This window comes from Aegilops tauschii, chromosome 7 (genome assembly GCF_002575655.3).
Source record: "Aegilops tauschii subsp. strangulata cultivar AL8/78 chromosome 7, Aet v6.0, whole genome shotgun sequence".
NCBI classification, from domain to species: Eukaryota; Viridiplantae; Streptophyta; class Magnoliopsida; order Poales; family Poaceae; genus Aegilops; species Aegilops tauschii.
Genome location: NC_053041.3, coordinates 147,710,224 through 147,782,312, shown reverse-complemented (window position 1 = coordinate 147,782,312; position 72,089 = coordinate 147,710,224). Strand labels below are relative to the sequence as shown.

At 45.8% G+C, this 72,089-nt stretch overlaps 1 protein-coding gene and 1 pseudogene across 1 annotated transcript; both read left to right on the top strand.

Annotated features, from left to right (window-relative positions):
* The first annotated feature begins 22,941 nt into the window (after nucleotides 1-22,941).
* On the top strand, nucleotides 22,942-26,557 carry LOC109784066 (protein PHLOEM UNLOADING MODULATOR). The gene is made up of 4 exons (XM_020342668.4): nucleotides 22,942-23,880; nucleotides 24,792-25,186; nucleotides 25,278-25,471; nucleotides 25,966-26,557. Exons 1-4 carry the CDS (start codon nucleotides 23,549-23,551, stop codon nucleotides 26,359-26,361), a joined length of 1,317 nt encoding a protein of 438 aa, XP_020198257.1. The 5' UTR covers nucleotides 22,942-23,548; the 3' UTR covers nucleotides 26,362-26,557.
* A 558-nt stretch (nucleotides 26,558-27,115) lies between these two features.
* On the top strand, nucleotides 27,116-28,645 carry LOC109784063 (uncharacterized; annotated as a pseudogene).
* Nucleotides 28,646-72,089: the final 43,444 nt, after the last annotated feature.

The window sequence follows — 72,089 nt, the reverse complement described above, 5'->3', positions numbered from 1 at the left end:
AATCATGGAGCGATATACCTTTTGATCCACCGCTTTACCATTGGGATCAATGTCAAGTTGGCACTTGGTGGGCATTGGAGTGGAGGCCGGCTTGACATCACTTAGCTTGAATCTCTTTAGCATGTCTTGAGTGTATTTGGCTTGGTTGATGAAGGTTCCTTCTCTTCTTTGTTTGACTTTGAATCCAAGGAAGAACTTCAACTCTCCCATCGAGGACATCTTGAACTTAGAGGTCATGAGAGCGGCAAATTCCTCATTGTAAGCTTTGTTAGGGGAACCAAAGATAATATCATCAAGATATAGTTGGCACACAAACAACTCCCCTTTGACCTTCTTAGTAAAAAGAGTGGGGTCGATCTTCCCAACTTCAAATCCACGATCTTGCAACAACTCGGTAAGGTGGTCATACCACGCACGCGGGGCTTGTTTAAGGCCATAGAGTGCCTTATCGAGTTGATACACATGATCGGGGAAGTAGGGATCCTCGAACCCGGGGGGTTGTTTGACATATACCAACTCATTAATAGGACCATTAAGAAAAGAACTCTTCACATCCATTTGTTGCAACTTAAAGTTATGATGAGAAGCATAAGCAATCAACAAATGAATGGATTCAAGGCGAGCAACGGGAGCAAAGGTTTCACCGTAGTCGATACCCTCGACTTGGGAGTAGCCTTGTGCTACCAATCTTGCCTTATTGCGAACGATTGTCCCATGAGCATCTTGCTTGTTCTTGAATATCCACTTGGTTCCAATGACATTGTGGTTCCCGGTTGGCCTTGGCACCAATCTCCACACCTTGTTGTACTCGAAGTTGTTGAGTTCTTCATGCATGGCATTGAGACAATCCGGATCTTCGAGCGCCTCATAGACCTTTTGGGGTTCAACACACGAGACAAACGCGTGATGTTCACAATAGTTTGCCAATTGTCTACGAGTGCTTACCCCCTTTTGAATGCTTCCAAGCACGTTCTTCATGAGATGACCCTTGGTAGAGAGCTTGGATGCAATCTTGGCGGCACGACGCTCCAATTCCTCCTCGTGGGTGAGTTGAGGAGCGGTCACTTGATCATCTTGAGCGCTGTCTTGAGCTTGTTCTTGATCATGAGCTTGCTCTTGATCTTGAACTTGCTCAGAGGAGAGAATTTGGCCTTGGGCATCACTTGGCGATTCAACACCGTCTTGAGGTTGATCTTGCCCTTGGTCTTGTTCATGATGTTGAGGGCATTCACTTTGTTCTTCGGAAGCGTGTGGGTCTTGGGTTGGTGATGGTTCGACTTGAGTGGAACATTGTCCTTCTCCTTCGGCCACAAGGGGTTCCTCAATGGGTAGGATATGACCAACAACCATTCTTCTTATGGCTTGGGGAGGAATTTCATCACCTACATCACAAGTACCACTTTGCTCCACTTGGGAGCCGTTATTCTCATCAAACTCCACGTTACACGTCTCCTCAATAAGTCCCATGGACTTATTGAGAACACGGTAAGCATGGGAGTTTGTAGCATAACCAACAAATATGCCCTCATGAGCTCTAGCCTCAAATTTAGACAAACGAACACCTTTCTTGAGAATGAAACACTTACACCCGAACACCCGAAAGTACTTGAGGTTGGGCTTGTTACCGGTGAGTATCTCATAGGGAGTCTTGTTCAAGCCTTTGCGGAGATAGAGCCGATTTGATGCATGACACGCGGTGTTGATGGCTTCGGCCCAAAAGTTGTATGGAGACTTGAACTCCGCCATCATGGTCCTTGCCGCATCCATCAACGTCCGGTTCTTCCTCTCCGCTACACCATTTTGTTGAGGGGTGTATGGTGCGGAATATTGATGCTTGATCCCCTCATCACTAAGAAACTCATCCAAGGTGTAGTTCTTGAACTCGGTGCCGTTGTCACTTCTTATAGTCAAGATCTTTGCATTGTGTTGACGTTGAGCTTCATTTGCAAAGTCAATGACGGTTTGTTGGGTCTCGCTCTTCCTCTTGAAGAAGTATACCCAAGTGTATTAGTCATCCACAATCACCAAGCAATACTTTCTACCCCCAAGACTATCAAAGGATGGAGGCCCAAAGAGATCCATGTGAAGGAGCTCCAAATGCCTCTTTGAGTAAATGATAGTCGTGGGAGGGTGAGCCTTCTCATGTAGCTTTCCTTCGATACAAGCATTGAAAGCACGATCTTTAGCAAAACTAACATTTGTTAGTCCACGGACATGGTCCCCCTTGAGAAGACTTTGCAAAGATCTCATATTGACATGGGCTAGACGGCGATGCCAAAGCCATCCCACGTCAACTTTAGCCATTAGGCATGTCGCGGTCTTAGTGGGTCGCTCCAAAAAGTTAATCACATAGAGACCGTTCTCGACATGCCCAACAAAGGCTACTTTAAGAGCCTTGCTCCACAAGAGGGCCACGGTATCAATATTAAAGAAGGTGCCAAAGCCCATGAGTGCAAGTTGACAAACTGAAAGTAAATTGTATGCAAGGGACTCAACAAGCATGACCTTCTCGATCGTGAGATCATGAGAAATGACAACCTTGCCGAGTCCCAATACCTTAGAAGACGAGGCATCACCCCACTCGACATTGGTGGGCATAGATGGAATCTTGTGCACGTCCATCACCAAGTCCTTGCTTCCGGTCATATGATTTGTAGCTCCACTATCGAGCAACCATGATCCCCCACTGGAAGCAAACACCTACAAGAGATCAATGCTTGGTTTTAGGTACCCATTTTGTAATGGATCCTTTGATGTTAGTGACAAGGGTCTTAGGAACCCAAATAGACCATTCGATGTACTCATAAGGAGAACCAACAAATTTGGCATAAACATGCCCATCACTAGCATGACACAACACATAAGAAGGGTTAAAGTCGCCGGCTTTGTTGGAAGGGGTGGCGTTGCCCTTCTTGACACCACCACCCTTCGCATTGTTCTTCTTCTCCTTGGAAGCACCCTCTCCCTCCTTCACAAAAGTTTGCTTGAGAGGAGGAGGTCGTTTGGTCTTGTCATTCTTCTTCTTGTCCTTGGGCATGGGTGCGAACCCAATCCCCTCCTTGGCCACAACTTCCTTTTGATTGCTCAAAAGGTCGTTGAGGTTCTTTTCACCTTGAATGCACGACACAAGGCCTTTCTCAAGTTGCTCCTTCAACTTGGCATTCTCCTCAACAAGATGCACATGCTCACAACAAGGGTTAGTAGCATTTGCATTATCAATTAAAACCATATGAGGAAAGGTGGCTTTCTCCTTGGTTAGCTTCACTTGAAGTTGATCATGAGACTCTTTGAGATTAGCATGAATACCCTTCAAGGCCTTGTGAGCCTTGTCAAGTATATCAAACTCCTCCTTGAGTCTAGCAAGATCAACCCCAAGTTTGGCCTTCTCGGAATTTAGCACACGAGATACAACAAGAGCATGATCAAGATCTTTCTTTAGTTTAGCATGATCATCGTTGTATGACTCCTCAAGAGCCAAACGATGACCACACTCTTCTTCAAGAGCATTAGAGAGATCCGATATCTCATCGGCATAGTCACGACTATGCCCCTCCATCTTAGAGATGGTTTCTTTGTGAGCCTCAATCACGTCATTGGCTTCACCAAGTTGTTCCAAGAGAGCAACAAAGTGCTTCTTGGATTTACCCTTAAGCTTACCGATAAAAGACTCAAATTCATTTTCTTCACCATTAGGCCCCTCATTTTCATCAATGCAATCCGTCAAAGAAGGATTAGTAATGATGCTAGTTTTGATGTTGGGGGTTACCTTGTTGGTGGCTTTGGCCATGAGGCACTTGGCGGTGATGTTCTCATTGGGTGAGTCGAAGAGAGACACCCGAGGAGTTGTTGCAATGGCAACGGAGGCCATGGCAACCGACTCACCATCATCATCCTCATTGTACTCTTCTTATACCACCAACGCCCTGGGAGGAGTCTTCTTGGTGAAGTTGCTCTTGTTGGGGAAAGACTTGGCCTTGTCCTTTCGGATGAGCTTGCCACCATTGTCTTCCCTCTTCTCATAAGGGCATTCCGCAACAAAATGGCTCACATTGCCACAATTATAGCAAGTCCTCACACGTTGCTTGACCTTCGCGCCACTTGAGTTGTTCTTGTTGAAGTTGGGCCTTGAGTTCTTCTTGCTCCAAAATTGCCTTGAAGCAAGAGCCATGTGTTCATGATAGGCATACTTTATATCTTCGGGGTTGCTCTCCTCTTCTTCCTCTTCGTCCTCTTCTTCCACACTAACCTTGGCCTTTAAAGCAAGGTTGGGCTTCTTTGCTCTTTGAGAACGTAGCACCGCATTGTCGGCGGTCTTGTCCAAGATGCTCATAGCCACTGATACGTCTCCGTCGTATCTACTTTTCCAAACACTTTTGCCCTTGTTTTGGACTCTAACTTGCATGATTTGAATGGAACTAACCCGGACTGACGCTGTTTTCAGCAGAATTGCCATGGTGTTATTTATGTGCAGAAACAAAATTTCTCGGAATGACCTGAAACTCCACGGAACTTATTTTTGGAAAATATTAAAAATACTGGAAGAATCCACGTTAGGGGGGCCTCCACCTATCCACGAGGGTGGAGGGCGCTCCTGCCCCCCTGGGCACGCCCCCTGCCTCGTGGGCCCCCTTACGCTCCACCGACCTCAACTCCAACTCCATATATTCGTGTTCGGGGAGAAAAAAATCAGAGAAAAAAGATTCATCGCGTTTTACGATACGGAGCCGCCGCCAAGCCCTAAACTCTCTCGGGAGGGCTGACCTGGAGTCTGTTCGGGGCTCCGGAGAGGGGAATCCGTCGCCGTCGTCATCATCAACCATCCTCCATCACCAATTTCATGATGCTCACCGCCGTGCGTGAGTAATTCCATCGTAGGCTTGCTGGACGGTGATGGGTTGGATGAGATTTATCATGTAATCGAGTTAGTTTTGTTAGGGTTTGATCCCTAGTATCCACTATGTTCTGAGATTTATGTTGCTATGACTTTGCTATGCTTAATGCTTGTCACTAGGGCCCGAGTGCCATGATTTCAGATCTGAACCTATTATGTTTTCATGAATATATGTGAGTTCTTGATCCTATCTTGCAAGTCTATAGTCACCTACTATGTGTTATGATCCGGCAACCCCGAAGTGACAATAATCGGGACCACTCCCGGTGATGACTATAGTTTGAGGAGTTCATGTATTCACTATGTGTTAATGCTTTGGTCCGGTACTCTATTAAAAGGAGGCCTTAATATCCCTTAGTTTCCATTAGGACCCCGCTGCCACGGGAGGGTAGGACAAAAGATGTCATGCAAGTTCTTTTCCATAAGCACGTATGACTATATTCGGAATACATGCCTACATTACATTGATGAATTGGAGCTAGTTCTGTGTCACCCTATGTTATGACTGTTACATGATGAACCGCATCCGGCATAATTCTCCATCACCGATCCAATGCCTACGAGCTTTTCACATATTGTTCTTCGCTTATTTACTTTTCCGTTGCTACTGTTACAATCACTACAAAACCCAAAAATATTACTTTTGCTACAGTTACCGTTACTTCCATACTACTTTGCTACTAAATACTTTGCTGCAGATACTAAGTTATCCAGGTGTGGCTGAATTGACAACTCAGTTGCTAATACTTGAGAATATTCTTTGGCTCCCCTTGTGTCGAATCAATAAATTTGGGTTGAATACTCTACCCTCGAAAACTGTTGCGATCCCCTATACTTGTGGTTTATCAAGACTATTTTCTGGCGCCGTTGCCGGGGAGCATAGCTCTATTCTTTGAGTCACTTGGGATTTATATCTGTTGGTCACTATGAAGAACTTGAAAGATGAGAAAACAAAAATTTATCCCTCAACTGCGAGGGGAGGTAAGGAGATGCCATCTAGCTCTGCACTTGATTCACCTTCTGTTTTGAGTAAGCTTGCGACACCTAAACCTGCTTCTGCTATTAATTCTAATATGTCGCATGTTATTGATGATGCCACTTCTGCTATGCATGATACTTATGATGAAACTACTTCTATGCTTGATACTACTGTGCCACTTGGTGAATTTCTTGATGAACAACTTGCTAGGGCTAGAGAGAATGAAATTATTGAAACTAATAATATTGATGAGAGTGATGATGAAGACTCTCCCCCTAATAAATATGAATTACCTGTTGTTCCTGAGGGTTATGTTATGGATGAAGAAGCTGCTAGAGCTATTTTAGCTTGCAATGATAGATATCATCTTAAGAAGTTATTAGCTAAATGGAAGAAGCAATCTCTTAATGCTAGAATGAAACCTGACCCTGCTTTTGCTACTTCACCTATCTGTGTTACTGATAAGGATTATGAATTCTCTGTTGATCCTGATATAATTACTTTGGTTGAATCTGATCCTTTTTATGGCTATGAATCTAAAACTGTTGTGGCACATCTTACTAAATTAAATGATATAGCCACCCTATTCACTAATGATGAGAGAACTCGCTACTTTTATATCCTTAAAATATTTCCGTTCTCATTAAATGATGATGCTAAGATATGGTTTAATTCTCTTGATCCTGGTTGTGTGCGTAGTCCCCAGGATATGATTTATTACTTCTCTGCTAAATATTTCCCTGCTCATAAGAAACAAGCTGCTTTAAGGGATATATAATTTTGTGCAAATTGAAGAAGAGAGTCTCCCACAAGCTTGGGGAGGCTTCTCCAATTACTTAATGCTTTGCCTGATCATCCTCTTAAGAAAAATGAAATACTTGATATCTTTTATAATGGACTAACCGATGCTTCCAGAGATTACCTGGATAGTTGTGCTGGTTCTGTTTTCAGGGAAAGAACACCGGATGAAGCGGAGATTCTATTGAATAATATGTTGACAAATGAAAATAATTGGACACTTCCTGAGCCAACTCCTGAGCCTATTCCTAAACCGACTCCGAAGAAGAGAGGTGTTCTATTTCTCAGTCTTGAAGATATGCAAGAGGCAAAGAAATCTATGAAAGAAAAAGGTATTAAAGCTGAAGATGTTAAGAATTTACCTCCTATTGAAGAAATACATGGTCTTAATTTACCGCCTGTTGAAGAAACATATGATCTTAATCCATCACCTGTTGAAGAAACTCATGGTCTTGATAACCCGACACAGGTAGTAAAGGTAAATTCTCTCTATAGATTTGATGAAGGTGATATTCCTCGTTATAAGTCTGCTAGACAATGCTTAGATGAGTTCGACAATTTTATTGTTAAACAAGAAAACTTCAATGCTTATATTGGTAGACAGTTGAAATATAATTCCGATACGCTTGAACACTTGGGTGATTATATGTCTAGAGTTAAAGGTGAACTTAAACTCATTAGTAAACATGCTTCTATGGTTACCACTCAAGTAGAACAAGTACTTAAAGCTCAAATGATTTGCTCAATGAATTAAATAGTAAGAATAATGACTATGCTGTTAGAGTGGCTACTAGTACTGGTAAAATGACTCAGGAACCTTTGTATCCTGAAGGCCACCCTAAGAGAATCGAGCAGGATTCTCAGAGAAATAATATAGACGCACCTAGTCCTTCTAAAAACAAGAAAAAGAAAAATGATAGGACTTTGCATACTTCTAGTGAACCTGTTGCTGAAACACCTGAGAATCCAAATGATATTTCTGTTTCTGATGCTGAAACACAATCTGGTAATGAACATGAACCTAGTGATAATATCAATGAAGATGTTCATGATGATGCTCAACCTAGTAATGATAATGATATAGAAATTGAACCTGCAGTTGATCTTGATAACCCACAATCAAAGAATCAACGTTATGATAAGAGAGACTTTGTTGCTAGGAAGCATGGTAAAGAAAGAGAGCCATGGGTTCAGAAACCCATGCCTTTTCCTCCCAAACCATCCAAGAAAAAGGATGATGAGGATTTTGAGCACTTTGCTGAAATGATTAGACCTATCTTTTTGCTTATGTGATTAACTGATATGCTCAAAATGAATCCTTATGCTAAGTATATGAAAGAAATTGTCACTAATAAAAGAAAGATACCGGAAGCTGAAATTTCCACCATGCTTGCTAATTACACTTTTAAGGGTGGAATACCAAAGAAACTAGGAGATCCAAGAGTACCAACTATACCATGCTCCATTAAAAGAAATTATGTTAAAACTGCTTTGTGTGATCTTGGAGCCGGTGTTAGTGTTATGCCTCTCTCTTTATATCGTAGACTTGACTTGAATAAGTTGACACCTACTGAAATATCTTTGGAAATGGCTGATAAATCAACTGCTATACCTGTCAGTATTTGTGAGGATGTGCCTGTTGTGGTTGCAAACGTTACTATTTCAATGGACTTTGTTATTCTTGATATTCCCGAGGACGATAGTATGTCTATTATTCTTGGAAGACCCTTTTTGAATACTGCAGGGGCTGTTATTGATTGCAACAAAGGCAATGTCACTTTTCATGTTAATGGTAATGAGCATACGGTACACTTTCCGAGGAAACAACCTCAAGTCCACAGTGTCAATTCTATTGGAAAAATTCCATCGATTATTTTTGGAGGTTTTGAATTTCCTCTTCCTACTGTCAAGAAGAAATATGATATTCTTATTATTGGGGATGTGCATATCCCCGTTGAGGTAACATAGTGTTATTCGAAATTTCTCCGGTTCCATGTTATTCTGAATGAGTTTGTTAACAAGACTTGATCAACCTTGTTAGTGGATTCCTTTTGACGAGCATGAGATGGATGAAACTAGAAGGCACAACCTTCTGTACCCTCTCTTTACTTTCTGTTATTTAGTTGAAATAAAGTAAAAATAGTATTTCCTGTCTGTTTTCTGAATTATCCGTGCAATATAAAAATACCCCGAAAATAAAAGTTCTCCAAATGCCCTAAAATTAAAATATGATTTTTTCTGGAATATTTGAGAATATCTGGCACTGAGAACACAACAGAGGGAGGAAGCACCTGGCCACGAGGGTCCAGGGCGCGCCCCCCTGCCTCGTGGGCCCATGGTGGCTCCCCTCCACTTATTCCTGCACCCACACACTTCTTTTTCCTCCCAAAAAATCACCATCCAGCTCAAGCACGAGTTCTAGCTCATTTTGCTGCGATTTTCGATCTCCTTGCTCAAAGCACCTCTCACAAAACCGCTTGGGGGGATTGTTCCTTGGTATGTGACTCCTCTATTGGTCCAATTAGTTTTTGTTCTAGTGCTTTATTCATTGCAAATTTGTGCTGCCTAGGTGACCATGTTCTTGAGCTTGCATGTCAAATTTATATGGTTCCAAGTAGTTCTAATGCATGATATAGGCTCTAGGCACTTGTAGGAGTAGTTGCTATCAATTTTGTTGAGCTTGGTTCACTTTTATTGGAAGTTACTAAAAATTTCAGAAATTTTTCAGAGGAAGAAATATGCTTAGGAAAATGTACCAAGGTGGTTCTTCAAGGAAGCAAGGACCCAGGCTTGCAATGCGTGAGGCTGACGATGAGCCACCAAGGAACGCCCCAGTGCGGCCTTGTGAATGGCCTTCAGAGGACTTCATGGATCGAGCAGGAATTAAGGAAGAATTTAACACATATTTGCGTAACGCTGATCTTGTGAGCTTCGAGGCAGAAAAGTGCCCCCAGTACCACTATCTCACTAGTTCCTTTGTGAGGAGGTTTGAATATTCATCTTCACGTAATTCTCAAACTGTCCTGTTTGATCTTTATGAAAATTCTTATACCATTGACTTAGAGGATTTTACCACTGCTTGCAAACTTCCACAATGGGGTATTCCTCTTGAACCTCGCAAATCTGAATTTAGAGATTTTCTTGCCAGTATAACTGTGGGTGAATCTAGAGACATAACACAAGCTACCATAGGGAGTATTCATTTTCCTGCTATACATTATTTTGCTCTCTTTATAGGCAGGTGCATAAATGGTAAAGATGAAGCATGTCATATGTGTGTCCCTGACCTCAATATTCTTAGGAGTGCTGTGTTAGGAGATAAATCTTATAATTTGGGAGCTATTGTTGCACGTAGGTTGCATAATAATAAAATTAATGGAGATTTCTTTGGAGGAATTTATGCAACCCGTTTAGCTAATTTTCTGGGTGTAACCATACGTGAGGATGATATTGAATTGCCTCCTACTTATCTAGACTATAATGCCATGGTCCATCATCATTTTCTTGAGAGGAACGAGCAGTCCCTCCAGTATCGCTTAATCTTTGACAGACGTCGTGCTGTCCATATTACTCTCCCTGCTCCTGCCTTCTTTGATTATCAGGCAAAAGGAAGACATTTTATTACCAGAGAGGAGGCAGATGAGTACGAGAGGAGGGCAGAGGCATCTCGCCGTCACGCTGCGGCTCAGGAGGCAATAGCCGCTGCATCTCAGTACGACCCCAACTACAACTATGGATATCCGCCAGGCCATCCGTGGCAATAAACCAACTTAGGCCAAAAGCCTAAGCTTGGGGGAGTACGTATTTCTCACCGACATTACATTCATGTTCACACACTCATTGCTAGTTGTCGGTGCTCATACTCTTTCACTGTAATATCCATGCTAGTTTATTTTCTTTTTACGCTTTCTTCTTGTGTGTTTGAAAAACCTTAAGAAAAACCAAAAAAAATTAGTAATAGCTTTTAGCTAGTTTACTTTCTTGCTGTAGTAATAATAATTAAAAAGAAAACCCAAAAATATTTCCCGTTCTTCTTTTGCTTGTTGGGAGCTTTCCCGTGTAAATAGTTTTATTTCTTTTATTTTCTTTGGGGGTCAATAGGAGAAGACCATGATGAAATTGTTGAAGTGGCTCTTATATGCATTATTGTTGATTTAACCAAGAGCCCATATTGCCTTGTCTTCTCCTATTTATTGAATGCTCGCAGATTCCAGCTTAGTCCAATGCATGTGCACTATTATTATTATTATTCACATCATTCGGTCGTGCAAGTGAAAGGCAATTATGACGATATATGATGGACTGATTGAGATGAGAGAAGTTGGTATGAACTCGACCTCTCTTGTTTTTGTAAATATGATTAGTTCATCGTTCCTGATTCAGCCTATTATGAATAAACATGTTTGCAATGACAATTAGAGATTATAGTCGCTCGTGTCATGCTTGATTAGCTATGAGTTATAATGGTTTACCTTGCGTGCCAACATGCTATTAAAATGGTTGTGATGTGGTATAGTGGGGTGGTATCCTCCTTTGAATGATTCAAGTGACTCGACTTGGCACATGTTCACACATGTAGTTGAAACAAATCAACATAGCCTTCACCATATTTATGTTCATGGTGGATTATATCCTACTCATGCTTGCACTTAATGTTTATTAATTTTAATGCATGTTCATGACTGTTGTCGCTCTCTAGTTGGTCGCTTCCCAGTCTTTTGCTAACCTTCACTTGTACTAAGCGGGAATACTGCTTGTGCATCCAATCCCTTAAACCCCAAAGTCATTCCATATGAGTCCACTATACCTTCCTATATGCGGTATCTACCTGCCGTTCCAAGTAAATTTGTATGTGCCAAACTCTAAACCTTCAAATGAAATTCTGTTTTGTATGCTCGAATAGCTCATGTATCAACTAGGGCTGTTCGTATCTTCCATGCTAGGTAGGTTATTCTCAAGAGGAGTGGACTCCGCTCCTCACTCACGAGAAAATGGCTGGTCACCGGCATGCCCAGTCCCATGCTTTATGCAAATCAAATCAAAATAATTGCAAACAAAACCCCCCTGGGACTGTTGTTAGTTGGAGGCACTCGTTGTTTCGAGCAAGCCATGGATTGATGCTTGTTGGTGGAGGGGGAGTATAAACTTTACCATTTTGTTTGGGAACCGCCTATAATGTGTGTAGCATGAAAGATATCGCCATCTCTTGGTTGTTATGTTGACAATGAAAGTATGCCGCTCAAATATTATTTATCTCTGCTTTAAAATCGAGCTCTGGCACCTCTACAAATCCCTTCTTTCCTCTGCGAAGGGCCTATCTATTTACTTTTATGTTGAGTCATCACCCTCTTATTAAAAAACACCAGCTGGAGAGCGCTGCTGTCATTTGCACCATTACTATTAATTTATATTGGGTATGACTATGACTGGATCTCTTTTACCATGAATTACAATGTCTAGTCAGTCCTTGATCTTTAAAGGTGCTCTGCATTTATGTTTTGCGGTCTCAGAAAGGGCTAGCGAGATACCATCTTGTTATATCATGTCATGACTGTTTTGAGAAAGTGTTGTCATCCGAGATTTATTATTATTGCTCGCTAGTTGATTATGCCATTGACATGAGTAAACATGAGACCTAAGTGTTATTGTGAATATGGTTAGTTATAATCTTTGCTGAAAACTTGAATGCTGGCTTTACATATTTACAACAACAAGAGCAAACAGAGTTTGTAAAAGTTTTTCTTTATCACTTTTAGTTTATCAACTGAATTGCTTGAGGACAAGCAAAGGTTTAAGCTTGGGGGAGTTGATACGTCTCTGTCGTATCTACTTTTCCAAACACTTTTGCCCTTGTTTTGGACTCTAACTTGCATGATTTGAATGGAACTAACCCGGACTGACGATGTTTTCAGCAGAATTGCCATGGTGTTATTTATGTGCAGAAACAAAAGTTCTCGGAATGACCTGAAACTCCACGGAACTTATTTTTGGAAAATATTAAAAATACTGGAAGAAGAATCCACGTCAGGGGGCCTCCACCTGTCCACGAGGGCGGAGGGCACGCCTGCCCCCGGGCACGCCCCCCTGCCCGTGGGCCCCCTGACGCTCCACCGACCTCAACTCCAACTCCATATATTCGTGTTCGGGGAGAAAAAAATCAGAGAAAAAAGATTCATCGCGTTTTACGATACGGAGCCGCCGCCAAGCCCTAAACTCTCTCGGGAGGGCTGATCTGGAGTCCGTTCGGGGCTCCGGAGAGGGGAATCCGTCGCCGTCGTCATCATCAACCATCCTCCATCACCAATTTCATGATGCTCACCGCCGTGCGTGAGTAATTCCATCATAGGCTTGCTGGACGGTGATGGGTTGGATGAGATTTATCATGTAATCGAGTTAGTTTTGTTAGGGTTTGATCCCTAGTATCCACTATGTTCTGAGATTTATGTTGCTATGACTTTGCTATGCTTAATGCTTGTCACTAGGGCCCGAGTGCCATGATTTCAGATCTGAACCTATTATGTTTTCATGAATATATGTGAGTTCTTGATCCTATCTTGCAAGTCTATAGTCACCTACTATGTGTTATGATCCGCCAACCCCGAAGTGACAATAATCGGGACCACTCCCGGTGATGACCATAGTTTGAGGAGTTCATGTATTCACTATGTGTTAATGCTTTGGTCTGGCACTCTATTAAAAGGAGGCCTTAATATCCCTTAGTTTCCATTAGGACCCCGCTGCCACGGGAGGGTAGGATAAAAGATGTCATGCAAGTTCTTTTCCATAAGCACGTATGACTATATTCGGAATACATGCCTACATTACATTGATGGATTGGAGCTAGTTCTGTGTCACCCTATGTTATGACTGTTACATGATGAACCGCATCCGGCATAATTCTCCATCACCGATCCAATGCCTACGAGCTTTTCACATATTGTTCTTCGCTTATTTACTTTTCCGTTGCTACTGTTACAATCACTACAAAACCCAAAAATATTACTTTCGCTACAATTACCATTACTTCCATACTAGTTTGCTACTAAATACTTTGCTGCAGATACTAAGTTATCCAGGTGTGGCTGAATTGACAACTCAGTTGCTAATACTTGAGAATATTCTTTGGCTCCCCTTGTGTCGAATCAATAAATTTGGGTTGAATACTCTACCCTCGAAAACTGTTGCGACCCCATATACTTGTGGGTTATCAGCCACAAACTCATCCAACACTTCACTTGAGGACAAGGTGTGGAAGTCCGGCCTTTGACGAATGACGGAGGACATGGCCTTGTGGTAAGGCATCATTGCCTTGAGGAATTTGCGCTTGATCCAATTGTCATCCGTGTCCTTGCTCCCATGATCTCGGAGTGAGACCGCGAGTTTGGTTACTCTTCGATAAAGCTCCCGAGGTTCTTCATCTTCTTTCATTGCAAACTCATCGGCTTCGTCTTGCACCACTTCATAGTTGGAGCGTTGAATGCTTGCGCTTCCCCTGTAGAGGGAAACAACTTGGTGCCATGCATCTTTGGCCATGGCAAAAGGCCGGAGGTGAGGAAGATCTTCGGGTGGGATTGCATCTTGCATGATGAAGAGAGCATTCTCATTGAATTGATTATCCGCGGCTTCTCTAGGAGTGAAGTTGCTTCGGTCATGCACATAGAAACCTTCTTCAATGATTCTCCAAAGATTAGTATTCACATGATTTAAATGACGCTTAAAGTGATAGACCCAAGAATCAAAGTCCTCATTTTTCACAATCTTAGGGGGAGGACCGGCATGATTCAAATGAGTGGAAGGAATCGGTCCACGATAAACAAGTGGAGGTTCCACATGGGCAAAGATGCCGGTGCCATTTTTACCACTAGAAGAAGGAGCTTTTTCAGTAGTAGCTTCCCCCTTGTCGAAGTTAGCATCCGTCACCTTGTTAGTGGGATCACCCACTTTCAATGGTGCGGTGGATAATTTAAGCCCTTCTAGGAATTTATTAAACATGCTTTCAACCTCGGTCGTCATGGAGGTTTTCAATGTGTCCAAAGCCACATTGAATTCCTCACGAGAGACCGCGGTTCCCCCATCGGCCGTAGACGAGACCGGATTCACACCGGAGTGCTCCTCCCCACCGTCTACGGTGTTAACCATACGCTTCGGACGGCAAAGTCCTTAATAAAGAGACGAGGCTTTGATACCAATTGAAAGGATCGATATAGTTGACTAGAGGGGGGGGGGTGAATAGGCAACTAACAATTTTTAGCTTATCTTTACCAATTTAAACTTTGCATCAAAGTAGGTTGTCTAGATATGCAACTAGGTGGGCAACCTATATGATGCAACAACAACAAGCACACAAGCAAGCAAGGGATATAACACAAATAAGCTTGCACAAGTAAAGGCACGAGATAACCAAGAGTGGAGCCGGTGAAGACGAGGATGTGTTACCGAAGTTCCTTCCTTTTGAAGGGAAGTACGTCTCCGTTAGAGCGGTGTGGAGGCACAATGCTCCCCAAGAAGCCACTAGGGCCACCGTATTATCCTCACGCCCTCACACAATGCGAGATGCCGTGATTCCACTATTGGTGCCCTTGAAGGCGGCGACCGGACCTTTACAAACAAGGTTGGGGCAATCTCCACAACTTAATTGGAGGCTCCCAACGACACCACGAAGCTTCACCACAATGGAATATGGCTCCGCGATGACCTCAACCGTCTAGGGTGCTCAAACACCCAAGAGTAACAAGATCCGCTAGGGATTAGTGGGGGAATCAAATTTCTCTTGGTGGAAGTGTAGATCGGGGCCTTCTCAACCAATCCCTAACAAATCAACAAGTTTGATTGGCTAGGGAGAGAGATCGGGCGAAAATGGAGCTTGGAGCAACAATGGAGCTTAGGGATGGAAGAGGTGGTCAACTCGGAGAAGAAGACACCCCTTATAGAGTGGAGGGACAAATCCAACCGTTATCCACCAACTCAGCCTGCGCAGCACGGTACTACCGCGCCAGGGCAGCGGAACTACCGCAAGGGCATGCAGTACTACCGCAGGGCACCGCGGTACTACTGCTCCCCCTTGCGGTACTACCGCAAGGCAGGGATGTTCCAGTTTTTGGGAAGGCACAGACATATAAAAATACATCCGTGGCAACTTCCGCTGAGTTGGAGTCAATGCAAAAATCCGACATGGTACTACCGCACCAGGCACGCGGTACTACCGCGCAGGGAGCGGATGTAAAAAATTACATCCGCCCCTACTTCCGCTCATGTTGCTGTGCCAGGCCAGGACTCACGGTACTACCGCGCGCGTGGGGCGGTACTACCGCGTAGGCGCGGATGTAAAAAATTATATCCGCCCCTACAGCTGCATGAGCAGCTGAGCCTGGCCAGAGGCCACGGTACTACAGCTCCCAAGGAGCGGTACTACCGTGAGCACCTGCGGTACTACCGCAAGGACCTGCGGTACTACCGCAGGGGCCTGCGGTACTACCGCTCAGAAGAGCAGTACTACCGCATGCCCCAGAACAGCAACACTAGGAATCCTTCTTTTTGCATATACACGAAGAAACGGATGATGCTCCAAAGTGCTAAGGGAAAGGCAGTGCAAAAGGAGTAAACGTGTACGTGATGATTCCACCCAAACTTTCCAAAGCGGACCCCCTCTTAATAGTACGGCTTTCCTATGACTCAAATCCACCAAGAAGAAACATAGAAAAACATCGTCTTCAATAGTCTTCGAGGGGCACCAAACAGTCTTGTGCCTAGTGATGAAATGTCTGAAATACTCAAGGCACACGATTAGTCCGCAAAAGCATTGTCATCAATCACCAAAACACCTAAGGGATAAATATGCCCTTACACTCTCCATGACGAGGAGGGAGTAGTTCACCCTCGGGGCTGAGGGTATGTACTAGTAGCTATGTGTTTGATCTCTCTCTCTCTCTCTCTCGTGTTCTTGATTTGGCACGATCTTGATGTATCGCGAGCTTTGCTATTATAGTTGGATCTTATGATGTTTCTCCCCCTCTACTCTCTTGTAATGGATTGAATTTTCCCTTTGAAGTTATCTTATCGGATTGAGTCTCTAAGGATTTGAGAACACTTGATGTATGTCTTGCATGTGCTTATCTGTGGTGACAATGGGATATTCACGTGATCTACTTGATGTATGTTTTGGTTATCGACTTGCGGGTTCAGTGACCTTGTGAACTTATGCATAGGGGTTGGCACACGTTTTCGTCTTGACTCTCTGGTAGAAACTTTGGGGCACTCTTTGAAGTTCTTTGTGTTGGTTGAATAGATGAATCTGAGATTGTGTGATGCATATCGTATAATCATACCCACGGATACTTGAGGTGACATTGGAGTATCTAGGTGACATTAGGGTTTTGGTTGATTTGTGTCTTAAGGTGTTATTCTAGTACGAACTCTATGATAGATCGAACGGAAAGAATAGCTTCGTGTTATTTTACTACGGACTCTTGAATGGATTGATCAGAAAGGATAACTTTGAGGTGGTTTCGTACCCTACAATAATCTCTTCGTTTGTTCTCCGCTATTAGTGACTTTGGAGTGACTCTTTGTTGCATGTTGAGGGATAGTTATATGATCCAATTATGTTATTATTGTTGAGAGAACTTGCACTAGTGAAAGTATGAACCCTAGGCCTTGTTTCCTAGCATTGCAATACCGTTTACGCTCACTTTTATCATTAGTTACCTTGCTGTTTTTATATTTTCAGATTACAAAAACCTATATCTACCATCCATATTGCACTTGTATCACTTGGAGGCCCAACAATGTCTACAAAAAGAGAATGATGTGATGGAGAAGACCCATCTGTTAGCTTAACATAATGATCGTTTAGTTTTTCTGCTATTGCTTTCTTCATGACTTATACATGTTCCTCAGAGTACGAGATTATGCAACTCCCGAATACCGGAGGAACACCTTCTGTGCTGTCAAATGTCACAACGTAACTGGGTGATTATAAAGATGCTCTACAGGTGTCTCCAATGGTGTTTTGTTGAGTTTGCATAGATCGAGATTAGGATTTGTCACTCCGTGTATCGGAGAGGTATCTCTGGGCCCTCTCGGTAATGCACATCACTTAAGCCTTGCAAGCATTGCAACTAATGAGTTAGTTGCGAGATGAGGTATTACGGAACGAGTAAAGAGACTTGCCGGTAACGAGATTGAACTAGGTATTGAGATACCAACGATCGAATCTCGGGCAAGTAACATACCGATGACAAAGGGAACAACGTATGTTGTTATGCGGTTTGACCGATAAAGATCTTCATAGAATATGTAGGAGCCAATATGAGCATCCAGGTTCCGCTATTGGTTATTGACCGGAGATGTGTCTCGATCACGTCTACATAGTTCTCGAACCCGTAGGGTCCGCACGCTTAACGTTCGATGACGATTTGTATTATGAGTTATGTGATTTGATGACCGAAGTTTGTTCGGAGTCCCGGATGATATCACGGACATGACGAGGAGTCTCAAAATGGTCGATAGGTAAAGATTCATATATTGGAAGGTTACATTCGGACACCGGAATGGTTCAGGTCGTTTCGGATAAGTTTCGGAGTACCGGGGGTTACTGGAACCCCCCCGGGGGAGTTAATGGGCCTTCATGGGCCCTAGTGGAGAGAGGAGGCGGCGGCCAGGTGGAGGCGTGCGCCCCCCAAGCCCAAAACGAATTGGTTTAGGGTTGGGGGGCCTTTCCTTCTTCTCTCCACCTCTTTCCCCTTTCCCCTTCCCCCCTTCTCCGGAAAGGAAAGGAGGGGGCCGAATCCTACTTGGACCGGGAGTCCAAGTAGGACTCCCCCCCTTGGGCTGGCCACCTCTCCTCCCCCCTTTATATACGTGGGAGGGGGCACCCCAAAGGCACACCAAGTCTTCTCTTAGCCGTGTGCGGTGCCCCCTCCACAGTTACACACCTCCGTCATATCGTCGTAGTGCTTAGGCGAAGCCCTGCGCCGGTAACTTCATCATCACCGTCGCCACGCCGTCATGCTGACGGAACTCTCCCTCGGCCTCAACTGGATCAAGAGTTCAAGGGACGTCATCAAGCTGAACGTGTGCTGAACGCGGAGGTGCCGTACGTTCGGTCCTTGGATCGGTTGGGTCGCGAAGACGTTCGACTATATCAACCACGTTACTAAATGCTTCCGCTTTCGGTCTACGAGGGTACGTGGACACACTCTCCCCGCTCGTTGTTATGCATCTCCTAGATAGATCTTGCGTGATCGTAGGTAAATTTTTGAAATACTGCGTTCCCCTACAGAAATAACAATCGATATTTTGGGTTATTCTAGTTACCATCTTGATGTTTCAGTTGAGGAAGAAGGTCATGATAAATGGAGGTTAACTTGCGTGTATGGTGAGGCGCAGACTCACTTAAGATACCAAACATGGAATGTGCTAAAGAACTTTCGTACTACGAGCTCTCTTCCTTGGATGTGCTTTGGTGACTTTAATGAAGTGTTACGTCAGGAAGAACACGATGGTGTTGGTAGACGTAGTAATGCTCAAATGCAGGCTTTTCGGGATGCTATAGACATTTGCAGGCTGCTGGATATTGGGTATAAAGGCCGGTTTTGGACTTTTGAGAAAAAGGTAGCTGGAGGATCCTACACAAGGTGCAGATTGGACAGGGCACTAGCTGATGCACAATGGATGGCACACTTTCCGTTGGCTAGCCTTGAACATTTCTCGGCAGCAACCTCTGATCATGGCCCCATATACCTTGATCTCGGCCGAGACTTGAAAAATACCATCAAGAGCACCTTCTGCTATGAGACCATGTGGGAGAAACATGAAGGGCTACGTGATACAATATGTGCGGAATGGGCGGCAGCTGGGCCGTGCGGCACTATACAAGAATTGCAAGAGAAACTGCTGAGTGTGTCTAGGGGTTTAACAAACTGGAGCAAACAGTCGTTCGGAAGCATACGTAAGGAGATCAAAGTTTTGAAAGGAGAGCTGGAGAAACTCCGTGGAGATCCATTGAGAACTGTACCAACACATGCAGAACTGAAGATAAATGAGAGGTTGATCGAATTGTATCATCGGGAGGAGATAATGTGGAGGCAGAGAGCACGCATTGAGTGGCTCTCGTCGGGTGACAAAAATACAAAGTTTTTCCATCTCCGTGCTAGTCTGAGGAGGAAAAAGAACATGATCCGAGCCCTACAGAATTCTCTTGGTGTGCATGTTTAGGACCCAACGGAGCTAAAGGCTATGGCGAACAGTTTTTATCAGGAACTGTATGCATCGGAGGGAGTGCAGGGAGTGGGGGACGTGATTAACCATGTACCGTGCAAAGTGACACCGGACCTGAACTCAACACTATGTGCACCTTATATAGCTGATGAAGTCAAATGCGCCCTCTTCCAGATGCTCCCTACAAAGGCACCGGGGCCAGACGGTTTTCCTGCTCAATTTTATCAGAAACACTGGGATGTATGTGGGGAAGATGTTACGAATATTGTCCTTCGGATAGTAAGAGGGGAGGAGAGTCCTGAATGCATCAACGACACTATACTGGTTTTAATCCCCAAGGTGACGAACCCCACTTTTCTATCTCAATTCAGACCTATAAGTTTATGCAATGTGTTATACAAGATAGCGTCGAAGGTGGTGGCCAATAGATTGACGCTTATATTGCCGGATATTATCTCGGAGGAGCAGTCAGCCTTCGTTCCTGGGAGACTGATAACTGACAACATTATCTGTGGTTATGAGTGTCTGCATTTCATGAAACGTACCAGGTCGAAGAACAACAGTTTCTGTGCTCTGAAGTTGGACATGATGAAAGCATATGATAGACTTGAGTGGTCCTATTTGAGGGCCATAATGACGAAACTTTGCTTTGCGCTTCCATGGATTGATACAGTCATGGCCAAGGTTTCGTCTGTTTCTTTCTCAGGTCTTTTTAACGGGGAAAGACTTGAGGTGTTTAAGCCTTCCAGAGGGATTCGGCAGGGAGATCCAATCTCCCCTTACCTTTTCTTGATTGCAGCAGAGGGCCTCTCGTGCCTCCTGAAATCCAGTACTCAGTCATCACTTCTTGCAGGTATCAAGGTGGCTCCGACGGCTCCTGCTGTTAACCATCTTTTATTTGCAGATGATAGCCTGTTGTTTTTCAAGTCAAGTGTGGAGGGTGCAGATCAAGTATCAAACATACTGAATACTTATTGCAGTGCGTCAGGGCAGAGAATAAATCATGCAAAGTTTTCAATCTTCTTCAGTAAAGGGTGTCTGCAGAATATGAGGGATGGAGTGAAGAACATCCTCAATGTGCAGAATGAATCTTTAAGTGAACGGTACTTGGGTATGCCCACTGATGTTGGACACTCCAAGAATGGCACGTTCAAAAATCTACGAGACAGAGTGTGGGAAAAAGTAAGAGGATGGATGGAAAAGCTCCTGTCAGCTGCGGGGAAGGAGGTTCTCATCAAAGCGGTTGCACAAGCGATCCCAGTATATTCGATGTCCTACTTTAGGCTACCCAGGGGAGTCTGTGAGAGTGTAACCTCCATCATCCGTCAGTTCTGGTGGGGAAGCAAGAGAGGTAGACGAAAACCAGCATGGGTAGCTTGGGATGTGATGATTAGACCGAAATATATGGGAGGCCTCAGTTTCAGATATTTGGAGCTTTTTAACTTGGCTCTCCTTGCCAGGCAAGCGTGGAGAATTATGACGGATGATGTTTCGTTGAGTGCAAGAATTCTGAAGTCAGTCTATTACCCGGATGTCTCTTTATTAGATGCGGTTCTTGGGTCACACCCATCTCAGATTTGGAGGGCGGTACTTGATGGACGTGATGTTATGTCTCAAGGCATTATACACAGAATTGGAGATGGCAAATCCACCAATATCTGGCTACATAACTGGATCCCGAGGGCAAGCTTTAAACGCCCCATTACGTCTCTGGTGCAAAACCCACCGCAACGGGTGGCTGAGCTCATTGAGGCCACCACGGCTTCTTGGCGGGAGGACCTGGTGAGATCAGTGTTTACTCCTTTTGATGCGGAAGAAATCTTGAAGATTCCCTTATGCACTAGACGTGTGGAAGATTTCTGGGCATGGAGCGAGGAGCCTAGAGGCAATTTTACAGTGGGGTCGGCTTACAGAATGATGATCAGTACTAAAGTTGGGAGAGAAAATTGGTTGGAAGGAGTAGAAGGATCTTCCAATACCAACACTGAAAGAAAGGAGTGGAACTCGATTTGGAGAACGCAAGTACCGTCCAAGATTAAGCTGTTCTTATGGCGCCTTGCTAGGCACTCGATCCCGTCGGGAGAGGTTCTTCATCATCGAAACATGGTGACTATAGCAGCCTGTCAGTTATGTGGTGTGCATGACACGTGGAAACATGCGTTGCTGGACTGTCCCATGTCGCGTAGCACGTGGGCGCTATCATCTGAAGCAGTTCTGGATCAGCTAAGTATGGTACATCATGAAAGTGCGAAGCGATGGATCTTCACGATGCAGGAAAAGTTGAAAGCTGATGAGTTTGTCCAGCTATCGGTGACCCTTTGGGCTATCTGGAGTGCTCACAGGAAATCCTTACATGAAGGAATTTTTCAGAGCCCCCATGCGATTCATAGCTTCATCGGTTCTTACCTATCGGAGCTGGCGATTATCATGTCAAAAAGCTCGAGCCCGGGGGGTGCAGCAGCGAGGAGACCACAACGATGGCTGGCACCGCCCCAAGGTTAGGATTTTTCCTAGGGTCGTCAGCAATTGTATTCACCAGAATAGGAGATCCTTCAACCCTTGAAGCCTTGGCGATCAGAGAGGCTCTGGCCCTAGCGGATGACCTTAATCTACACAGCATTCATGTGGCCTCCGACTGCAAGGGGGTCGTCGAGGAGATCCAGAAGGGAAGTGCGACCATCTACGGCGCAATTATTCAGGAAATAAAACTTCATTTAGTTTCTTTTACTTCTTGTAATATAGTCCATGAGTTTAGGAGCTCAAACATTGATGCTCACAATCTTGCGAAGCATGCTTTGTCCTTGGGACCCGGCCGCCATGTTTGGTTAGGTCATCTCGGAGGAATTCCCTTCGTCCCTGTAAATATTGTGACGACTTGAATAAAAGTTTCGTGAGATTGCCTAAAAAAACGTCATATAGATTTTTTTAGCAGTGAACGGATAAAAAAAATCAGAGAAACATACCTCCCTTAATATTAGGTACATATATAATTTGATACTCCTCCCATTCTTTCTTAGAAGACGTTTTAGACAGCTGACCTTGAACTGTTTTGGGCACTGTTTGAAACGTCTTATAAAAATGAACAGAGGAAGTATTTTAAATCCCTCTTGTTTGTCTTTTCAGCATACAAAACATTTTAAGTCGAAAAACTGTAGTTTCCCATTCCATTCGGCAATGTGCATCTGCAATTCAAATCACACCTTTCAGTAACTTGGAACCAGTGTGATTTTGACCTCATCATCTCGGTAAGTGTTGATAGCAGTTTGGGCATTTTGAAAATTAAGGCTAGCAATGCTATCACATGAATTTCCAGCTCTTTGCGACGATACTTTGATTGGGAAGGAAAAAAAATCACCATCTCTGCAGCATAATTTTGTGCAATTGAACACCTTTGCAACGATACTTCTCAAGTGGTTTCCCACTCAGAGGGACTCCCTTGTCACCATTTTCGTGTATTCCACGAACTGTTAACTGACAGTCGTATGGATGAATCAGTGGGCAGGCCTGCTCGATCGAGGATTACTTTGCATGCAGCCCGTTGATGGTTGGCCGGCCGGGACGCTCGGGGTGGAGCACCGCGGGGAAATGTGACGCCGACGCCGACCTTCTAGTCGCATCGGCATGGCCAGGCCAGGATCTTCTCCCCCCGAACCCTCCCGGCCATGCCGAGACCCAAGGCAGAGAGGCCCGTGCCGCCGCCGGCCTCCCGCCGGTCCCTCGCGGCGGGCGGGCTGGGCCTGGCGGCCGCGGCGTACGTGGGCGTGGACTACCTCAGCCGCGCGTCCCCCTCGCTGCACGGGCGGCTGCAGCCGGCCATCTGGGCGGCGCTGGCGCTCGCCACCGCCGCGCGGGCGCCCTTCTACCGCCGCTGGGACGCCGAGATCCGCGCCGCCCCGTGGTTCCTCGCCGCCATGCTCCTCATGCTCGCCGCCCTGCTCTGCGAGGCCATCTCCGTCCGGTTCGTGTCCAGCGTGCTCGGCCTCCGGTGGCATAGGTCTCTGTACAAATTCTAGTTGTCCTCTTCCAGATTACTCTACAGTTATCTTTTGCAGTTGCTCTGTTCTACGTAGTCGCTCAGAGTATCTCTCCAATGGCGTGTGCGTTATTTTCTTGGTGAAATTGTCCATGTCATCGATCCAATAGGATATCATACAACTACTACTAGTACTTCAGTAGAGCGTATATAAGTCGTCCAAGAAAAATGAGATAATATTCAAGTTTGCACTCTCTTTGCACTCTGGAGCTTGTGCAATGGTTGTTGCTTCAAGTTCGTACACATCAACTTATCCCAATACACGTTAGGACGATTGGCTCAAGACACTATGTATTAACTGCATTTTGAATAGAATTAATGATGCTTTGGGTTGGATAGGAAATAGAATGATTTTGAAAAATGGGAGTTATAAACTGCAATTGTTAGCTCATGCTTCGTAAAACAGTGAGCGCAATAGTCTGTTCATTGTAATGAATGCACATGCGTGAAAACAAGAGGCAATTTATAATTTAATGGAAACCAAGACATGAGAATTGCAATTTGACACCAGCGGAACCTTATACAGCTTATGCGAGTCCGCTTTTGTTCCTTCTATCCCACTCTGTTCGTACATGTGATCTATTTACCTTAGGGTCGGGTTCCACTCTCAGACTCACGTAAGCTGTATATGGTTCTGTGGTTTATAACTTTGATGTAAAGAATTTCCTGCGGTTTTACTTTCATTGCCTATAAGATATAGGGATGGCACCTTGGTCCTTGGCAACATTAAGACTCTTGGTACACTCTTCAAAAGGTTCATTTTTCGTGTATTTGAGTGTTTAGTGCAGTACATCATTCTGCACCTTTAGGAACATGCACATACCTGCAGTCTTGAAAGACCTGAACTAAGACATGTTCAATAACATTAACAGATCTACTGCTCCTCTTCCGGACACTGGCCAGTGGCTTCTTCTAGCACTAAATGAGAGGCTTCCTCAAACCGTGGTTTATCTATTGAGAGCCCACATCATCAGTCTACATCATTATTTGATGTTGTTTATCATGTTGGGATTCTCGGCATTTTTTGACTGCATCAAAGGCCCTGGCCTTGGAATAGGCACAAGGTATATGTTCGTTATGGCGGTCGGGCGTTTTCTTCGGACCATAACATTTGTTTCGACAATTCTTCCATCCGCAAGGCCTTGGTGTGCTGCTGCTCGATATAAAATACCTGACCATCCTCATGCTTGGGCACAAAAGTATTATGTTCCGTATGCTTCTGATCCGCGTGCAATCCGCAGGGTCATACTAGTGGATATGCCATATGGTTAGAGCATTTAACTTATGAAACTTCCTGGTGTAGCTGCTTTAATTAGATTGAGTTCTAGTAACTGTTTATGATCATTTTCTTATTGCAGCCATTGTTCAAAATTATACTGATTACTATAGACCTGATTGGGCATATATGAACTTCCTAATAGATATATTGAGGCCCTCTGCCGGAGAGGGGCCTTCGTGGTATCATTTGGTGAATAAAGCCGGTGGTGGTTGCAATGATCTTATGTATAGTGGTCACATGTTTGTTGCTGTCCTGACTGCTATGGCATGGACGGTATGTTGTGTTGTCATCTTCACACAACTAACTTCTTTTTAACCTTTGCATGTCATGCTACAAATGATATGAAATTGACTCACCAGGGTCACCTCTATGTTCAAACATTCTTATGTCACAACCAAGGAAGTGTGATACGCGCACCCTTGCTAATATGTGGTTCTGCATTAGCCTTAGAGGTGATTGCTCAACATGGGTCTTGCAGTTAAGTCCATGTAAAAGAGGCCATCGACCAGTTCCCGTCGGTCTTTCGTATGCTATTGTTGCATTTATACCATTCATTGTCTTTCTTGTAGTGTAAAAACTTTGTTGTGGTGAAGACTTCAGCTTGGTGTTATGTATCTTCCTCTCTTCAATATGAACGCCATGCTACATTCGGACAGTTTTTATGTTTAATTTTTTGTGTTGTCAATTAATCCCTGTACAAATATCCATTTGTTCTAAAGGGCAGATGTCCAGCTTACTACTATATATGTCCATGTTGCACCTCGCAGGAAGCGTACGGGGGATGGATATCAGTGGGAATATGGTTTCTAGTCCTGCACAGTGCCCAGAGGGAGATACGGGAGCGTTATCATTATAGTGCCGACTGCATTGTAGCAATTTACATTGGAATCCTCTTGTGGCGGGTCACTGGGTTCATCTGGTCCACGAGGGATTTAGATCAAGCCAGAAGACTTGCCAAACTCGACGAGGTTCAGAACAGATTATTTCATGCTGCAAAGGACTCGGACATCGACGAAATAAGGGGGCTGCTAAATGAAGTTGAGATGGCTGGACAGTCAAAGAGGACCTTCTCACAGGGTGTCATCTTATCCTTTGCTGCTTTTATGATTACATTCACCCTCCTGTTTGTTCTCCTTGCATTCTCACTTACTAGCAATGGATGATTGATTGGCATCCTGCCTTCCATTTATTTTTGCCAGAAGTATATTTTAGTCAGTGCTCCTGATCTTGTCGATGCTTATATTGGCTGAGAACTTGGGAATTGATACTAACAGGTAGTTCTATAGCAGGGAACCTACTTGTTGATAAAAACATGTAGGTTTTGCTGATAAAGGAATGATTATTTCTTGCCTTTCAGTACTTATTTTTTATGTGACAAGAATTAACATGGTGCAAAGCATGAATTGAATACGAGAATGTGCAAATATCGAATGGACCGTGAAAACTTGGTGCATGAAGTATTAGATGTATCATGTATGTACCAAAAAAAAAGGAAGTATCAGATTTTTTTGAGGGATAAAAGAAGTATTAGATGCATTAAGTGCGCCTGTTTTGTTTAATGCTTTGGGCCGTTTTCCTTTCTCTATTTTTAGATAAAAGACACGATATAAGTTAGAGATACATGAAAACTTGAAACATGTGGGCATTTTTCCAAAGAATTTTTAAAAATACCTTACTTAGTTTTAAAAAATGTTCACGGCACATTAAAACAGTTCGCGGAACGTAAAAATTTGTTTGCGCAGCTTTATAAAAAATGTTTGTCCAAGAATTTTTTTGTGACATTTAATGTTTTGTAATTTTTTTAAGAATATGTCCATGCCATTAAAAAAATCATGAAAATATATAAAAAAGTACTAGTAGTTTGTTAAAAAATCATGATATTTTAAAAAGTTAATGTGTTTCAAAATATGTTCACGACTCCTTTAAAAACGTTCATGAAAATGTAAATTTTTTGCGGGAATTTAGAAAAGTATTCACAACATATAAATAAAATCTCCGTGCCTTCTAATTTATTTATAACACTTAAAAAGGTTCACAGTTTAAAAAATGTTCGGAAGCTGCCGGAAGCTTCCTAAAACCTTGCAAAGTGAAGCTAGACGGGCAGGCCCATCAAACACAGCGATCCCTTCTTGTGGGCGCTCGCTAGCAAAATGGTCCGTAGAGTCCGTTGTTTATTGCGCGTGTATGTAGTATTATCGCGAAAAAATAGTAAGTGGCGCGTTAAGCGCCGAATAGTCTTGAGCTCCTTGTATATATACTCGGCCCGACAAAGTGACTGACCCATCTGATACCTTCTGAGGAGTGAGGATATGACGGCCAACACGAATCCTCGATTCTAGGGTTGTCTTTTCTCCCTGGCGTACACAAAAGATGATTAAGTCCCAGTACATCTTGCCATTTTGCTTTTAAAATTAGCAATTTTGTTGTTAAAAGAAGAATACATTGAATATTCTACTCCAGACTTGATTGTGATTTGATGAAATGAACAATGTCGTTTTAGTAATTGTTGTTCTACGCATGCAGGATTGCTCCCTAGCACTGACAGGTCCTACCTGTGCTATTGTCGCGTCATATGATCCTACACACGTTGAGGTTTCGCTAAAAGTGAAGGGCACTTTACTGAATCTAAGGATAAGGATTTAAGTGATCTTGTTGTGGTGTTTAGAGCTGGATGATGTCCTCAAAGTGTTAACCCTAGCAGGCTTAGCACTCTGGAAATTAATTTAGATCACATTTATCACTCGGTGGAGGCCACAGTCTTCATAAGAATTATTGACGGGTCGTGGCCAGATGCTTTTCGGGGTGTATTTAGTGCTGCCTCCAGTAGTGATGACAACCTGCAAGTCAAGTTACTTGATTTTGAAGATGGTGGATTGCCTGCTGATGCTAATGGTGTGATCACTCTCTCAGGACCTGTGGTCTCTGTTAAACTTGAGAGGGACCTGAAGGTTTCTGTAATGGCATTTCCAATTAACAAGGGACATGCTGCTGAGACCAGCGAAGCGGTTTTAAAACCTCATAGAGCCGGTGTAAGCTCCCCAGGTATCAATCTCAGTGTTGTCTCATGTAGTATGGAAGTTCGTGTTGCTTGGTCATGTTTCAGTCCTAAGTGATGACATGAGATCATCTTTAACTCGTGTAATCCGTGCATTATATATCGGTGTAGTGGTGTTGTGGCATTTGCCATAGTGGTGTATGCTAGAAGCCTGTTCCAAGTTATGTAGCATTGCTGTAGTGGTAATGTGGCATCTGTTCTGGTGGCGTTTCAGTGGTGTGTACTCCCTCCGTTCTGAAATACTTGTCCTCGAAATTGTTGTAAATGGATGTATCTATAACTAAAATATGTTTAGATACAACCATTTTGAGGACAAGTATTTCCGGGCGGAGGGAGTATCAGTGTATGCTAGAAACATGATCCAAATGTTGTTTTGTAGCTAATGATGGTACTGACGGATATGTTTTAATGTTGCCTAATTACTGGTTGTCTTACATACTGTATTTATTTCTCTCTGTGATGTTCTCCTTCTATTGATCATTCTTTTTCACTTTCACCATCTGACATAAATCGAGCCAGCGGGTGCTAGAATGTGTCCATTCGTGTCTTGCTTGTGTAACCATGGTCCTGTTTGCGCATCTGATTTTTTTCATGTCCTTTAAGGAAATAATATGTTAGCATTAATCTTGCCATGATTAGTTATGTGGTTGTTGTATAATGGCATGCAAAATATAATTAGCTAGTTATATGCATCTGGATTGCATGTTGGCAAAGAGCAACAACTAGTACTGCATTCACTGTCAGGGTCATGGCAAAAACGTATTTTCTAAAAAAATCTGATTGTTTTGGTAACAAACATTGAGGAATTGTCTACATATGTACAATTTTTGGTGGAAAAAACATTCCTAAATACTTTGAAAAATAAACAAAATCGATGCTCCAAAAAGACTATTTTTAAAAGCATTTTGGAGCAATGATTTTGTTTTTTATCATGAGCATTAGAAATGCTTTTTTCTTTGACGAAAATTTGCACGTATGTAAAAAAATCATTAATATTTTTGCCAAAAGAAATCATTTTTTGAATATTTTTATTTTTACTATTTTTCTTGTTTTCACTGCTCATGAGGAAGCATTTGAGCTCTGGTGCAGAAGGACACTTTCGCTGTGAGCATTAGTCCTAGACAGCAGTAAAAGCTTTGCTCTACTTGCTCCTATTGATATAAACTTACATAGTTTCATACTAGTTTATTGTGTGCATGTTTGTGTGAGAAAAACTAGTGAGTGAATCATGGTGAGAGAACCTAGTAGTTCTTTGGTATCAGACCTTGGTGCGTTAGCTTGAGCGAGATATGGAGAAGGAAGAAAGAGATTGTTTCTCTTCGGTACCCTATATGCTCACAAAGAGCAATTACGTGGCAAGATCCTTCATGATCCATCAAGATGAAGGTGTCCATGTGCCTGTCCTTCGTGAAATAAAATGTTGCCTGTCTGCCTGGTAAGTCGCATCCCCAACAACGAGGAGTTAGTGTTTGCAGCAAGTTGTGTCACCGGCTACGTTCCGAAAAAGTTGTGTCACCGGTGGCAAAAGTTATATGTTCTTGTGTAAGTTCCGTCCACGAGTGTGCGTGGTCATGTGAGTTATTGTGCTAGATGTTTCGATAAAATACACGTGTGATCAAAACCTTGTGTTTTTTTTGAAACAAACAACAAACAACGATCAAAATCTTGTGTTAGTTATGTCCAAAGTATCCGCTGTTTATGGTGAATAGAATCAATTGTGAATCAACGAGGCGTTTCCCCCCCTCCCTCCTCCCGCGACGCTCCCGCGAGCGTCTGGGAGGCTAAACCTAGCGCTGCCGCCCACCCTCCCCTCCTCCTCTCCCCCTCCCTCGCCGCCGCCAGGGGGCGCAAGCGGGTGAAGCCCGGTCGTCACCGGCGGCAGCGAGGTCCTCTTGTCTCCTCGCGCGGGGGGATCGACGCGGGCCGGATCTCTCGGGCCGGGACGCGGTGCTCGTTGCCGGGCGCGGCGGCGCTCCGGCGTGGGCCAGCAACGGCAACGTGGCGGCGTCGTGACAGGCGGCAAGGAGGTGGTGCAGGCCGGTGGGTGGTGTCGGCGGCGGCTGCTCCCTTGCAGCGCCTCAGCGTCGCCTCTGGCGTTGTGGGTCGAGTTCGACCGGGTCGCGGGCGGCCCTCTCTCCGTGGCTCTTGTGGGGGAGGGGGGCGGCGCGACAGCGATGGCGGTGGGCGTCCCCGTTCAGCTGAGCCCTTTGCGGCGGGACATCGATGCTCGACACGGGAAGACCCCCCGCTGGCTTCCCTTGGGCGCGACGGCGGCCGATCTGGTTCCCCTTCCCCTTCTTCGGCGTGCAACGGCGGCCGGTGCGCTCCGACTGGTCCGGGCCTGTGGATTCGGGGGCGAACGTGGTTTCGGGGGGGGGGGGAGGTTGGCTAGTGGATGGGGGTGCTTTCGTGTGCCCCGTCGCCGATCTTGGCCTTGGGCTGCTCCGTCACCTCCCCCTTCTCCCACCGGCATATGGTCGCAGTTCCTCTCGTGGCAAGGTGTCTGCCGGTGGCTTCGGAGTCGGGGGGGGGGGGGGGGCGTAGATCTGGTCAAAGTTGTGCTCTTTGGTGGCTGTCGCGATGGTCTGTGGCAAGGCGGCGGTCCTGGCGGTGGGAGGCACGTATGTCGTGGGCGGACTGCGCGTCTTGGTTGCGGGCGCGCAATCATGGCTGCTTGGGCGGCATGGCTGCGAGTGGTTGGCAGATCGGGGATGCGACGAAGGGATTGAAGCACCGGGGTTCATCACATGTCCAGTTCGTGCACTGGCCGACGGTGACGGCGTTCGCGGATGTCGTGTTCCTCCTTGTAGGCTCCGTCGTGGTGCTCCCTCTCCTTCGTCTCGCTCCAGGTGAAAACTTGATCTTTGGATCGGACGGTGGCGACATTCCGTGGTCATACCCTCCTTGAGGCATCGTCTTGGAGCCCTCGGTCCGGCGTGGTTCGTCACACACCCTCCCGGACGATTGCTCTTGGTGGTCTCCGTTGGCGCTAAGCGGTCCCTTTTTTGCACATCTTGTAGGTGCTTGGTTGTCGTTGAGGGTGTGTTTCGTTACCCGGTTTTCTTGTATCTCGTCTTGGGTATTATGTGTGGTGTGCGTTTGTATCGATGCTTTGGATGTGAGTGGTTGTTGCTTTATAATACAAAGCGGGAGGAAACCCTTTTTCGAAAGTATCTGCTGTTTGTTGGGTCGATGAATCCGAATTCTCAAGTTAGTTACGTCACCGAGGAAATACGGTCTTGTAATAGGTGTGTCTATATAAGACGATATATTTCTTGTGTTTCTTGTGTCCACAAGAAAGAAGAAACTCGGCATGTGATAATGCAAGTAGTATAAGGGTCCCATCCAATATGCTAGAGCGAAGACGATCCGGACCTGAGATTGGTACTATGACAATATTAAGGGGAGATCGTTAGCATTAATATTGTCACTAATATGAAGCTGAATCTATCTCACACACAAGTTCACTTGTATTGCTGTTATCAAACTGGCCTTATCTCATTACCACGGCAACCATCCATGCTTTCCTGCAAACAGAAACCGAGTCTAGGCAACGTTGTCTTTGTTGTTGTCACGGAACTTGGCCGGGACCATTACTTCCCCGTCGTCCGTGACCTCTACCTGGAACTCCGAGTACCCTTTTCTGACATCGTGCTGGCTGAAGACGTAGTCGCAGAATTCATGCCTAGCCTTGTATTGGGCGGCTGCTATTTCTTGATTCATGCGGAGGAAGGGATTGCTAGTGGAGAAGTCTTCAACGGGCAGGGGAGGGAGAGTGTTCCTCATGAACACCAGGTAATTCGCGCTAAACCTCCACGTCTCCGTCCTCGCCACCCTCTCTCCGCTCCACTTCCTCGTCGTCTCTTCGCCCCACGTAAAGTAATTGCTGCCCTCCTTTTTCCATTCGGCGTCCGCCACAATCTTCCTCATTCTCTCTCCGCCCCACGCCATGTTCTTGCTGCCCTTCTCAATCGATTCGGCGTCCGCCAACACCTCCTTCGCCTCGCCAGGCTTGGGGCTCGCCGGCTTCGCCTCGCTAACCTCGCTAGGTTTGGGGCTTGTCGACTTCGCCTCGCTGAGTTTGGAGCTTGTCTCCTTCTTCCTCGTCACCATCTTCGGCACGACGGCCACCCACATCGCCTTCTTCTTCATCAGCATCCTGGACGCGGCGGCCGCCCCCATCGCCTTCCTCCAGTTGGGCTTGCATGAGAGAAACAAGCGACGAATCCTATTTTCGACTCTCAATAGCCTGAGCGAGCGGTAACAAATTGGACAACTCTTCTTCTTCCTCGTCCGCAGCTCCTCCTTGGATCTAGCATCCTCTACCACCTCCTCCTCCTCGTCGGGCCTGCTCTTCTTCGTCACCGGACCCCACAACTCCGTCTGTCTGGCCGGCCTCGTCTCACTCCTCTTCATCGCGCTATATCTGGATTGGGAGGTTGCGGCGGCGGCCTTGTACCGAGAGGAAGAAAAGGAGCGAGCGAACATATTTATATAGTGCCCTCACACAACCCTAGGTGCCAAATGGGCCTAATGGGCTGAACTACTCACAAGCCCAACTCATTACTGTAGCCACATGTCTACTTTTTCACACATAATGGAGTATATTTTTGGTATACATCAAGAATTTTTTGTTATACATGTTTAAAAATACACAATATTTTGTAAAATATTTTTTTTGATCTCTACATTTTTTGTGTACATCAACGAGCATTTTTTTACATGTTTAAATGTGTGTGTGTGTGTGTGTGTGTAGGGTAACATTATTCTAATGTAAGTATAGAATAGCTTATTCTACACCTCCTAAAAATGGAAAACTCTTTGTATCAGCCGGCGGATTTAACATTTCGCGTCCGCCGCCTGCTTCGATTGACACGTGCCTTTCTGGAACCCACTTACGCGTCCGTGATCTTATCTATTAGAACCAGACCACCGCGTCTTCTCCAGGACGCTCTTTCGATTCCCCTGCTCTCTCTCTCTCTCTCTCTCTCTCTCTCTCTCTCTCTCTCTCTCTCTCTCTTCGTCGAACCACCAGTGAAGCACGTCGCCACCATCACGGATGTCCGCTGCCCCTGTTGTTGGGCTGCAAGCACGCCCTACACCTCTCACCCTGGCTTCTCCTCTCTATCTCTCTCTTCACGTTTTCTGCAACATGATTTTTGTTGCAATTTTTTTTGCAACGATAGTCTTGTTGCAGGAATAGGGATACAGAGAAGACCCCGAAAACCTTGTTGCAAACTTTGCAACAAGGATCTTGTTGCAGGAATACAAAGAACATATCGGAGATGCCCATGATGCAAAAAAAATATTCTGCAACACGACCCATGTTGCAATTTATTTTTCTGCAACACGATCTATGTTGCAAAAAAAAAATCCCGCAACACAACCTATGTTACAAAAAACCCGCAACGTAATCTGCGTTGCAAATATTTTCCGCAACAAGACCTCTGTTGCAAAGTGGAGGAAAACGTGGGGCTGATCGATTGTGTTAGATCTGACGGCTCGCGAGGCGGCGGATCTTTTAGAAAGATCCGCCGGCCGACGCGTAGCAGGCCCCCTAAAAATAATATATACAAAATCTAGTAAAACGGTGTATAAAATATAGTTTGTGTCTTGAAAGTTATGGTAATGAAATATATAAATATACCCGTCCGTGCTTGTTGGAATACCTGGCAAAAAATAATTTGTCATCTAGATATATCAAGAGATATTAGAAATTATAAATCATGACAACAATGGGCAAGAGATGTTAGTTACCAAGTTGCACGATGAGGTTTTGTTGTCTACCTCAGGCAGTTATCAAATAATGTTGCCAACATCTGAATATTTAGCTTCAAGCAGAATTTTAGATTTCGTGTTGAATCTAACATCATGGACAAAGTAAGAAAAACTAATTAGAAACATGTTGATACAAATGATTTTGAATGACTAATTCCGATAACTTCCAAACAAATTGTAGATCAATGAAGTGTTCAAGAAGATCTATGAATAATAATGCCTCATCACATGCCAGTATGCGCACGGCCATGTTGAAACAGTCATTGTCCATACACAACTGAAGTTTTTTGATACTTCAACTCATTGGATGAGGTGTCGAGCTTTGTATCCATTCATTCCTGAAAAATGGATGGTAAGAATCATAATAATGTATACTGGCGCATTATATACTTCTAAATGTTGCTTATTACAAACAATCGCATCATCGATCGACATGATGTAGTGCACAACCCGACAAGTAATTATGTGGATCTGTGAGCATGATGGGTATTGAAGTAGGTTGTTTGTCTTTGACTCCGTCGGGTGGATTATACACGAACTCAACTTCAGAATTAGATAAACTTTCTTCATCGTCAGATTGGTAGTATATTGGACTTCCTTTTAGCTTATTCGGGTTTGATTCGACCAATATGATAGCTAATTTCCGTCAAAATTGTTTCATATCCTCCTGCAAATATAATACATTCACTACTGGAATTAGCTTATTTGCCGTCTGCCAGTTCTTTGCCGTCTGCTGGCTGACGGCAAAGAAGGTCTTTGCCGTCCGCTTCAGGAAAACGGACGGCAACGAACTGGCTGATGGCAAAGAAGGTCTTTGCCATCAGCCAATTTTTTGCCGTCAGCTGGCAGAAGGCAAAGAGAGAGGTGGCCCTCGCTAACGAGCTGATCATAAAAAACTTAACGGACCCCCTTCTTTGCCGTCTGCCAGCAGACAACAAAGAGAAAAAAAGCGGACGACAAAGGTGGGGCGGACGGCAAAGAGCTAACCTAACTAACGGCCGAGCCCCACCCCGCCCCTCAATCTCTCTGTTTCTGTCTCCTCCCCGACAACCACCGCCACCCGCCGTCGCCCCCGCCGCCGCCCCCAGCACCCGCCGCCGCCCCCTTGCCCCGCCACCCGCCCACCCATCGCCCCTCGCTCCGTCGCCCCGACCACCCGCGCCCCCCTTGCCCCACCACCCGCCGCCGCCCCCTTGCTCCGTTGTCCCGCCGTCCCGCCGCCCGAACGACCCACAGCCGCGGCGCCCCGCCGCCCCACCGCCCGAGCAGCCCACCGCCGCGGCGCCCCGCCGCCCCCACCACCTGCCCAGCGCCCCGGCGCCACCGTCGCCCCTGGCGCCACCGCCCCGAAGCCCTGCGGCCCCCGTCGCCACCGCCACCCTGCCGCTGCGAAGCCCCGACCAACGCCATCTCCGGTTTTTTTTTTCTGTTTTTTCTTTTTTGCTGTTTAATTGTTAGATTAGACTAGATATGTGTTAGTGTTAGATTATATTAGATTAGACTAGTGCATGGGTTTTAGTTAATTAGTTATATAATTATAAGAAGTAGAAAAAAGATGAAAAAAGAAGAAGAAGAAAAGAAGAATATGTAAAGGGGGAAGAAGAAGAAGAAGAAGAGGAGGAGAAGAAGAAGAAGAAGAAGAAGAAGAAGAAGAAAAAGAGGAGAAGATGAGAAGAAGAGGAAAAAGGAAAATAAGGAAGAAATAAAAGAAGAAGAAGAGAAGGAAAAAAGAAAAAGAAGAAAGGAAAGATGAAGAAGAAGAAGAGAAGGAAAGAAGAAGAAGGAGAGAAGGAAACACCCCGACCCCGTGACCCCGACACCCCGACCCCGACACCACACCCCGACACCCCGACCCTCTGACCCCGACACCCTGACCCCGACACCACACCCCGACACCCCGACCCCCTGACCCCGACACCCCGACCCCGACACCACACCCCGACACCCCGACCCCGACACGACACCCGACCCCGAAACAGCACCCCGACCCCGACACGGCACCCCGACAACGACACGACACCCCGACCCCCGACACCCAGACCCCGAAACAGCACCCCGACCCCGACACGGCACCCCGACCCCGACACGCCACCCCGACACCCCGGGACGACACCCCGACCCCGACCCCCGACACCCTGACATCATATATTTTTCGATTTTGTTATGAGAAACATCATATATAATTGTGTTGATCGGGTAGATTTAAACATCATATATATTTTTTGATTTTGTTATGAAAAACATCATATATTATTATTCATGTCGGTATTTTTTATGTTGTACTAATTTCGTTTACTCTTTGTCATGGCAGGTGTTGAAAGATGGTGGGCGCTGGTCGGGAGCGCTCCGAGGCCCCTTCTTCGTCGGCGCGTGGTGGGACGTCTTCCATTCCACACGCACCTCTCCGCCGAGCGTTGCTGGACAGTATGGCGACACCGCCGGGCCCTTCTTCGTCGACAACGGTGCCCAGCAGGGGACGAGGTAAGGGAGGGAAGAAGAGAGGAGCACGTGGTCGCGGGAGAGGAGGTAGGGTGACTGCGAGGGCGCCTTCCTCGCCGCCACCCCCAGCTGTTTCACCTGAGCACGTGACTGCTAGGGTGGACTCGCCCGAGGAGGAGGCTACACGGACTCCGGTCCACGAGCCTTCGGCCCACGAGCCTCGGGTCGACGGGCCTTCGGCCCACGAGACCCCGGAGGAGCACACGTCGGGATGGGGTACCTGGCCGGATGAGCCTGAGGGGCCGAGTGGCCATGCTGATGATGGCGGGGAGCCGACTGATATTGAGGAGGAGGGGGGCACCGTCTACCAGCGTGGTTGTACACGGCTCCCGTCCGTGCCGGCGACCCGTGAGCAGAGGTGGTTGATTTACCCTGACGGGGAGAGGTAAGTGCATTTAATCTTTTTGTACCTTCTGCATTCACGTTTCTTCAAATATCTAATGCGTTGGCCTTGTCATGCTGTAGGGGTTGGGACCACCATCATAGTGTCTGCCGGCCCAACTCCGTCCTTGGAGTGCTTTGCCGGCAAAACTTCCCGGGGTTCGTCACGTTGCCTGGTGAGGGTCGGCTTCCAGAGCTTGGATTGAGCTGGGAGCACTACTTGGCTGCCCCGGCCCCGCCTGGTGAGATTATCGACGGTGTCTTGTGCGACACGAGGGCAGACATGGTGATCAGAAAGTTCTGGGTAATTTCTCCTTTACACATTTAAAAATCTTCAACTAGCTAGTTATTAATTGTTCTAATCAATATTGTCTCATTTGATTGCAGACATTCTACAGGTGTGAGGAGGGATACAAGGAGGAGGCGGCAAATGTTATCGAGAACGTCTGCAAGCGCCTACTACAGAACTTACGGCACGAGGCTCGGGTGTAGGCTGTTCGAGACTACTACGCCTTGCGTGGTATCAAGAAGCCCAAGCCGGCGTGCCGCGATAAGTTCCTAAGTAAGGAGCAGTACATGAAGGTAATTCTTATGGCCTTGTACTTACTTCCTTCATTTAGTAATTCATAGCCGTAGCGCTCAAGTTTCTATTTGCTAACTTAGGCGCCTCCGAGATGGTGTGCGGATCAGATGGATTGTTGGGAGGTGTTGGTCAATGAGTGGTGCTCAAAAGAATGGCTAGCCGTCCACAACGCGGCCAAGGACAAACGTGCCCAAATGGAAGGTGTGCCACACCATCAAGGCAGCTCCAACTTATATCAGTTCGGGCGAAACTGGGTATGTGGTTTGCTTCATGATTCATGCAATTCATTCATCATGCTAGCTTGAGCCCTTTAATTACTAATCTACTTTGTTTCTCTCTTTCAGGCACGCTACAATAAGGCGGATAAGGTGCCAGAGGTGTACGACCTGTATGCCATGGCCCACACTGCCTCTTTCAAGAACAAGGCATTCTCTCCGTCTGACCTCGATGATGCAAACAACTTCACCAACATCTCCTCCCACGACAAGCTCGTGAAATATAGAGATGAGGGGAAGGCGAGGAAAGGGGAGGACTTTAACCCGAGCCAGGGTCCCATTGATCCAGAGCTGGTGATGATATCTGGTGGCGGGAGGTCCCATGGCTCCATAGCCATTGGAGATGGACTTATCCGTTGTCCTAGCACTTTCCCGGAGATCAAGGCGCGCCAGTCGAGCTCCGCTCCTGAGATAAGGCCTCGTGAACGGCCAGTCCAACTCGCCATCAAGGTTAGTTATACGTACTCAGCTATCTTTCTCCATTACATTGTGTGTGCTTCCATCAATGATTACAAATGGTAACGAGGAGTGGTGTTGCAGGCTGCTATACAGAGTGAGAGAGATAGAACGGAGAATCTTCTGGCGGAGGCAGCGGAGAGGCAGCGGGAGTTGGAGGAGAGGACGACAAAGATGTTGGAGGAGGAGAGGGCACGGAATGACATGCAGGCAAGGGCCATGTACGAGCTCCTTGTGGTAAGTTTCTTCTGCAGATTAGCCAAAACATTCATGCAGTGTTTGTCTCATTACTAACTAGTATGACTGAGTCGTCAAAACCAAATGCGCAGTCTGTGTGCGAGAAGAGCGGTCAGACCGCTCCGCCGATGCCAGTGATTGCTCCTGGGACCACGGTGAGTTTAATTTGAATGGACATTACTTGCTAGTCTTAACATTTGAGTGTCATCATGCTAACGAGACATTGGAAATGATCTTTGGTGCAGCATAACTCCAGACAAGCATCGCACGATCCTTCTCCAGCTACCGACACGAGCCTGCCCGCTCCTACACCTCCATGATCATGGTAAGTTTCTCTAGTGTTTTGCTTAACAAATGCATAAAGACCTAGACTTAGCCTTATTTCCTCCAATATGCTTACCACAATGACCTAGACTTAGCATAATTAGCTTAGTTAGCTCATAAACAATCCATTTTACCCAAGTTAGCTCTAAAATGACCCATTTTACCTTAGTTAGCTCATAAATGATCAATTTTACCCAAGTTAGCTCTAAAATGACCCATTTTACCTAGACTAGCTCCAAAATGATCCATTTTACCTATGTTAGCTCTAAAATGACCCATTTTACCTAGGTTAGCTCCAAAATGACCCATCTTACCTAGGTTAGCTCCAAAATGATGTATTTTACCCAAGTTAGCTCTAAAATGACCCATTTTACCTAGATTAGCTCATAAACGATCCATTTCACCTAGGTTAGCTCACAAACGATCAATTTCACCTAAATTAGCTCATAAATGTCATATATTCTTCTTCTTCTTCTTCTTCATTTTCTTCTTCTTCTTCTTCTCCAAAATGACATAAGTTAGCTCTAATATGCTTAGTTCACTCAAAGATGGCATAATTAGCTAGGTTGGCTCCATTTTACCTAAGTTGGCTCTAATATGCTAAGTTATCTCTACTATGCTTAGTTTCCTATAGGTTAGCTCCAAAATTACTTATGTTAGCACAAAATGACCAAGTTTACATAATAAGCTTAATTATAGTCTTCTTCTTCTTCTTCTTCTTCTTCTTCTTCTCCAAAATGACATAAGTTAGCTATAAGTTAGCTCTAATATGCTTAGTTCACTCAAAGATGGCATAATTAGCTAGGTTGGCTCCATTTTACCTAAGTTGGCTCTAATATGCTAAGTTATCTCTAATATGCTTAGTTTCCTATAGGTTAACTTCAAAATTACTTATGTTAGCACAAAATGACCAAGTTTACATAATAAGCTTAATTATAGTCTTCTTCTTCTTCTTCTAGTATTCTTCTAGTCTTCTTCTAGTATTCTTCTAGTCTTCTTCTTCTTCTTCTTCTTCTTCTTCATTTTCTTCTAGGTTAGCTCCATTTTACTTAAGTATGATTACTTCTTATAGTCTTCTTCTTCTTCATTTTCTTCTTCTTTTTCAAACATCTTGTTTATCATTTTGCAGATTTGATTTAATTCACGGAAGCTTGCATGGATGGAGTGCTTCTTTTCCATTTGTGCTTTTATAGATGGAGTGCTTGTTTGGATGAACTATGTTTCTTTTGTATCGATGAACTATGCATGTATGGTAGGATGACACTATCATAATATGTATGGTTGGATGCATGTATATGGAACTTGCTATGTATGGTTGATGGAACTATGCATGTATGATGAAATTATATGTGTTGGATATCTCATATGTTTGCTGTGAACTTGCCATGTGAAAAATATATATGTATCATCTATTTGCTGTGAAAATGGTTGGGTATAAGAAAAAACAGAAAAAGAGGCAATGCAGGCTCTTTGCCGTCTGCCACCGACGGCAACGGGCTATTTGCCGTCCGCCGCGGACGGCAAAGAAGCCACGTGGCAACCACCTGTGCTTCCTGGCAGCTGACCCATTTGGTCAGTTTGCCTACAGTGGCAGACGGCAAAGGCTTGATGCTCTTTGCCGTCAGCGGCGGACGGCAAAGGCTGCCGTTAGAAGTCTAACGGACTAACAGCGAATTTATTGCCATCGGCTTTCTTTGCCATCCGCCGCTGATGGCAAAGGCCTCTTTGCCGTCCGCTTCAGAAAGCAGACGACAAAGAAGCTCTTTACCATAGCCTACTTTGCCGAAGCCTTTTGCCGTCCGCAGCAGACGGCAAAGGCCTTTGCCGTCCGCCATCCTTGCCTTTGCCGTCTGCCGTGGCAGACGGCAAAGTAGCTGATTCCTGTAGTGATTGAGATAAAATAATGAGATCATGATTAGTTATCTGGATGTTGTACAATGTCATGCAAATTAGTGTGATGCCCGGATAATTAGGCTACAGTAAAACTCTGCTAAATATGCCACATCACCTCCGTTACTGTTGCTAATTCCTCGTTAGTTCAAAAACCGATTCAAAATTGAAATTCCAAATATGGCATACAACAAAAGTTTTCAAACATTAAAACAAAAATGTTCGGTTAGTGCCAGATATTACGTAGGTAATTGTTGTGAAGGAAACTCATTTTTAGAAAATGCTAAAAGACTCTAAAATAAATAGAACAGAAAAGAAAATATAAAAAAAGAAGAAAGCAAAACTAACAAAAAAAACAAACAAAAGGAGAAAAACCTCCCCTGCCCGATAGGCCTTGGCCCAACTGGCCACCAGGCCGACTAGGCCGGCCCAGCCGCCCCCTACAAACCCCAGCCCAACTCACCCGCAAAACCTAACCCCCCACTCGTCCCACTCCCCCTTCGCCTCCCTCCCCGATCCATATCGGGATCGGGGCGCTCGACGCCGTCGCCGTCACCCCGTGGCGCCGCTCGGACCTGTCCGTCGCCGACGCCCCTCGCCGGCCTGCCTCCACCGACGCCGTCGTCCCCATCGACCACCTCGCGCCCCGCTGCCCGTGCCCTACGCCCACAGTGGGCCCGCGTCCTCCCCTCTCCCTCGCGCGCACCGTCCTGCTCCCGTGCCACGCCGTAGCTGCGCAGGCCGCGCGCCCAGCGCGCGCGCCCCCGCCTCACCGCTGCGCTGCCGTTGCCGCGGCACCGTCCCCCTGCCGCTGGTGCGCCACCGCGCATAGGTGCCCGCCGGCAGCCCCTTGGCCGCAGATGCCCGCGCACGCGCGCCGCGTGTGGCCATGCCTCTGCTCCTCGACGCTGGTCGACCGCGGATCCTCCCTCGTCTCCTGGCTGCGCCTCGTGCTTGCTGTCACCGGCCACGGCCGCCGCCAAAGCCCCCTGCTGCAGTCGCCTCGCCACCGCTCCAGTGCCACAAACCGCCCTGGCCACCGGCCTCTTCACTCGCCGCACTCCGCCATCCTCGTCGGCCCCGCCCGCGGCCCCTGCTCGCTGGCGCTCGCGCCGGCACGCGCCTCTGTTCGCACACGGGCTGGGCGCTAGCGCTCGCACCCGCCTGTCCCCGTGCCCGCTAAAGGCCCCTGGCCCTATGACATATGGGGCCCACCCCCAGAACAAAAAGAAAAAAAAGAAGAATAAAAACAATATAATTAATTAATTAAGATAATTAATTTACTTAATTAATCCTGTTAATTAATCTAATTAAGCCTAATTAGTTAATCTAATCCCTTAAATTAAATTAACTAATCCCGTTTAGTTAACTAAGTCAATGACATGCGGGACCCACATGTCAGATTGACCCAGTCAACGCCTTGTTGACTGCTGACGGCATGCTGACGTCAGCATACACTATTCTGGATAATGTTGAATTAAATTAATTAAATAAATTCTAAAAATGATTTAAAACTTTAGAAAATCATATAAAATAAACCGTAGCTCAGATTAAAATACTTTCTACATGAAAGTTGCTCAGAACGACGAGACGAATCCGGATACGCAGCCCGTTCGTCCACCACATATCCCTAGCATAGCAAACATACAACAATCCCCTCCGGTTCATCTGTCCAAAAACGCGAAACACCGGGAATACTTTCCCGGATGTTACCCCCCCTTCGTCGGTATCACCTCCTACCGCGTTAGGGCACACCTAGCACCGCGCATTGTCTTGTCATGCACCGTCATGCTTATGTTTGCATTATATTTATTGTTTCTTCCCCCTCTTCTCTCATTAGACACCGAGACCGACGCCGCTGCTACCCAGTACGACTACGGTGTTGACAACCCCTCCTTCTCGGCCGAGCTTCCAGGCAAGCCCCCCTTTGACCAACAGATATCGCCTATTCCTTATCTATACTGCTTGTATTAGAGTAGTGTAGCATGTTACTGCTTTCGGTTAATCCTATTCTGCTGCATAGCCTGTCATTGTTGCTACAGTTGTTACCCTTACCTGCTATCCTACTGCTTAGTATAGGATGCTAGTGTTCCATCAGTGGCCCTACACTCTTGTCCGTCTGCCATGCTATACTATTGGGCCGTGATCACTTCGGGAGGTGATCACGGGCATACGCTACATACTTTATACTGTTACATTACTTATGATACTGTTCGGAGATGGGGGCTGAAGGGGCATGTGGCTGCATCCCGGTAGAGGTGGGCCTGGGTTCCCGATGGCCCCCGACTGTTACTTTGTGGCGGAGCGACAGGGCAGGTTTAGACCACCTAGGAGAGAGGTGGGCCTGGCCCTGGTCGGCGTTCGCGGATACTTAACACGCTTAACGAGTTCTTGGTATTTGATCTGAGTCTGGCCATTTGGCCTATACGCACAAACCAACTACGCGGGAACAGTTATGGGCACTCGACATCGTGGTATCAGCCGAAGCCTTCATGACGTTAGCGACTGAGTGGCGCGCGCCGGATAGGACTGGAACGCCTGCTAGGCTAGGTCTGCTTCCGGCCGCGTTCGCAATGTGCAGGTGTGCAATGGGCGATGGGCCCAAACCCTTGCGCCATAGGATTTAGACCGGCGTGCTGACCTCTTTGTTGTGCCTGTTGGGGATCGTAGCAGAATTTTAAAATTTCCTACGCATCACCAAGATCCATCTATGGAGTATACTAGCAATGAGGGGAAAGGAGTGCATCTACATACCCTTGTAGATCGCGAGCGGAAGCGTTCCAATGAACGAGGTTGATGGAGTCGTACTCGCCGTGATCCAAATCACCGATGACCGAGTGCCGAACGGACGACATCTCCGCGTTCAACACACGTACGGAGCAGCGACGTCTCCTCCTTCTTGATCCAGCAAGGGGGAAGGAGAGGTTGATGGAGATCCAGCAGCACGACGGCGTGGTGGTGGAAGTAGCGGGATCTCGGCAGGGCTTCGCCAAGCTTATGCGAGAGGGAGAGGTGTTGCAGGGGCAGAGGGAGGCGCCAGGGGCTGTGGTGCTGCTGCCCTCCCTCCCCCCACTATATATAGGCCCCCTGGGAGGGGGGGGGGGCACCGGCCTGGATCCCATCTATGGGGGGGGGGGGGGGCGGGGCGGCCAAGGGGGGGGGGGACTTCCCCCCCAAGTCAAGTGGGGCGCCCCCACCCCAGGGTTTCCAACCCTAGGCGCAGGGGGGAGGCCCATGGGGGGCGCCCCAGCCCACTAAGGGCTGGTTACCTTCCCACTTCAGCCCATGGGGCCCTCCGGGATAGGTGGCCCCACCCGGTGGACCACCGGGACCCTTCCGGTGGTCCCGGTACAATACCGATAACCCCCAAAACTTTCCCGGTGGCCAAAACTGGACTTCCTATATATAATTCTTCACCTCCGGACCATTCCGGAACTCCTCGTGACGTCCGGGATCTCATCCGGGACTCCGAACAACTTTCGGGTTTCCGCATACTCATATCTCTACAACCCTAGCGTCACCGAACCTTAAGTGCGTAGACCCTACGGGTTCGGGAGACATGCAGACATGACCGAGACGCCTCTCCGGTCAATAACCAACAGCGGGATCTGGATACCCATGTTGGCTCCCACATGTTCCACGATGATCTCATCGGATGAACCACGATGTCGAGGATTCAATCAATCCCGTATACAATTCCCTTTGTCAAACGGTATGTTACTTGCCCGAGATTCGATCGTCGGTATCCCAATACCTTGTTCAATCTCGTTACCGGCAAGTCTCTTTACTCGTACCGTAATGCATGATCCCGTGGCTAACTCCTTAGTCACATTGAGCTCATTATGATGATGCATTACCGAGTGGGCCCAGAGATACCTCTCCGTCATACGGAGTGACAAATCCCAGTCTCGATCCGTGCCAACCCAACAGACACTTTCAGAGATACCCGTAGTGTACCTTTATAGTCACCCAATTACGTTGTGACGTTTGGCACACCCAAAGCACTCCTACGGTATCCGGGAGTTGCACGATCTCATGGTCTAAGGAAAAGATACTTGACATTGGAAAAGCTCTAGCAAACGAACTACATGATCTTTGAGCTATGCTTAGGATTGGGTCTTGTCCATCACATCATTCTCCTAATGATGTGATCCCGTTATCAATGACATCCAATGTCCATAGTCAGGAAACCATGACTATCTGTTGATCAACGAGCTAGTCAACTAGAGGCTTACTAGGGACACGTTGTGGTCTATATATTCACACATGTATTACGATTTCCGGATAACACAATTATAGCATGAACAATAGACAATTATCATGAACAAAGAAATATAATAATAACCATTTATTATTGCCTCTAGGGCATATTTCCAACAGTCTCCCACTTGCACTAGAGTCAATAATCTAGTTACATTGTGATGAATCGAACACCCATTGCGTCCTGGTGTTGATCATGTTTTGCTCTAGGGAGAGGTTTAGTCAACAGATCTGCTACATTCAGGTCCGTATGTACTTTACAAATATCTATGTCTCCATTTTGAACACTTTCACGAATGGAGTTGAAGCGACGCTTGATATGCCTGGTCTTCCTGTGAAATTTGGGCTCCTTCGCAAGGGCAATAGCTCCAGTGTTGTCACAAAAGAGAGTCATCGGGCCAGACGCATTGGGAATCACCCCTAGGTCGGTAATGAACTCCTTTATCCAGACTGCTTCTTGCGCTGCCTCCGAGGCTGCCATGTACTCCGCTTCACATGTAGATCCCGCCACGACGCTTTGCTTGCAACTGCACCAGCTTGCTGCTCCTCCATTCAAAATATACACGTATCCGGTTTGTGACTTTGAGTCATCCAGATCTGCGTCGAAGCTAGCGTCGACGTAACCCTTTACGACAAGCTCTTCGTCACCTCCATAAACGAGAAACATATCCTTAGTCCTCTTCAGGTACTTCAGGATATTCTTGACCGCTGTCCAGTGTTCCATGCCGGGGTTACTTTGGTACCTTCCTACCAAACTTATGGCAAGGTTTACATCAGGTCTGGTACACAGCATGGCACACATAATAGACCCTATGGCCGAGGCATAGGGGATGACACTCATCTTTTCTCTATCTTCTGCCGTGGTCGGGCATTGAGCCGTGCTCAATTGCACACCTTGCAATACAGGCAAGAACCCTTTCTTAGACTGATCCATATTGAACTTCTTCAATATCTTGTCAAGGTACGTACTCTGTGAAAGACCAATGAGACGTCTTGATCTATCTCTATAGATCTTGATGCCTAATATATAAGCAGCTTCTCCAAGGTCCTTCATTGAAAAACATTTATTCAAATAGGCCTTTATACTTTCCAAGAATTCTATATCATTTCCCATCAATAATATGTCATCCACATATAATAAGAGAAATGCTACAGAGCTCCCACTCACTTTCTTGTAAACACAGGCTTCTCCATAAGTCTGTGTAAACCCAAACGCTTTGATCAACTCATCAAAGCGAATGTTCCAACTCCGAGATGCTTGCACCAGCCCATAGATTGAGCGCTGGAGCTTGCATACTTTGTCAGCATTCTTAGGATCGACAAAACCTTCCGGCTGCATCATATACAATTCTTCCTTAAGGAAGCCATTAAGGAATGCCATTTTGACGTCCATCTGCCATATCTCATAATCATAGTATGCGGCAATTGCTAACATGATTCAGACGGACTTCAGCTTCGCTACGGGTGAGAAAGTCTCATCATAGTCAACCCCTTGAACTTGTCGATAACCCTTAGCGACAAGTCGAGCCTTATAGATGGTCACATTACCATCCGCGTCTGTCTTCTTCTTAAAGATCCATTTATTTTCTATGGCTCGCCGATCATCGGGCAAGTCAGTCAAAGTCCATACTTCGTTTTCATACATGGATCCTATCTCGGATTTCATGGCTTCTAGCCATTTGTCAGAATCCGGGCCCGGCATCGCTTCTTCATAGTTCGAAGGTTCACCGTTGTCTAACAACATGATTTCCAGGACAGGGTTGCCGTACCACTCTGGTGCAGAACGTGTCCTTGTGGACCTACGAAGTTCAGCAGTAACTTGATCCGAAGCTTCATGATCATCATCATTAACTTCCTCCCCAGTCGGTGTAGGCACCACAGGAACATCTTCCCGCGCTGCGCTACTTTTCGGTTCGGAAGGGGTGACTATCACCTCATCAAGTTCCACTTTCCTCCCACTCAATTCTTTCGAGAGAAACTCTTTCTCCAGAAAGGACCCGTTCTTGGCAACAAAGATCTTGCCTTCGGATCTGAGGTAGAAGGTATACCCAATGGTTTCCTTAGGGTATCCTATGAAGACGCATTTTTCCGACTTGGGTTCGAGCTTTTCAGGTTGATGTTTCTTGACATAAGCATCGCATCCCCAAACTTTTAGAAACGATAGCTTAGGTTTCTTCCCAAACCATAATTCATACGGTGTCGTCTCAACGGATTTCGTCGGAGCCCTATTTAAAGTGAATGCGGCAGTCTCTAAAGCATAGCCCCAAAATGAGAGCGGTAAATCGGTAAGAGACATCATAGATCGCACCATATCCAATAGAGTGCGATTACGATGTTCGGACACACCGTTTCACTGAGGTGTTCCAGGCGATGTGAGTTGTGAAACGATTCCACATTTCCTTAAGTGCGTACCAAATTCGTGACTATAGTCTCCACCACGATCTGATCGTAAGAATTTTATTTTCCTGTCACGTTGATTCTCAACCTCACTCTGAAATTCCTTGAACTTTTCAAAGGTTTCAGACTTGTGTTTCATTAGGTAGACATACCCATATCTACTTAAGTCATCAGTGAGAGTGAGAACATAACGATATCCTCCGCGAGCCTCAACACTCATTGGACCGCACACATCGGTATGTATGATTTCCAATAAGTTGGTTGCTCGCTCCATTGTTCCGGAGAACGGAGTCTTGGTCATCTTACCCATGAGGCATGGTTCGCACGTGTCAAATGATTCGTAATCAAGAGACTCCAAAAGTCCATCTGCATGGAGCTTCTTCATGCGCTTGACACCAATGTGACCAAGGCGGCAGTGCCACAAGTATGTGGGACTATCGTTATCAACTTTACATCTTTTGGTATTCACACTATGAATATGTGTAACATCACGTTCGAGATTCATCAAGAATAAACCATTGACCAGCGGGGCATGACCATAAAACATATCTCTCAAATAAATAGAACAACCATTATTCTCAGATTTAAATGAGTAGCCATCTCGAATTAAACGAGATCCAGATACAATGTTCATGCTCAAAGCCGGCACTAAATAACAATTATTGAGGTTTAAAACTAATCCCGTAGGTAAATGTAGAGGTAGCGTGCCGACGGCGATCACATCGACCTTGGAACCATTCCCGACGCGCATCGTCACCTCGTCCTTTGCCAGTCTCCGCTTATTCCGCAGTTCCTGTTTTGAGTTACAAATATGAGCAACCGCACCGGTATCAAATACCCAGGAGCTACTATGAGTACTGGTAAGGTACACATCAATTACATGTATATCACATATACCTTTGGTGTTGCCGGCCTTCTTGTCCGCTAAGTATTTGGGGCAGTTCCGCTTCAAGTGACCACTTCCCTTGCAATAAAAGCACTCAGTCTCAGGCTTGGGTCCATTCTTCGACTTCTTCCCGGTAACTGGCTTACCGGGCGCGGCAACTCCCTTGCCGTCCTTCTTGAAGTTCTTCTTGCCCTTTCCTTTCTTGAACTTAGTGGTTTTATTCACCATCAACACTTGATGTTCCTTTCTGATCTCCACCTCCGCTGATTTCAGCATTGAATATACCTCAGGAATGGTCTTTTCCATCCCCTGCATATTGAAGTTCATCACAAAGCTCTTGTAGCTCGGTGGAAGCGACTGAAGGATTCTGTCAATGACCGCGTCATCCGGGAGATTAACTCCCAGCTGAGACGAGCGGTTGTGTAACCCAGACATTCTGAGTATGTGCTCACTAACAGAACTATTTTCCTCCATTTTACAGCTGAAGAACTTGTCGGAGACTTCATATCTCTCGACCCGGGCATGAGCTTGGAAAACCATTTTCAGCTCTTCGAACATCTCATATGCTCCATGTTTCTCAAAACGCTTTTGGAGACCCGGTTCTAAGCTATAAAGCATGCCGCACTGAACGAGGGAGTAATCATCATCACGTGATTGCCAAGCGTTCATAACGTCTTGGTTCTCTGGGATTGGTGCTTCACCTAGCGGTGCTTCTAGGACATAATCTTTCTTGGCAGCTATGAGGATGATCCTCAGGTTCCGGACCCAGTCCGTATAGTTGCTGCCATCATCTTTCAGCTTGGTTTTCTCTAGGAACGCGTTGAAGTTGAGGACAACGTGGGCCATTTGATCTACAAGACATATTGTAAAGATTTTAGACTAAGTTCATGATAATTAAGTTCATATAATCAAATTATTCAATGAACTCCCACTCAGATAGACATCCCTCTAGTCATCTAAGTGAAACATGATCCGAGTTAACTAGGCCGTGTCCGATCATCACGTGAGATGGACTAGTCAAGATCGGTGAACAACTCCATGTTGATCGTATCATCTATACGACTCATGCTCGACCTTTCGGTCCTCCGTGTTCCGAGGCCATGTCTGTACATGCTAGGCTCGTCAAGTCAACCTAAGTGTATTGCGTGTGTTCCGAGGCCATGTCTGTACATGCTAGGCTCGTCAACACCCATTGTATGCGAACGTTAGAATCTATCACACCCGATCATCACGTGGTGCTTCGAAACAACGAACCTTCGCAACGGTGCACAGTTAGGGGGAACACTTTCTTGAAATTATTATAAGGGATCATCTTACTTACTACCGTCGTTCTAAGCAAATAAGATGCAAAACATGATAAACATCACATGCAATCAAATAGTGACATGATATGGCCAATATCATTTTGCTCCTTTGATCTCCATCTTTGGGGCACCATGATCATCTTCGTCACCGGCATGACACCATGATCTCCATCATCATGATCTCCATCATTGTGTCTTCATGAAGTTGTCACGCCAACGATTACTTCTACTTCTATGGCTAACGCGTTTAGCAACAAAGTAAAGTAATTTACATGGCGTTATTCAATGACACGCAGGTCATACAAATAATAAAGACAACTCCTATGGCTCCTGCCGGTTGTCATACTCATCGACATGCAAGTCGTGATTCCTATTACAAGAATATGATCAATCTCATACATCACATATATCATTCATCACATCTTCTGGCCATATCACATCACATAGCACATGCTGCAAAAACAAGTTAGACGTCCTCTAATTGTTGTTGCAAGTTTTTATGTGGCTTGTATAGGTTTCTAGCAAGAAAGTTTCTTACCTACGTAAAACCATAACGTGATATGCCAATTTCTATTTACCCTTCATAAGGACCCTTTTCATCGAATCCGTTCCGACTAAAGTGGGAGAGACAGACACCCGCTAGCCACCTTATGCAACTAGTGCATGTCAGTCGGTGGAACCTGTCTCACGTAAGCGTACGTGTAAGGTCGGTCCGGGCCGCTTCATCCCACAATACCGCCGAAACAAGATAAGACTAGTAGCGGCAAGAAGAATTGGCAACATCTACGCCCACAACTGCTTTGTGTTCTACTCGTGCATAGTAACTACGCATAGGCCTGGCTCATGATGCCACTGTTGGGGATCGTAGCAGAATTTTAAAATTTCCTACGCATCACCAAGATCCATCTATGGAGTATACTAGCAACGAGGGGAAAGGAGTGCATCTACATACCCTTGTAGATCGCGAGCGGAAGCGTTCCAATGAACGAGGTTGATGGAGTCGTACTCGCCGTGATCCAAATCACCGATGACCGAGTGCCGAACGGACGGCACCTCCGCGTTCAACACACGTACGGAGCAGCGACGTCTCCTCCTTCTTGATCCAGCAAGGGGGAAGGAGAGGTTGATGGAGATCCAGCAGCACGACGGCGTGGTGGTGGAAGTAGCGGGATCTCGGCAGGGCTTCGCCAAGCTTCTGCGAGAGGGAGAGGTGTTGCAGGGGGAGAGGGAGGCGCCAGGGGCTGTGGTGCTGCTGCCCTCCCTCGCCCCCACTATATATAGGCCCCCTGGGAGGGGGGGGGGCGCCGGCCTGGATCCCATCTATGGGGGGGGGGGGGGCGGCCAAGGGGGGAAACTTCCCCCCCAAGTCAAGTGGGGCGCCCCCCACCCCAGGGTTTCCAACCCTAGGCGCAGGGGGGAGGCCCATGGGGGGCGCCCCAGCCCACTAAGGGCTGGTTACCTTCCCACTTCAGCCCATGGGGCCCTCCGGGATAGGTGGCCCCACCCGGTGGACCCCCGGGACCCTTCCGGTGGTCCCGGTACAATACTGATAACCCCCGAAACTTTCCCGGTGGCCAAAACTGGACTTCCTATATATAATTCTTCACCTCCGGACCATTCCGGAACTCCTCGTGACGTCCGGGATCTCATCCGGGACTCCGAACAACTTTCGGGTTTCCGCATACTCATATCTCTACAACCCTAGCGTCACCGAACCTTAAGTGGTTAGACCCTATGGGTTCGGGAGACATGCAGACATGACCTAGACGCCTCTCCGGTCAATAACCAACAGCGGGATCTGGATACCCATGTTGGCTCCCACATGTTCCAGGATGATCTCATCGGATGAACCACGATGTCGAGGATTCAATCAATCCAGTATACAATTCCCTTTGTCAAACGGTATGTTACTTGCCCGAGATTCGATCGTCGGTATCCCAATACCTTGTTCAATCTCGTTACCGGCAAGTCTCTTTACTCGTACCGTAATGCATGATCCCGTGGTTAACTCCTTAGTCACATTGAGCTCATTATGATGATGCATTACCGAGTGGGCCCAGAGATACCTCTCCGTCATACGGAGTGACAAATCCCAGTCTCGATCCGTGCCAACCCAACAGACACTTTTGGAGATACCCGTAGTGTACCTTCATAGTCACCCAGTTACGTTGTGACGTTTGGCACACCCAAAGCACTCCTACGGTATCCGGGAGTTGCACGATCTCATGGTCTAAGGAAAAGATACCTGACATTGGAAAAGCTCTAGCAAACGAACTACACGATCTTTGAGCTATGCTTAGGATTGGGTCTTGTCCATCACATCATTCTCCTAATGATGTGATCCCGTTATCAATGACATCCAATGTCCATAGTCAGGAAACCATGACTCTCTGTTGATCAACGAGCTAGTCAACTAGAGGCTTACTAGGGACACGTTGTGGTCTATATATTCACACATGTATTACGATTTCCGGATAACACAATTATAGCATGAACAATAGACAATTATCATGAACAAAGAAATATAATAATAACCATTTATTATTGCCTCTAGGGCATATTTCCAACAGTGCCTAGGTGGGGCTGCGACATGTTGATCTTCCGAGGCCGGGCATGACCCAGAAAAGTGTGTCCGGCCAAATGGGATCGAGCGTGTTGGGTTATGTGGTGCACCCCTACAGGGAAGTTTATCTATTCGAATAGCCGTGTCGCTCGGTAAAAGGACGACCCGGTGTTGTACCTTGACCTTATGACAACTAGAACCGGATACTTAATAAAACACACCTTTCCAAGTGCCAGATATAACCCGGTGACCGCTCTCTAACAGGGCGACGAGGAGGAGATCACCGGGTAGGATTATGCTATGGGATGCTACTTGGAGGACTTCAATCTACTCTCTTCTACATGCTGCAAGATGGAGGCTGCCAGAAGCGTAGTCTTCGACAGGATTAGCTATCCCCCTTTTATTCTGGCATTCTGCAGTTCAGTCCACCGATATGGCCCTTTACACATATACCCATGCATATGTAGCGTAGCTCCTTGCTTGCGAGTACTATGGATGAGTACTCACGGTTGCGTTTCTCCCTCTTTTCCCCCTTTCCCTTCTACTTGGTTGTCGCAACCAGATGCTGGAGCCCAGGAGCCAGACGCCACCGTCGACGACGACTCCTACTACACCGGAGGTGCCTACTACTACGTGCAGGCCGCTGACGACGACCAGGAGTAGTTAGGAGGATCCCAGGCAGGAGGCCTGCGCCTCTTTCGATCTGTATCCCAGTTTGTGCTAGCCTTCTTAAGGCAAACTTGTTTAACTTATGTCTGTACTCAGATATTGTTGCTTCCGCTGACTCGTCTATGATCGAGCACTTGTATTCGAGCCCTCGAGGCCCCTGTCTTGTATTATGATGCTTGTATGACTTATTTTTATTTTTAGAATTGTGTTGTGATATCTTCCCGTGAGTCCCTGGTCTTGATCGTACATGTTGCGTGTATGATTAGTGTACGGTCAAATCGGGGGCGTCACAAGTTGGTATCAGAGCCAACTGCCTGTAGGAATCCCCCTTTCCAACTCCTTGGCCGAAATCGAGTCTAGTCATTGAAAAACTTTTACTAACATGGCTGTGTGGCTTACGGGCCCACGTCGCCATTGGGTGGTATTAGGATCTTTTACTCCTTGTCTATACTCTAGGACTCCGATCTCTCTTCTATTCGGGTTAAATAAATTTTGCTAATTCTAACATTAGGACCTCGTTATCACTTTCACCCGGAGAGCCCCTTATTACTGATGATCGTCTGCTGCACGTGAGGACCCTGAAGACACTCTCCGCTGTTAACCCGATAACTTGTGTTCATCGCTTTTGCAATTCCCTTCCATCGATAAACTCCTATGGATAACCACGTATACTCGCTATTCATACAATGTTTCCCAGTTGATCTTATTATTACAATATACCCCAAAATTCTCTCTGTTGTTCCGAGAATCCTTTGAGCTTACTGCCTTGCTGTTCTTTGTCACCTGAATACCCCTACGGATAATTCTCGCACTTACCGAGTATTCGCTCACCCCCAGTTGATTCAAGTATTTCACAAAAGTGTTCAAGATACCATTCGATCTTCTGAAAATCCTTAGGAGCCTTTTTGCTCTTGAAATTCTTGCTTACTTGCATTATGATTAATCTTAAGTCTCGCAATATTATTGGCATCTCTTGTCATTATCATTTTGAGTCCGTTGATTCAATTTGTTGTGAATGCTCGCAATCCTCAATCAGAGCCTAGAATTCATCCTTCCGGCTCAGACGTCATTTGAAACGTGAACTGGTTATCGACCAATCAAATTGCCGTCGATTGTACCCCTAAGTCTATTCAACTTATCCATTCTTAATCAGACCATTGGCTTCTGATCCCTTGATTTGGAAATGATAATTCCTTTGCATTTGAGGTTTGATTTACTCAGTTGTTCTTATAGTCCGATGCCCTTTCGTTCCTTCTTCCTCTGATAGAGTACCGATACTCGCATCAGCTCCGTTGTAGACCACAAGACCCCTTGTTGGGTTATTATGCGACAGTGTCCTTCATATTCAATAACCTTGTGATCATTTCCATGGATATATAATTCCTTTGGTAATTTGTATCCTCTGCTTGATAACCATACTCTACTTTTGAGCTGGTAATTTACTCTTGAAGTTTGAGGTATATGTTTCTAAGATGCCCCGATGGGTTGAACCTACGCCTTCCCTAATCCATGTGAACCCGAAAGATTTCACGGGTCATACTTATCTGGTATTGCATCAGGTAAAAACTTTCAACAACTAATGTCATTTTCGAATACGAGAGGTGAATGAAAGGTTATGCGTTGAACAAGTGGGAGTCGACCTTGAACCCTGTGTTCATGCCCATGGACACGATGTATACCTTATCATGGAAGCTTCTCCTAAAATAATTATCCCCTTGTTATAAGTTCATCTTGTATCTGTGGACGTGGTTCCGACCATGTTTCTCCTTGATTCCATTTCTCGTGCTAGTTTGAGCACTTGTCTTCTGCAGAGCAATACCCTAGTCCAACCTCTACTTTGATCTGTCGTCGAGTATTACCCCCCTGGTATCTCGAGATTATCATGGAACTGCATAACTTCTTATGAGTTCTTCATCAAGTGCTACATTCTCACTGATTCCAATATTTCACGGGCTCTGAGTTATTAAACACTCAAAGACACCGATAACTGAATCGAGTCCGCACCACGATTAAACAACTCTTGGTAACCTTCATTACTTACGAATTTTAATTCGATCACGTAAATCCTAGCCTGCTCGGCTATATCATTATTGTGCTAAATTTTAACTGTGCTACCTGGTCCTTCTTTCCGGAGCACAATTTTCGACGATGAGCTAACCTTACGTCAATCTTCCTCGTCATATCATTTCTCCTTGAACAGCAAACTTGATTTCGAGTTTGTGTCATTCCCATGGTTCCAATAACCTTTTGCTTCATCATTCCTTTGACTTGGTGTCATCGCTGATCGATTACATCTTCATGAAATCTCCCGACAAATGTGTCGTGATCATCATCATCATTCTGAGCTCTTCCAGGATATCAATTGAATTCATGATGAGAAAGACCATCCTTGCCCTCGATGATTAGTGTTATCATCGACCACGCTACTGCCTTCCCTCCAACACAAACTTGTTCGTGTTTTGTGTTATACCTTGAGTTCCTTGCTATCCAGCATTTGTTCTTATTTACCTTGGAGTGTTACCATCTTTTATGTCAAGGATGTTGTGACGACTGCTCCACCTCTTAAGGAATTCTTGGTATTGTGATAGTTCTCACCCTCACCATTCTTTCTTGGTCCCCGTGTTGATTCTAACCGGGATACCAACACGTGAACCATGTTGCTTGGATTCTGTACTTCTAGCAACCCTATTGCTTTGAAGTTAATGGTCGACATTTCATTCTTAGACCATTGGTTATCGAATCACCATTCTAACATTGATCCTGCTACCTAAGCCCATATTTCGGGTGCACCTTTTAACCAGTGATTAATTGTGTATGTTTCCCTCGAGCATACATCATTATATCATTTGATCTGTTAAATGTTATATCCTTGTTCACATAATTGTGGAGATCCATCTTTTGGAAATCACGATGAATTGTCGCCGAGACCATCAGCCACCTCCTCATCCTCTCCTTGATTTAATGATGAACTCTTGTTTCGGAACTCGCTTCCATAGTTCAATTCCCGAGAATCTTACAATGTCATCTCGACAATTTGTGTTGCACCTTTCTTCTCAGACATCCTGAGTCTGAGGTATCCTAACACCGACCAGATCTGAATCTCGGTCAGATACGATGGTTGGAACACTTTCCAAGAGTCACAACATTGGTCTGTATATGACCCGGTAAGGTGATGTCATGCCTAGGACATCTGGCCGGAGGACCTATTGTTATAGTTTTCTTTTTAGCAAGCTTAGCGATTCTTCCATGAGGAAATTGTAACACTTATTCTATAAGTTTTTCTTGATGAATCCTTTGTGTTTCCAAAGTCGGATCTTCACCTGATGACCATGTCAATGCTATCTCGAAGCATGTCTATGGTACTCTGATTTTCAATGAGAACATTTGAAGCCCAATGCTAAATGTTTCCTGCTCAATTATCCAAACACCGCTGTATGGGTAATGTCATGAAATTTCTCTCCCCTACCTAAAGAGTTTTCTACATTATATCCTGACATGGATATCATGCTCTGCTTGTCCTTGGGAAGGATATACCCTTGAAATATGTGTTTAAACACATTTTCCTTTCCATTGTTCTGTTTAATCTGATAATCACATTTTCCTTTCCAATTGTTTTGTTTAACCTTCTTGAGGTTTATATGATCTAAGTAGTAATAAGTCACTGCTTTTGTAAGCACCTCGGTATACAACTCTGTCAGTAAGAACCTGTTACTATTGTTGATGACATTCCGGTATCCACCGATGGACGAGAACTTTGCCTATTGGTCCGCCTCGTTCAACGAGCAGGAAAAGGGTTCTCTTCGTCCCTCGCCCTTGGTACCGACGTTGTTGCCGACATAACTGACAGGCTACCCTCTGACATGCCTTGTTATCATGACTGTGCAAATACCACCGCCCTTCCTACCGTTAACTCACATGGTGGGCCCATAACCCACAGTTCCCAGGATCAAAACCTGACTCTCCTGTACACCCCTGTTCCCAAAGTTATTCCTCCCGCGTGGACTCATATGAAATTCATGAGCCACCTACCGATGAGATCATCAATTCTGGCATCAGACACAATAATTATTCCGTTGCTTTGATCCCCTTTCATGCCCGGTAACAGGCATCGAACGATTGCCTACCCGCTTGAAACTTCTCGTGGTACTTTCTTACTTTGCTCTCGATATTTCGTTAAGTTTCAGTTCGAGAATTACTTTCTGCCACCTTCCCCGATGTTAGCTACCAGATAGTCGACCTTGCAGAGGTCTGTTCTCCCAGAATGCCCACCATTTATTCTTTCGTAAGTACGATGGAGTTCCCGAAGAAAGGATGCTGACTTCATCATGATGACCTGAAGCAGAGAAATGAAGACATCAATGTATTGGACCAGCCTCTTCAAGAAGAGAAAGCCAGAATGAGAAGACCCGCTAGATTTGTTACCAAACCTTCCCCCCTTTCACTACCTCTTAAATCTCGGGACGAGATTTCTTGTAGTGGAGGAGAATTGTGATGCCCGGATAATTAGGCTACAGTAAAACTCTGCTAAATATGCCACGTCACCTCCGTTACTGTTGCTAATTCCTCGTTAGTTCAAAAACCGATTCAAAATTGAAATTCCAAATATGGCATACAACAAAAGTTTTCAAACATTAAAACAAAAATGTTTGGTTAGTGTCAGATATTACGTAGGTAATTGTTGTGAAGGAAACTCATTTTTAGAAAATGCTAAAAGACTCTAAAATAAATAAAACAGAAAAGAAAATATAAAAAAGAAGAAAACAAAACTAACAAAAAAAACAAACAAAAGGAGAAAAACCTCCCCTGCCCGATGGGCCTTGGCCCAACTGGCCACCAGGCCGACTAGGCCGGCCCAGCCGCCCCCTACAAACCCCAGTCCAACTCACCCGCAAACCCTAACCCCCACTCGTCCCACTCCCCCTTCGCCTCCCTCCCCGATCCAGATTGGGATCGGGGCGCTCGACGCCGTCGCCGTCACCCCGTGGCGCCGCTCGGACCTGTCCGTCGCCGACGCCCCTCGCCGGCCTGCCTCCTCCTCCCCACCGGTCTGCCTCCTCCGACGCCGTCGTCCCCATCGACCACCTCGCGCCCCACTGCCCGTGCCCTATGCCCACAGTGAGCCCGCGTCCTCCCCTCTCCCCCGCGCACACCGTCCTGCTCCTTCGCCGCACCGTTCCGCCTCGTGCTCACCGCGACTATGCCGCCCGCGGCCACCCACGCACTCACCACTCCCCTGCTGTGCCCGTGCCGCGCCGTAGCTGCGCAGGCCGCGCGCCCAGCGCGCGCGCCCACGCCTCACCGCTGCGTTGCCGTTGCCGTGGCACCGCCCCCTGCTGCCGGTGCGCCACCGCGCATAGGCGCCCGCCGGCAGCCCCTTCGCCGCAGATGCCCGCGCACACGCGCCTCGTGTGGCCATGCCTCTGCTCCTCGACGCTGGTCGACCGCGGATCCTCCCTCGTCTCCTGGCTGCGCCCCGTGCTTGCTGTCACCGGCCACGGCCGCCGCCAAAGCCCCCTGCTGCAGTCGCCTCGCCACCGCTCCAGCGCCACAAACCGCCCTGGCCACCGGCCTCTCCACTCGCCGCACTCCGCCATCCTCGTCGGCCCCGCCCGCGGCCCCTGCTCGCTGGCGCTCGCGCCGGCGCGTGCCTCTGTTCGCACACGGGCTAGGCGCTAGCGCCCGCACCCGCCTGTCCCCGTGCCCGCTAAAGGCCCCTGGCCCTATGACATATGGGGCCCACCCCCAGAAAAAAAGAAAAAAAAGAAGAATAAAAATAAATAAAAATAAATAAAAATAATATAATTAATTAATTAAGATAATTAATTTACTTAATTAATCCTGTTAATTAATCTAATTAAGCCTAATTAGTTAATCTAATCCCTTAAATTGAATTAACTAATCCTGTTTAGTTAACTAAGTCGATGACATGCGGGACCCACACGTCAGATTGACCCAGCGCCTTGTTGACTGCTGATGGCATGCTGACGTCATGATGATGTCAGCATACACTATTCTGGATAATGTTGAATTAAATTAATTAAATAAATTCTAAAAATGATTTAAAACTTTAGAAAATCATATAAAATAAACCGTAGCTCAGATGAAAATACTTTCTACATGAAAGTTGCTCAGAACGACGAGACGAATCCGGATACGCAGCCCGTTCGTCCACCACATATCCCTAGCATAGCAAACATACAACAATCCCCTCCGGTTCATCTGTCCAAAAACGCGAAACACCGGGAATACTTTCCCGGATGTTACCCCCCCTTCGTCGGTATCACCTCCTACTGCGTTAGGGCACACCTAGCACCGCGCATTGTCTTGTCATGCACCGTCATGCTTATGTTTGCATTATATTTATTGTTTCTTCCCCCTCTTCTCTCATTAGGCACCGAGACCGACGCCGCTGCTACCCAGTACGACTACGGTGTTGACAACCCCTCCTTCTCGGCCGAGCTTCCAGGCAAGCCCCCCTTTGATCACCAAATATCGCCTATTCCTTCTCTATACTGCTTGCATTAGAGTAGTGTAGCATGTTACTGCTTTCGGTTAATCCTATTCTGCTGCATAGCCTGTCATTGTTGCTACAATTGTTACCCTTACCTGCTATCCTACTGCTTAGTATAGGATGCTAGTGTTCCATCAGTGGCCCTACACTCTTGTCCGTCTGCCATGCTATACTATTGGGCCGTGATCACTTCGGGAGGTGATCACGGGCATACGCTACATACTTTATATTGTTACATTACTTATGATACTGTTCGGAGATGCGGGCTGAAGGGGCAGGTGGCTCCATCCCGGTAGAGGTGGGCCTGGGTTCCCGACGGCCCCCGACTGTTACTTTGTGGCGGAGCGTCAGGGCAGGTTGAGACCACCTAGGAGAGAGGTGGGCCTGGCCCTGGTCGGCGTTCGCGGATACTTAAGACGCCTAACGAGTTCTTGGTATTTGATCTGAGTCTAGCCATTTGGCCTATACGCACTAACCAACTAAGCGGGAACAGTTATGGGTCTGGCCATTCGACGTCGTGGTATCAGCCGAAGCCTTCGTGACGTCAGCGACTGAGTGGCGCGCGCCGGATTGGACTGGAACGCCTGCTAGGCTAGGTCTGCTTCCAGCCGCGTTCGCAACATGCAGGTGTGCAATGGGCGATGGGCCCAGACCCCTGCGCCATAGGATTTAGACCGGCGTGCTGACCTCTCTGTTGTGCCTAGGTGGGGCTGCAATGTGTTGATCTTCCGAGGCCGGGCATGACCCAGAAAAGTGTGTCCGGCCAAATGGGATCGAGCGTGTTGGCTTATGTGGTGCACCCCTGCAGGGATGTTTATCTATTCGAATAGCCGTATCCCTCGGTAAAAGGACGACCCGGAGTTGTACCTTGACCTTATGACAACTAGAACCTGATACTTAATAAAACACACCCTTCCAAGTGCCAGATATAACCCGGTGATCGCTCTCTAACAGGGCGACGAGGAGGGGATCGCCGGGTAGGATTATGCTATGCGATGCTACTTGGAGGACTTCAATCTACTCTCTTCTACATGCTGCAAGATGGAGGCTGCCAGAAGCGTAGTCTTCGACAGGATTAGCTATCCCCCTTTTATTCTGGCATTCTGCAGTTCAGTCCACCGATATGGCCCTTTACACATATACCCATGCATATGTAGCGTAGCTCCTTGCTTGCGAGTACTTTGGATGAGTACTCACGGTTGCTTTTCTCCCTCTTTTCCCCCTTTCCCTTCTACCTGGTTGTTGCAACCAGATGCTGGAGCCCAGGAGCCAAACGCCACCGTCGACGACGACTCCTACTACACCGGAGGTGCCTACTACTACGTGCAGGCCGCTGACGACGACCAGGAGTAGTTAGGAGGATCCCAGGCAGGAGGCCTGCGCCTCTTTCGATCTGTATCCCAGTTTGTGCTAGCCTTCTTAAGGCAAACTTGTTTAACTTATGTCTGTACTCAGATATTGTTGCTTCCGCTGACTCGTCTATGATCGAGCACTTGTATTCGAGCCCTCGAGGCCCCTGGCTTGTATTATGATGCTTGTATGACTTATTTTTATTTTTAAAGTTGTGTTGTGATATCTTCCCGTGAGTCCCTGATCTTGATTGTACACATTGCGTGTATGATTTGTGTACGGTCAAATCGGGGGCGTCACAATTAGCTAGCTATGCATCAGGCTTGCATGCTGGCAAAATGCAACAACTAGCACTAAAGTAGCTATCAGTAGTAAGAAGCAAAGTCTGATTTGATCGAGCTGCAGATAGACATCTGTATGTCCTAGAAAACAATAAAAACTTTCTACTATTGATATAAACCTACATACTTGTCGATAAATCACGAGTGGACATAGTGCCACGCGAGGCTGTAATCTTAACCACGCATTCCTTCAAGATGCGTGCAGTATACATACCAATAATCATGTATAAAATGCTTCAGCATTTCATAATGATAGTATTAACTTACGTATGCCAGACATCAATAACTACACCGGACCCACAATTTTAAATAGGAGAGTTACTCTTCATTTATGTGGAGCAGCTGGCCAATGCTAACCTGCACTAATGATAGACTGCATTTTCTTCCCTTTTCTATCCACCACGCTGATCCCTTCGATAAGCCAAATACCATGGCGTTCAGGTAGGGGACGCAGCTCCATGCCGCGTGAGGGCTATCTGCACTAAGCTGTATTGAACTATGACGCACAACCGAATTCCTTAGATGTATCACTTTCTTACCCAAAAAAATCACTTGGTTCATTCTTCATAGTTAACTTGAATTATGAAAAATACAATTTGTATTTTAAAATGCAACCTTAATAAAGAAAGTACATCAATTATCAGAACATCAGGCAAAATTTAATAGGACAATCAAGATATTTTTTTACACGGCTTAATAGAGAATACTGAGACATCACCAATATGACTACGGTTTTGATCTCAGCTTTACAATCATAATTTGGATGTTAACCAAAAATTACAATACACATTTGTGAACAAATTAGGGACATCAAAATACACTCACGAATTTCTAACTGAACTTTACAATATGAAAATATCTACAAGCTTTATTTAATTACCAAAAAATATATGAGCAAGTTTATCATGGTTGCAGCTAAGTTCGTGTGCTCGGCCGGTGATCTATGTACTAGTAGTACTGTATTAGTCGATAAATGTATGTTTAATCAATGTGCCATTAGTATTGCAGCTAGGTTTCTTTGATGAGTGACATTAATACTCCACTAATCCATACTATGAGTGCACTAAACAATCTACTAGCGTAATAAAAAGAAGAAGAACTAATTGCACTACTCCATACCGCAGGCTGGGTGAGTAATTTTAACTAGGATCAGGCCTCATTTACTACCGCCCAGGTCACGACTGTTAATTGCACTGATGGGTAGCCTGCCACCCTGCACCCTGATCATAAACACACCAGTCTTTCTGCATTAAATTCAGTTATAGCTGGCCCACGTCTACTTTATTAACGTTGTGTATTCACTCACTTATCCATGTGTATTGCCGCAGTATCCAATCAATCGCTATATTAAGTATGAATCGTCTAGCAGCAATCATCGATCAGGATAACATCCTCGCATGCCACCATGTCCCAAAAATTCGCGTCGCATACTTGTATACTAGTTCCTTGTATTCATGTTTGTGTGAATAGTAGTTCAATCATATATGTGGTCTCAAATCCTAGTTGGACCAACGAAGCCTTTCAATGATATGATATTTACACAGTTCATTGGTAGGGTATAAAAACAATGTGATTATAACAATTATGTAGATGGTTCTTGCTCTTTTTTTGTCTAATCTTGCACGCGAAATGTGTGTCTAGGATGGATCCGGGCGACTATTTTTTTAAACACATGTAATTTTATTCATAGTCGAAACCATTACAGGTACACCGTTCGATTCAAAATCCAAGGAATTACAATCTAACTCGTAATTACAAGGAAGTCTCTTGAAAACATCTTCATGGTACCTATCTTTGCAAGCCGAAAAAACCACCAAGACAGTCAAGGACTGCAATTGGACCGGAACTATGATACCGCTACTCATTCACGCTCACAAACTTGATTACTGGTAAAAGATTCTGAAATCCCCTTGAGGCGGCAATACGAAAAGATGAGAAGCAATGAGCGATTAACGGACTTAGACTGGGGATGATACCCTAGAAGTGCAGGTCGTCGAACCACAAAATCTTCACCATAATGTCGAGGAAAGATTTCAACTCTACAAAAAATCAAACCAACAAAAGCAACATGACACACTAACATAAACTCATCAGACATGAATAATTGTCTCTACGAGAACACATACCTCTATGGGTCCATGCTTACAAACATGAATTATCTTATAACCAAGACCAAGATCAGAAAGAGCTCTCTTAGCATTAGCGTAAGATTTTGGAAAGTTCACATCAGGAAAGCAATATTCAACAACTAAAAAGCATACTGAATGTTCTATTGGTCATACAAGTATATGTTTTGATATGAAGGACCCTAATAATGAACGCCAACCATGGCATAGTACAACATCCTGGGTGCAGTTCTCGCTCAGTATTTCAAAAATATCCACCGCACCTGATGCTTCTACTTTATTTCCAGATTCTTTGCTTATGTCATCTACTAGAGCTGCTAGAATATCATACTCAGATTCACCGAGCAGCTCAAAATGATTAGACCCATCATTTTCACAACCACATTCATTGGCAGTACCACTGCTTTTATCTTGTGATTCCCTTGATAGATCGACCTCATGTAGGTCTTGCACATATCAGTGAGGCTTATGTGTACTTTAACATTCTTTATAAGAAGGCAGACCCCAATACCGTAGAATCTGCATGGCCACATGTATTCAACCCCATTGTTGTGAGGCACTGCGAACTCCATAAACTGCTTCACGCCATTCATGTATGTAGTGGTCATCCTTGGTTCATTAGTAATCCTTGCTCGATCCATTGCCTGAAAAATATAAAAAGTGCATAAGAATCTGCATCACCTAGTCCAGGAAACCCAAACATAATTGCTACAATGTTTTCAGTAAATAGACCGCACCTAAAATCACCCATGTTTTACTCTGCCATAGTCGCGCGTCACTTCTCCCTGCAGCAGGGTCGCGTTGCCTCACCGTGCCGCCCCAACCACGTTCACCTAGCCATGTAGCCCTCTCGCCTCGCCGGGGACGTGGTAGAAGAGGAGGGCCCTAAGCCAATTCCTTTGTTAGTAGGGAACAGAACGATCCCAATTCCAAGTTCCCGCTATTAAAAAAAGAGGTCCTGCTAAATGAGTCAGCTGAAAAACAATTACTAGTTATTTTCTATTTACGTTTACAAAAAAGACCCACCAACATTTTTCGTGACATTGAAAATCTTCACAGAATATGCACATGCCTAGTGACGGCCATATGTGTCGCCTGAAATCAAGCCAGAACGTCACCAAAGTTGCCGGTGTGTGGTGCCATGGGGTGAAACAACTAGTGACGGGGTTTGTCACAAAAAATGATCTTTGGCCATGTTTTATTCTGTCACATGGATTATTGTCACGAATAACACAAATTTATAGTGGAGGGACAGACAACAGACAACAAAAAATTTGTAGGGGAAAACACAAGTGGCTCTGATTACCAATTTGTCACGCTTTGATCTTTGGATCGCGAGCGATGAGGAGTAGGCAGGGGAAAGGGTGGAGACTTGGAGAAGAAGATGGTGAGAAAGATAGAACAGAGGATGGAAATTCATATCCTTCTCATTGCATAACCAACACATTGTAACGTCAGAACTGACACGCTTAAGTAGTTGTCACACACGCACATCAGCGCCAACTTGCCCAAGGCCACACACACACAGCCCTGCCCCTAGGGCCCATATGTTAGTCACACTGCATTGGTATGTAGTGCATGTGTGATAGCCCGTTGCACTGTGCCATGACATCTGGATCAGAGAAGCTTGACACCAATGGCATGTCGCAACCGCGATGACCTGCACCGATTTCTGCTAACAAAAATCCCACCATATATGGATTCAATTTATTTGGTGGCTAAAACAAATCAATCGACTCAAAGTTGGGAATCAAAATCGATCTAGTCTTTGGAATCAATCTATTATCTAAACTAAAGAACCGATCTAATCTTTAATTGAATCAGGTGCCGTGCCCCCGAGGAAGGATCTTCTCGCGTATAGCACGCTACGGAAGTGATGGTAAACCTAATATCGATGTCATAGGACTAATTGCTCTAATGCCATGTAAAGAAGTTTAGGATGGCTAATATTTTTGCTGTATAGGATGTCTACTATTTGTCTTGTATTGATCTGACTCTCATGTAGGTATATAGAGGCAGTTTGGTTCATGCCCTGGGCTGCATGCCTGGCAAAAAAGGATGCCTCGTAGTAGCCTAGAGAGAAGAGGATTTGTGCCTGGCCAGGCGTGCCTGTGCATCTCTTGTTTGGTTGGAATCCTCGCCTGGGTGTGAATAGGTATACAATAAAAAAATCAGGGTGGCATGCGATGTTGACATGAAGTGTACATGGGAACCATAATAATCAATGCATGTGTACTAACAAGCATAGAATGACATTCTCCTGGCACCCAGGCATCCCATTTCACCCGCATGAGCCAGGCTAATGGAGTTGCCTACCAGGCCGGTAGCTAGGCATCCAAAATTTGTGGCCATAACCAAACAATATCCAGGCACATCCCAGGGAGTTCCCAGGCCAGGCAATTCTTCTCCAGGGCATGAACCAAACTTCCCCATAGAGTACACTGCGAGGAGAGAATTGAAGTACTAGGCAAGTTATTTTTGTGTGAAATAGATCCCGGATCTAACATTAAGGGTAAATAGTGGTACAACGCACCCAAAGAACCGAAATTACACCTATATCCCCAGGGAGCCGGCCCAACACAACCACTGACGTGAGCTGCAGGCGCGCCACCGCAGCAGCTCCCACCTGGAGCCGGTGTGACCTTGGTATCTGCAGACGGATTCATCATGGACGGGAAGTCGACAACTTCAATCCATAAGAACCAACACAACGGGGAAGAATCAAACCGAAGAACCACCATCACCAAGTCATCTCCTCCCTTGTCGGCAACCAAGAGGGAGGAAGAACTGGAGCCGCTCCGCCTACACAGCAGGACTCCCAGGCTCAGCTACGAGGACGGAGCACACCTCAGCGCCGCAGAGAAGGAGGTAGGAGACAAAAGCTGTATAGCTCAGCCACCATCTCCACTGTGGTGAACACGCTCGGAGAGCACGAAACTCTCTGAATCCAGCGGATCCCAAGCACCAAAAGCCGCATGAACCACGTCGAAGCTGATCGAAATATGCCATAGGCAATAATAAAATGGTTATTATTATATTTCCTTAATCATGATAAAGGTTTATTATTCATGCTAGAATTGTATTGACCGGAAGCTTAAATACATGTGTGGATACATAAACAAATACCGTGTCCCTAGTGAGCCTCTACTAGACTAGCTCGTTGATCAAAGATGGTTAAGGTTTCCTAACCATAGACATGAGTTGTCATTTGATAACGTGATCACATTATTAGGAAAATGATGTGATGGACAAGACCCAACCGTTAGCACAGCATATGATCGTTCAGTTTATTGCTACTGCTTTCTTAATGTCAATACATGTTTCTTCGACCATGAGATCATGCAACCCTGATACGTCTCCAACGTATCTATAATTTTTGATTGCTCCATGCTATTATATATTCTGTTTTGGATGTTTAATGGGCTTATTTATACACTTTTATATTATTTTTGGGTCTAACCTATTAACCCAAGGGCCAGTGCAAATTGCTGTTTTTTTTGCCTATTTTAGTGTTTCGCAGAAAAGGAATATCAAATGGAGTCCAAACGGAATGAAACCTTCGGGAGAGTTATTTTTGGAACAAACGTGATCTAGAGGACTTGGAGTGGACGTCAAGCAATCACTGAGGAGGCCACGAGGCAGGGGGCGTGCCTACCCCCTGGGCGCGTCCTCCACCCTCGTGGGCCCCTCGTGGCTCCACCGACCTACTTCTTCCTCCTATATATACCTACGTACCCCGAAACCATCGAGGAGCACCACGAAAACCTAATTCCACCGCCGCAACCTTCTGTACCCGTGAGATCCCATCTTGGGGCCTTTTTCGGCGCTCTGCCGGAGGGGGCATCGATCACGGTGGGCTTCTACATCAACACCATAGCCTCTCCGATGACGTGTGAGTAGTTTACCACAGACCTTCGGGTCCATAGTTATTAGCTAGATGGCTTCTTCTCTCTCTTTGGATCTCAATACAAAGTTCTCCTCGATCTTCTTGGAGATCTATTTGATGTAACTCTTTTTGCGGTGTGTTTGTCGAGATCCGATGAATTGTGGGTTTATGATCAATATTATCTATGAACAATATTTGAATCTTGTCTGAATTCTTTTATGTATGATTGGTTATCTTTGCAAGTCTCTTCGAATTATTAGTTTGGTTTGGACTACTAGATTGATCTTTCTTGCAATGGGAGAAGTGCTTAGCTTTGGATTCAATCATGCGGTGCTCGATCCCAGTGACAATAGGGGAAACGACACGTATTGTATTGTTGCCATCAAGGATAAAAAGATGGGGTTTATATCATATTGCATGAGTTTGTCCCTCTACATCATGTCATCTTACCTAATGCGTTACTCTGTTCTTATGAACTTAATACTCTAGATGCATGCTGGATAGCGGTCGATGTGTGGAGTAATAGTAGTAGATGCAGAATCGTTTCGGTCTACTTGTCGCAGACGTGATGCCTATATACATGATCATGCCTAGATATTCTCATAATTATGCACTTTTCTATCAATTGCTCGACAGTAATTTGTTCACCCACCGTAATACTTATGCTATCTTGAGAGAAGCCACTAGTGAAACCTATGGCCCCCCGGTCTATCTTCCATCATATTAATCTCCCGTCAATGAGATATTTCTGGCGCCGTTTACTTTGCATTCTTTACTTTTAGTCTTTATCATAAAAATACCAAAAATATTATCTTATCATCTCTATCAGATCTCACTTTTGCAAGTGGTTGTGAAGGGATTGACAACCCCTTTATCGTGTTGGTTGCAAGGTTCTTACTTGTTTGTGTAGGTACGAGGGACTTGCGTGCGGCCTCCTACTGGATTGATACCTTGGTTCTAAAAAACTGAGGGAAATACTTACGCTACTTTGCTGCATCACCCTTTCCTCTTCAAGGGAAAAGCAACGCAGTGCTCAAGAGGTAGCAAACTCCCGGATACCGGAGGAATACCTTGTGTGCTATCAAACATCATAACGTAACTGGGTGATCATAAAGATGCTCTACAGGTATCTCCGAAGGTGTCTGTTGAGTTGGCGTGAATCGAGATTGCGATTTGTCGTGTATCGGAGAAGTATCTCTGGCCCTCTCGGTAATACACATCATAAGAAGCTTGCAAGCAAAGTGACTAAGGAGTTAGTTGCAAGATGATGTATTACGGAACGAGTAAAGGGTTTAGGGATAATCAGGCTCGAACTGATGACTTCCACCACGTCAAGAGCAAAAGCGATTCCCGTAGTAGCGGCAAGCGAAATGGGAGCAGCCTAGTCTTTTTCAATGCGATAAAATAAAGCGACATCGTGTCTATTTTTCTTTGCTAAAGGGGTATTTCCATGGGTTTGCCTTGGTATCGTGTTCATACTGTCGTATGGAAGTCGCAATTAATGCAAAAACAGCTAATTGGAAAGCAATAGTCATATTTCTAATCCCGAGCTGCTGCAGCAGGTTTTGAAAAGGGAATCGATCGTGATTTGGAACCTGTTCTTTACATGAACCCTGTTTTACGTATGTTGTCATAAAGGTTCAACCGATAAAAGATTGCCGTGGAATATGTATGAATCAATATGGGCATCCAGGTCCCGCTATTGGTTATTGACCGGAGAGGTGTCTCGGTCATGAGTACATAATTCCCGAACCCGTAGGGTCGCACGCTTAGCGTTCGTTGACGCTAGAGTAGTATTGGGATATTTGATGAGTGGTAAACAAATGTTGTTCGGAGTCCCGGATGAGATCCCGGACGTCACGACGAGTCTCGGAATGGTTGAGAGGTAATGATTTATATATGGGAAGTCATATTTTGGGTTCCGGAAAAAGGTGCAGTTTTTTCGGTATTGTACCGGGAAGCTTCCAGAAGGTTCTGGAGAATTCCGGAGGGGTCCGGAAGTCCACAAGTGGGTTAACCACGACCCAAGGGCTAGCATGGGCTGCGGGGAGGCGCCCTGGCCTTATTGGGCTAGGCGCACCAAGTCCTCAAAAGCCCATGTGGCTAGGGAAGGCAAAAAAGGAAGGAGTCCTAGTAGGAATAGGATTGGACTTGGAGTCCAAGTCCTCTCCCCCTTAGCTGTGCCCTAGGGCTTGGAGGGGCTGTTTCCCATGCCCCTCCACCTATATATAGAGAGGAGGGGGCACCCCAAGAGGATAACCCAAGCCTTTGACACCCCTCTCTCTCCCGTTACTCCGTAGTTCCACTGCCTCGTCCCGGCGACGCTTAGCGAAGCGCTGTCGATGCTCCACCACCACCATCACCACCATGCCGTAATGTTGGTTATGATCCTATCTACTTATCCTCTCTCGCTTGCTGGATCAAGAAGGAGGAGACATCATCGAGCCACACGTGTTCTAAACTCGGAGGTGCCGTCCGTTCGGCACCAGATCGGTTGGATCATGACCGGATCGCGAAGAGTACAACTACATCAACTGTGTGATAAATGCTTCCGCTTAGCGATCTACAAGGGTACGTAGATACTCTTCCCCTCTCGTAGCTATGCATCTCCATGGACAGATCTTGCGTGTGTGTAGAACTTTTTTGGTTTTCCATGCAACGTTCCCCAACAGTGGCATCAAGAACCAGGTCTATGCGTAGATGATATGCACGAGTAGAACACAAATGAGTTGTGGGCGATGATGTTCATACTGCTTACCACCAATGTCTTATTTTGATTCGGCGGCATTGTGGGATGAAGCGGCCAGGACCAACCTTACATGTCCACGCACATGAGACTGGTTCCACCGACTGACATGCAACTTGTTTTGCATAAAGGTGGCTGGCGGGTGTTTGTTTCTCCTACTTTAGTTGAATCAAATTTGACTACGGTCAAACCTTGAAGAAGGTCAAAACAGCAAACTTGATAATCACCGTTGTGGTTTTGCGTAGGTAAGAACGGTTCTTGCTAGTTGCTGATGACCCACAAGTATAGGGGATCAATTATAGTCCTTTCGATAAGTAAGAGTGTCGAACCCAACGAGGAGCAGAAGGAAATGACAAGTAGTTTTCAGCAAGGTATTCTGTGCAAGCACTGAAATTATAAGTAACGAGTAGTTTGATAGCAAGATAATTTGTAACGAGCAAGTAATGGTAACGGTAACAAAAGTGCAGCAAGGTAGCCCAATCCTTTTGAGGCAAAGGACATGCCAAAATGGTCTCTTATGATAAGCAAAGCGTTCTTGAGGGTACACGGGAATTTCATCTAGTCACTTTCATCATGTTTGTTTGATTTGTGTTCGCTACTTTGATAAGTTGATATGTGGGTGGATCGGTGCTTAGGTGCTGCTCTTACTTGAACAAGCCTCCTACTTATGATTAACCCCCTCGCAAGCATCCGCAACTACGAGAAAAGTATTAAGAATAAATCAGACCATAGCATTAAACTTTTGGATCGAAATCGGTCCCTTACAGAATAGCACATAAACCAGGGTTTAAGCTTCTTTCACTCTCGCAACCCATCATCTAATAACTACTCAACAATGCGTTCCCTTAGGCCCAAATATGGTGAAGTGTCATGTAGTCGACGTTCACATGACACCACTAAGGGAATCACAACATACATACCATTAAAATATCGAACACATATCAAGTTCACATGATTACTTGCAACAAGATTTCTCCCGTGACCTCAAGAACAAAATTAACTACTCACAAATGATAATCATGCTCAAGATCAGAGGGGTATTAAATAGCATAATGGATCTGAACATATAATCTTCCACCAAATAAACCATATAGTAATCAACTACAAGATGTAATCAACACTACTAGTCACCCACAAGCACCAATCTAAGGTTCCGGTACAAAGATTGAACACAAAAGATGAACTAGGGTTTGAGAGGAGATGGTGTTGTTGAAGATGTTGATGGAGATTGCCCTCCCCAAGATGGGAGAGTTGTTGGTGATGATGATTTCCCCCTACGGGAGGGAACTTCCCCCGGTGGAATCGCTCCGCCGGAAGGCAAAAGTGCTCCTGCCCAAGTTCCTCCTCGAGACGGTGGCGCTTCGTCCCGAAAGTCCTCTCCTGATTTTTCTAGGTCAAAATGACTTATATACGAGAAGATGGGAACCGGAGGTGGGCCGAGGGGAGCACAACCCACCAGGGCGCGCCTGGGCTCCCTGGCGCGCCCAGGTGGGTTGTTCCCACATGGTGGGCCCCCTCTGGTACTTATTTGCTCCAATAATTCTTATATATTCCATAAAAAATCTCCGTAAAGTTTCAGCTCATTTGGAGTTGTGCAGAATAGGTGGCCTAACATAGCTTTTTCAGGTCCAGAATTCCAGCTGCCGGTATTCTCCCTCTTTGTGTGAACCTTGCATATTATGAGAGAAAAGGCATTAGAATTGTTCCAAAAAGCATTATTATACATAAAAACAATATAAATAATAGTAGGAAAACATGATGCAAAATGGACGTATCAACTCCCCCAAGCTTAGACCTCGCTTGTCCTCAAGCGAAAAACCGAAATCGAAAAACTTGTCCTGTTGGGGATATTACTACTGGGTATAAACCGGCCAAGAGAGGCCGGGTTACCCCCAAAATGAGTTATTTATATTTGAAGCCCATGAAGAAAAGGAGTATGGCGCTTTACGAAGGCCCAGGGCCAAAAGGCGGATTAAAGCCTGTTGACATAAATCGTCATTGATATGTAAACTTGTGTTGTAAGATAGAAAGAGTAGAAACCGGGCCGGACACGTTTATGAGCCAGCCTCGGGATTCTGTAAACCGACGGGCGTCAACCTATGTATATAAAGGGATGACCCGACGGCGGTTTAGGGACAACAAATAACAACTCGAGAGCCAGGCATAGCGGATTCACTCCCTGGTCATCGAAACCCTAGCAATTCCACAACAACTGGATTAGGCCTTTACCTTCACCGCAAGGGGCCGAACCAGTATAAACTCTCTGCGTCCTTTGTACGCTTTAACCCCTTTAAGCTAACCCATTGCGATGGCTCCACGACTAAGTACTTTCACGAGGACATCTGCCGTGACAAAACCACGACAGTTGGTGCCC

Coding starts and splice junctions, on each gene's coding strand:
- LOC109784066 (XM_020342668.4), top strand. CDS start 23,549: ATGCCGAGACCCAAGGCAGAGAGGCCCGTGCCGCCGCCGGCCTCCCGC. Junction 25,187..25,277: donor ACTAGTGGATATGCCATATG/GTTAGAGCATTT, acceptor TTCTTATTGCAG/CCATTGTTCAAAATTATACT. Junction 25,472..25,965: donor TGACTGCTATGGCATGGACG/GTATGTTGTGTT, acceptor TGCACCTCGCAG/GAAGCGTACGGGGGATGGAT.